At 28.9% G+C, this 59,751-nt stretch overlaps 8 protein-coding genes across 13 annotated transcripts; 5 read left to right on the forward strand and 3 right to left on the reverse strand.

Moving 5' to 3' along the window:
* Window positions 1–1,452: 1,452 nt before the first annotated feature.
* On the reverse strand, window positions 1,453–3,175 carry LOC132943345 (ADP-ribosylation factor-related protein 1-like). The gene is made up of 5 exons (XM_061012307.1): window positions 2,736–3,175; window positions 2,472–2,642; window positions 2,262–2,343; window positions 1,755–1,926; window positions 1,453–1,670 (listed from the first exon to the last, which is right to left on the reverse strand). The coding sequence occupies exons 1-5, from the start codon at window positions 2,826–2,828 to the stop codon at window positions 1,580–1,582; spliced, it is 609 nt and encodes a 202-aa protein (XP_060868290.1). The 5' UTR covers window positions 2,829–3,175; the 3' UTR covers window positions 1,453–1,579.
* A 16-nt stretch (window positions 3,176–3,191) lies between these two features.
* On the forward strand, window positions 3,192–4,844 carry LOC132943346 (uncharacterized). Its single transcript, XM_061012308.1, has 3 exons — window positions 3,192–3,497; window positions 3,591–3,748; window positions 4,423–4,844. Exons 1-3 carry the CDS (start codon window positions 3,453–3,455, stop codon window positions 4,724–4,726), a joined length of 507 nt encoding a protein of 168 aa, XP_060868291.1. The 5' UTR covers window positions 3,192–3,452; the 3' UTR covers window positions 4,727–4,844.
* Window positions 4,757–6,030, reverse strand: LOC132943344 (protein YIPF1). Its single transcript, XM_061012306.1, has 3 exons — window positions 5,829–6,030; window positions 5,338–5,762; window positions 4,757–5,136 (listed from the first exon to the last, which is right to left on the reverse strand). The coding sequence occupies exons 2-3, from the start codon at window positions 5,758–5,760 to the stop codon at window positions 4,858–4,860; spliced, it is 702 nt and encodes a 233-aa protein (XP_060868289.1). The 5' UTR covers window positions 5,761–5,762; window positions 5,829–6,030; the 3' UTR covers window positions 4,757–4,857.
* Window positions 6,031–6,253: 223 nt separating this feature from the next.
* Window positions 6,254–28,950, forward strand: LOC132943341 (rho GTPase-activating protein 26). Of its 4 annotated transcripts, XM_061012298.1 has the most exons (23): window positions 6,257–6,415; window positions 6,509–6,688; window positions 13,727–13,884; window positions 15,189–15,260; window positions 21,955–22,056; window positions 22,146–22,256; window positions 22,757–22,861; window positions 22,954–23,028; window positions 23,106–23,175; window positions 23,240–23,302; window positions 23,376–23,476; window positions 23,558–23,652; window positions 23,728–23,809; window positions 23,874–23,982; window positions 24,048–24,284; window positions 24,370–24,475; window positions 24,541–24,700; window positions 24,760–24,873; window positions 24,937–25,050; window positions 25,309–25,598; window positions 27,020–27,082; window positions 28,146–28,225; window positions 28,332–28,946. In XM_061012298.1, the coding sequence occupies exons 2-23, from the start codon at window positions 6,529–6,531 to the stop codon at window positions 28,421–28,423; spliced, it is 2,559 nt and encodes an 852-aa protein (XP_060868281.1). In that variant the 5' UTR covers window positions 6,257–6,415; window positions 6,509–6,528; the 3' UTR covers window positions 28,424–28,946. The 4 variants fall into 4 exon arrangements, with proteins under 4 accessions (XP_060868284.1, XP_060868281.1, XP_060868283.1 ...); XM_061012301.1 differs by lacking the exon at window positions 24,048–24,284 and having other exon boundaries at window positions 6,254–6,415; window positions 28,332–28,950; XM_061012299.1 differs by lacking the exon at window positions 27,020–27,082 and having other exon boundaries at window positions 6,258–6,415; window positions 28,332–28,945.
* Window positions 28,951–28,964: 14 nt separating this feature from the next.
* Window positions 28,965–33,581, reverse strand: LOC132943342 (eukaryotic translation initiation factor 3 subunit M). Its single transcript, XM_061012302.1, has 6 exons — window positions 33,301–33,581; window positions 31,854–32,131; window positions 31,565–31,783; window positions 30,717–30,982; window positions 29,323–29,466; window positions 28,965–29,247 (listed from the first exon to the last, which is right to left on the reverse strand). The coding sequence occupies exons 1-6, from the start codon at window positions 33,343–33,345 to the stop codon at window positions 29,051–29,053; spliced, it is 1,149 nt and encodes a 382-aa protein (XP_060868285.1). The 5' UTR covers window positions 33,346–33,581; the 3' UTR covers window positions 28,965–29,050.
* A 58-nt stretch (window positions 33,582–33,639) lies between these two features.
* On the forward strand, window positions 33,640–38,926 carry LOC132943343 (probable protein phosphatase 2C T23F11.1). Of its 2 annotated transcripts, none has more exons than XM_061012303.1 (7): window positions 33,640–34,295; window positions 34,555–34,758; window positions 36,559–36,656; window positions 36,718–36,825; window positions 36,901–37,126; window positions 37,604–37,695; window positions 37,942–38,926. In XM_061012303.1, the coding sequence occupies exons 2-7, from the start codon at window positions 34,572–34,574 to the stop codon at window positions 38,200–38,202; spliced, it is 972 nt and encodes a 323-aa protein (XP_060868286.1). In that variant the 5' UTR covers window positions 33,640–34,295; window positions 34,555–34,571; the 3' UTR covers window positions 38,203–38,926. The 2 variants fall into 2 exon arrangements, with proteins under 2 accessions (XP_060868286.1, XP_060868287.1); XM_061012304.1 differs by lacking the exon at window positions 33,640–34,295 and adding an exon at window positions 34,302–34,447.
* Window positions 38,927–44,970: 6,044 nt separating this feature from the next.
* On the forward strand, window positions 44,971–50,821 carry LOC132942845 (regulator of telomere elongation helicase 1 homolog). The gene is made up of 15 exons (XM_061011502.1): window positions 44,971–45,302; window positions 45,382–45,571; window positions 46,375–46,805; window positions 46,892–47,005; window positions 47,119–47,331; window positions 47,411–47,602; window positions 47,715–47,827; window positions 48,516–48,657; window positions 48,721–48,785; window positions 49,004–49,166; window positions 49,226–49,477; window positions 49,554–49,793; window positions 49,868–50,260; window positions 50,361–50,511; window positions 50,602–50,821. The coding sequence occupies exons 1-15, from the start codon at window positions 45,201–45,203 to the stop codon at window positions 50,679–50,681; spliced, it is 2,841 nt and encodes a 946-aa protein (XP_060867485.1). The 5' UTR covers window positions 44,971–45,200; the 3' UTR covers window positions 50,682–50,821.
* Window positions 50,822–52,090: 1,269 nt separating this feature from the next.
* LOC132943811 (small ribosomal subunit protein eS28) lies at window positions 52,091–54,036 on the forward strand. Of its 2 annotated transcripts, none has more exons than XM_061012927.1 (3): window positions 52,091–52,250; window positions 52,350–52,570; window positions 53,887–54,036. In XM_061012927.1, the coding sequence occupies exon 2, from the start codon at window positions 52,360–52,362 to the stop codon at window positions 52,555–52,557; it is 198 nt and encodes a 65-aa protein (XP_060868910.1). In that variant the 5' UTR covers window positions 52,091–52,250; window positions 52,350–52,359; the 3' UTR covers window positions 52,558–52,570; window positions 53,887–54,036. The 2 variants fall into 2 exon arrangements, with proteins under 2 accessions (XP_060868910.1, XP_060868909.1); XM_061012926.1 differs by having other exon boundaries at window positions 52,350–52,566.
* Window positions 54,037–59,751: the final 5,715 nt, after the last annotated feature.

Genomic DNA, 59,751 nt, shown 5'->3' on the forward strand with positions numbered 1-59,751 from the left:
TAGCCATACCTGACTCAGAGGTCTGCGCACGCCTATGTTATTGCAGTTGTACTCGTTTTATACTTTTATAGGTGAAGTCTTTTAGATTCTGATCGTAGCGATTAATGCGTATTGAGATATTACAATTATGTGTGTTCTTGACATTTTTGTGTATGTGAATAGGTACACGGCATTTTATGGTCTTTGTTCTTCAACATTGGGAATTGCAAATTGGATCTAGTTGGTACATACCTTTGAAGGGTGACGTTAAAAGTTGTTTTCTTAATAGTTGGGAAAAACTTTTTAGTATCATCTTTTATATATAATCCATTCAATTAATTTCATATTATAGAAAATTTCAATTTTCTATTTATTATTAAGATAAATACATTTTCACTTGGTCAAAAATTAAAAATAATCCAATAAAATGTTTCACATATTTTTTTTTCTATTACTACTTCTGACTTTAATAATATATATTTTTTTTAAACACCTTACACAATTGTTTAAAATAATTTATATATATATATATATCTTAACGTAATTATTTATTAAATAATCAATCATTTTATGTACCTAGTTCACCATGTCCCCACGGTTAAACAATTTTTACATAATTACAAACAATTTGTTAATAATGTATTAAGATGACGCTATGCGTTGTCTCCGTCTTGCAAATGTATAACATAGCAAAAAACTGTTTTGCGCAGGATAGAACCACTCCCTCGGTATTTATAGTAGAATTACCAAAATTCCGCCACGCATAGGGAACAACTTTAATTGTGTCGTAGCGTTTTTATTATTTGGATAACATAAATAAAATTAAAGTTATCAGTTTGAGAACATTAGGATTTTTTTTCTTTTTTTCATTTAATTATTTAAAATTATTGGTAAATGCCATAAAAAAAAAAACTACGACACTGATAAAGTTGTTCCCTGTGCGTTGTGGAATGTTGATAATTCTACTATAAATGCCGAGGGTGTGGTTCTATCCTGCGCAAAACAGTTCTTTGCTATGATATACATTTATAAGACGGAGACAACGCATGCGGATGCGTAATTTATATAATTTTTCAATTTAAAATGAAAACAATTTTTTTTTCCCCAAAAAAATAATTACAACTTGAGATATGAATAAATATGATTTTTTATATATCAACTATACAATGTATTCTTAAATATGAAAATATAGAAGTTGAATATTCTCTCATCTACAAAATATGCTTTAATGTCCAAAATTCATTTTTTTCTACTAAATTTTAAAGATACGTCTACATTTATCACTCTAGTTGAGCTGCTTGATATCAATGAATATATGTAAAAATTCAATCTCTAATTATAGCCCACCAAAATAAAAATATATTTTTTATCAATAAGCTTATTTAATCATTGTAAGGAATACCTACAAAACAAAAATAATTTCCTATGAACTGATATTTATTTTCCTCCAAAATATTATCAAACATATAACAATACAGGTACTCAGTATTATAATTGAATTTATAATAAATTCAAAAACATTTATCTATATTTTGTTTTATAAAAAAAATAATTTATTTAATAACTTAAGATTTATAGTTTAAATATTTTAATCACAGGTTCAATAATCCTCAGCATTCTTTGGAGGACGCACTTCTATATTTCTTTGAATTGATTGAACTAGCCATTGAATTCCTTCATCAATCCCATCGCTGCAACACATTATTTCATTAAGTATGTATTCTAATTTAAAAAATGGAAACTCAAAGTCAATAAAAATATTAATAATTAAATACCCAGTCAACGCAGATATTGGCATAACCATAAAATCTCTTCTTCCAATCAAATGTGCATTCTGATTAAAAATTGGTTTTACTTCTCGGACGCCCATACAGTCAGGAATGTCTTGTTTGTTAGCTAATATTAAAAGTGGTATGCCACCCAAGTTTTCATTGCATATCATCTTTTCTATTAAAGTTTATTAAATTAATATAACATTTGTGACATTGAGACTAATAATTTAAAACATTATAAAACTATGAAACAAATACCTACTTAAAACATATAAAATATTTTATTAATATATATTCAAATGTATGGTTTGGAATGATAACAAAATATTATTCTATATTTTAATATTTTGTGGATTTTTAGTATAAAAAATGACAACAAAAATACACAGATGTCAATAAAAAATTTTAACAGTTGTTTACAAATTAAATAATTTTAAATCCTACTGAAATTAATACAAACTATAAATAATTGTTAGCTTAAACAATAATCAGTATATTTTAAATGCATACCAAATGTTTTTTTTGATTCATCCATGCGCTCTCGATCAGATGAATCCACAATATATATAATGGCATGACATTCAGCATAATACTAAAAACAAATATTAAAATACAGTCAATTTTTCAAAGCGGTAAGAAGTGCTCAACAGTCAAGGAAACAAATATAATGTTAAGTAAATAACTCTTGTATAATAGTCTAAAATATATTTTAAATCATACTTTGTCCCAAAGCGACTGTAGTTCTGTCTGACCGCCCAAATCCCAAAAGTTCAAGCTCACTCTGTGTATGTCGATGTTGCCAATGTTCAAGCCAACAGTCGTTGTGATTTTACTTGGGTTGATACCCTTATAGTTTTTCTTGAATTTCGTTTTTGAACATTCCAAATACGTCTGAAAAAGAAACAATTCCCATGATAATAAATCTGACAAAAGTCAATATGTGGCAGAGAAAATCTCAGAGTTGACAAGCGGATAGTTGGTTACCGTTTTACCAGCGTTGTCCAGACCGAGTATGAGAACCCAAAACTCATCTTTCTGCGTCAAATACTTGTAAAGTCCGTGAAACAGCGTATACATAATATCTTCGTTTTATTCCCAACAGGTCAGCAATATCATATTTGAGTGAGCATGGATAGTTTTTTTTAAGAACCTTTGTCGAGTAGTACATCCACCTTACATTTAAGTACAAACTTATTAGGTATATATTTCACGAGACATAACCGTTAAGTGGTTAAGTAAAAAAATAGTAAACGTTGACAATCAGGATTCGTTTGACTTTGAACAATAAATTAAAATTTGAATTTCGAATAAAAGTTTGTCCATTGTTGTGACACGAAGTACCTTATCATTTATCACTTTTTCTTATCAACGATCGACATTTTTAACCCAATAGAGATATCATTCTCTAGTCTTCATGGTTTAAACTTTGATTACCAATAGTCGAATTATTTTAATGTCTCGACGACTGTCTCAAGATTCGTAAACCATAAACCGCCTTAGCAAATAATCGTAACTGCCCAAGCGTAATAACTAATAGTATTATGTTTGCCGTATAATTCTAGTTCTTTTGCTCCCTTACTTGGATCCGATTGTGTGGTGGTTGTACAATTAATATGTCTGATACGATTGTTATGCAGTGCTAAAGTATAACGTCCCATTTGTTTTGTCGTTAAGAGTTTGTCGTGCTTACATTCATTGATCATGGGAGCGTGCTGCAGTTGGTGCAAGGAAGAAGACGCGTATGCTGTAAGCGTTTTTAGAATTGTTAATTTTGCACGACAAAACTCCACAAGAATTTGGCGTATTGTGATACCTAATTATAATTATCATTTTACATAGGCTGTTGATCAAGAACGAACTCATTTGCTAATTGATCCAGACTGTAACAACACGAGCGTTCAACGCGGTGGTATACCCGAGGACTATCATTATGGATCACTACCAAAAGAATCTGAAGAGCAAGCTGGATTAAACCGTATACTAGAAGAGATATCATCGTGAGTTTAATTGATTGATATATGTACAACTAATGTACCATTCTAACAATTTTTTTTATTTATTATCATTGCTTGTGTTTATATTTTTTTTATAGACATTAGTCAATACTCATTACACAGACAATATTAAAGAATTAATGTTTCTGTGCATTTATCATTCAAATGAGATTTAAAGTAAAATCACTTCCTATCAAGTATAATATTATGTATTTCGATTTATTACAATGAACGTTAAAAATAATTATTCACATTTCTTATACCTACTTGGGTTTAAATTTAAAATATCAGTCCACTTGTCATAAGATCATGGATTAAGTTTTTTTGTTTTTGAATAAATAATAGTGGTCTTAGACTAACTTATTTAATTTGAAATCCACTGCAAATTTTTTACCTGTTGGAGAAACATAGATAATGAAAGTTGCTGGAATAGTATCACCTTATTATGTACTTTTGTAACTGCAAAAGTTATTTTATGATAATAATAATTATAAAATATAAATGAAATAAATAAAAATACAAAAAATTAAGTTGACAGATGCTAATAAAATTTTACTAAAATCATAAGTTTAATTTTAATTATTAGTTATTACTTATTACCATCAAGAGTCAAGATGTATCATTATATTTTGACACTTTTTCATTTTCATTAACCTTATTTATTTTTTTTTTTTCAGAAATGTAATTGATGTTGGCCAATTGCACAATTGTATTGACCAACAAGAGGTGATAGAACGTCAAAACCTTTATAGTGCAAAACTGCAAATTGTACCACTTTCATCTGTTGCCAATACTATTGTTAGTTTGAGACAAATGCCTGTGTGCCTACTGAAAGATGTTCCTGGTCCAGAGAAGGTATTGTCAAGAAATATAGGACTACCAGAAAACTATCGTCACATAATGGTTTGTGTAAACGACATACAAAAACACTTATCTTTGATGAGTGTGGAACACAAGGGTGATTTAGTTGTTCCATTTTGAAATGGACACATATTTTTTTTATAATATGTATTTCAATTTATCATTTATATATTATATGAATATTTTAAATATTTATACATAATTATTATTATTATTATATTATACATGAACATAAAAATATGAGTTTTTTTTTAAGATTTCTGTATTGGTGGGACATGAAAAAAATATAGCATGAATCCTGTTCCCATAAACAAATGTAAAATAGTTATTAAGAATATAAACGCAAATGGTTTCTGTCCTAATGAAGGCATGATTGAAAATACAATTACATAACCTGACACTAGTGTGCCAGCTGCGACCAGAAGCCACTGCAACCAATTGATTTGGATTACCCATAGAATTGAAATTGGCACAAATATTGATAGCGAGTATCCATACAAACACAGCAGTTCCAAGTAGCTAAGATTAAACTATACAAACAAACAAATATATATTTATACTTATAAGACGGTTAACAAGATTAATTATAAACACAATTATACAGGTAATATAAAAAAATTATAAGTTATTATGTATACTTTTATGTTCTTTTCATTACATTATAATATGCATTATGCTTTCAGCAGATTAAGCAAACAGTTTAATTTATTAAATGTGATTATCATTCTTACCTGTGGCTCTTTGTACTTAACAAAGGCCCATAGCATTAGTGGTAGTAACCAAGCATATAAAAATATTGCCGTGGCTGCTGAGGACACAGCGTGGAAATTATACTTCCAATGGTAGTCGTGATCAGCAGCTACTTGTATGTAATTCGCAACATTTCCGCTGATGGCTATAGAAAACACCAAAGTCAAACATATCCAAAACGGACCGTATACATCTGGTTTTGCTCTGATGTAGCGTTGTAAGTAATTGACTCCGTAAGTAGGGACCAATGCTCCTTTAATACGCTCAAGTACATCTTCCGAAGTGACATCAAAGTACTTTTGAAAATACTCAACAGTCCAGATTGGATACTTGGGCAACGGTACTTCGGTAGGGGTACTCGACAGAGGTGGAAGATTTTCGTTTTCTAATGTACGAAAATCCATTGCTGAAATCAGTATTATTTTGTTATTTCGAAAAAGTAAGAAATATTGGTATTATATTTTCCACATACTTTTTAAATATTTTTAAGAAACTAATAGATACACAATACACTTGAAATTATGTCTTCGGGTAAATCATAATCACAGGAATATAAAATTAACTTCTTGACATTTTTTAAAATTGTCAAATTATGATGTGTACAATATTGTAAAATGTACGAATTAAGATGGTATCGTGGACCGTGGAGGTGGAACATAGATAATAATGATTACTATTTAAAAAATAAATATCTGTTAAGCGTTATCTGATATTATATTTGTTATTGAACTGTATCAGATAAAATTAGATAATACATCTAAGGCTGCAACCTGCTGCTGCAATTCTGCAGTCGTGGTATCCGTGCGCACTTATCACTCATTAACCACAATAACGTAACCGTTGATACCAATTGGACCAACACTATTATGCATTTTAGGTTAATAGGTTATCAGTGTCTCTTGTTTTTAATTCCTATTTGGACACGATAACGCCAAGAGGTTGTTTGCTTTGCGAGTTTCCTAAAAATATTTTTTCGTTTGTATTTAAAAACAAATTAAATACATTTCGTGTTTGAGTTCCTAATTTTTTTTTTCTATTTTTTATACTATTTTACACCTGGTAAGTTGATAAATATAAACAACAATTAATAATTATTAAGTTTGTTTATTTTCTATCCAAGCATATTAACTCAATTTGTTTAATTAATTTCAGGATGATTTTTATTGACAAAAATGGTGATTGGATTACAGCCTCTGGAATTTTCTGACTGTATCACAGACAGCCCATATTTTCGTCAAAAACTGCATGATCATGAAAGAGAATTGCAGAAAACCAACCAACAAATCAAACGTTTAATAAAGGAACTAAAAGATTTACTAAATGCTGCTAAAAGTGAGTTAATAAATAAATAGTTTTAATAATTATAAATTTAAACAAATTCATTACAAAACAATTTATGTTTTTATATCAAATAAGTACCTACTTTTTTTTCAAAAGTTACAGTGCTCAAAAATAAATATTAATTTTATTAAATAAGGTGATCATAGGTATGTTATTAAAAATGGGATAAATGTTGATTAATGACCATTTTGTCTTTGGTTTTAATGATTAATTTCTAATTATGATACAGTTATATGTAACTACTTGTTATAGTAGCAATTGTTTGTAATTTAGGACAATTTAATATTCCATTCATTTATTTAGTGATAATAGGTATATATTGAAACAAAATTATTAGATGATGAATAAAGAGTGAGTTATTATTGTTTAACATATTGAAATGTAATTAGACAGAAAAATTCTTCTAATTGATAATACAATAGAGTATTTAACAATGAGTCAAATTTGAAATTTAAATAATTATATACATTTAATTTGATATGTTTTATTGTGGTTATATATTGTATCTATGTGTAGAGTTTTTGGTTTAGAAACAATTTATTTTTTCCCATCTTTTGGAACGTATGTTTTAAGCCTACTATTATAGTATATGTTTAATGTTTATACTCTCACGGGTGCTGGTGCAACTGTCTATGTATATTTTTAGTTGGATGATTGTTTGATGGTTACCAATATTATATTCACAATTTCATAATTATTTTTGTGGTCTCAACTCGTTTTACTACCAAGAGTCATAACTACCCTATTTAGCTAACATAAGAGTTTATGGTGCATATTAATATCACCTAAAAGCTAAAATGTATCATATTGATTTCATATAGTAAAATAAAACTGTATAGGTACTTATTTGAATTAAGATAATTTTATAATTTGACATTATGATTCTAAAATTAAGAATAAATTTTCTATTAATTAATATATTACAAAGCATTTTAAGTTAAATTTGTTGTGCAAATTCATTAAAATTGTATTCACTACATAAACATGAAAATACTCAACAAAATGAATTCCCTTAAACATATTTTGTGTAACTCAGGGTTTCTGGAACACATTAAATAAAATCTAGGAAAACTAATATAATATATTATATGGAAATAACTTAATTTCTTACTAAGTAATTTAATATATGCAAAAGCATTTAACTTTTATGAATCATATTATCTTCTTGCTCGAAAAAATGTATTTTTAACATTTGCGATTTTACAAAAAAACTGTTTTGTTTACATTATATGATATTTATTAATTTTTAATTTGAAAATAGTGCCACCATCGTATTGTTATATGTTTCAATCATGGGGTTCTGTGATTGACCATTATCTCATGACATATCATTTGCACTACAAAGGGACAATTTTTAATTAAATATTATAATAGTATTATTTAGATTATTGTTTTTGAAGTAATTTGTATTTAAAATTCTATAGATTCTTAAATAGTAGTGCATTGTTTATACATATATTTATGTTTATGTAATATTTCTGTATGACATTGTATATAAATTATAAATAATAAGCATATAGGTAGCTATAAATTTCTCATTTAAATAAAAGATTAAGATAACAATTTATGTGTTTAAACAATAAATTCAGTAAGTATGCATAAATTATATTGGCCTTAAGGTAATATATTTTGTGTAACAACAATTGCTTCTTCACTTTATTTATGACTTAGAACAGTTTTATTTTAATATCACTATAATTAATTATTCTAGAAACAGAAGCTGCCATGTGTTAAAATGCATTATTAAAAAAAAAAATTAAGATCAATGTTTAAGAAATATATATAGATTTTTATTAGAATCCAGGCAGTTGATAATAATAATAATAATAATAATAATAATAATAATAATTCTATTTAGTTTCTTTGATGAACATAATATACTTAAGTCGAAAACAATAAAAGCTTTTAATATCATTACCTACATACATTTTTTTATATCACATCCACCTTAAAAAGTTAATCATTATTATTTATCATTTATATTGATGTATTTTTATTTGAATATATCATTAAATTAACAAGTTTGTAAAAAGCAATTCAAGTTACAATTCCTTAAAATTTAAATAGTTGGGCAGGTCATCACTTTTTAGAATATTCAAAACTATTATTTGGCCAATATTGTTTTCTAATTAAAAACTACTTGTAAAGTGTAGTTAACATTATAAATATTTTTTGGAGGAATATAATTATATAAAAGCTGTAATAAATTTAAAATTTTTGATTAGATTTTGGTAAATTTAAAATTTGTTGGGTTTTTAGCACATTTTTAAAAAAAAATTGTAAATTTGACTTTAGATCAACAAATTTCTGTATGTCAAAACATACATAAAAAATTTACTGAATATAATAATAATCGGGAGTATTATTCTGGGTATTACATACCTATGTTACTAATTTCTGTTATAAACGTATTATGATTATAATATGTTTAATTTTACATCCATGCAATTTAAGTAAACATTTCTAAAATTATTATATTATAATATACATGTTTTATTGTTAAACATGTTCAAAAATATTGATTTATACTTTTGGCACAAAATAAGTACCTACACCGTTTTTAATAGTTATATGTATATTGTTATTTTGCCAACTAGGTACGCTAAGTCACTTTGTTGCCTGTAGTTGGCACGCAACCTCATAATAACTGTGAAAAAGAATGCTATCATCACGTACCTAGTCCACTCATTTAAAATGCATAATCAAGTATCTAGTGTCTCCGCGATTCCGTATTCGTAATTTTAACAATCTAAGTTCAATTCTTCTTATGTTAATAAATTTAATTATGCACGTCACGGGCTATTTATTTTACTGTGTCGTTTAAAGATCGCCTTAGATTTGTTACTTATCGTAAAACTGTGTTTGTGAATCGCACTACTTGTTTCTTCGAGTACACCTACATTTTTTAAAGAGTATTTTAGTTGAATAATATTGTCTACGCTTAAAGATACTTAGACGTTGTCACTTTTGTGTTGCTTAACATCATGTTTCTGTTTTTGTGGACTAACATTAGTACACTACAAAAATGCGTAATATGCGTAATACGAATTTCAGCAATTCAATTTTAAAATCTTATTTTGAATAATTTATTGTTATTTTAATTTTTAACCCTAAAATGTAATAAATTATATCACATATTCACATGGAATATCGTCTCAAATTGCACTTAATTAGTTTATAAGAATCGTAGATCTATAGTTAGGTAAGCAGTAAGCACATTTAAACTTATTGCGCACGCGTGATAGTTGAGTATCCATAGACAGAATGATGATAGTCGTTTATATTATAATACCGACTATGTTTGTCAAAAATGTATGCTATCGAGGTTAATTAATTTTAGAACTGTATACTTCTAGATAGCCCAACTTCACAATTATTGTATATTTTATGCATGATTCAATACGCAATTTTGACTGAAAACAATTATGATTTATTAGTCAGATATAAACATATAGGTATATAATGTAAAATTAACACTGAATTTATAATTATACAAAATAAACAACTCAAATTTTTAAAAAAAATGGCGTACAAGGCATGTGTTTGTACATCGGTAATATTAAAAGTAGATTATATAGATTATTTTTGTGATGTCATTTAAAATTTCTTTTTATTATTGATAATTTTCATAAATTATTTTTTTCGATATTCATTAGTTTTGCAGGTTCCTATTTGCATAAAGTCATGTCCTTAGTGACGTTGCAAGTATGCTATTAGACAATGTACGCTTGGTTGATTAACCGCTGTTAAGCACTAAGCATAATCATCAATCATAGGCGTACTTGGCTCTAATTGTTGGGGAGGGGGCGAAATTAATCACAATTTACTGACCTTTTTAAAATGATAAGTTTACCCTCTCAATATTTTTCTGGGGGGCAATTTACCTAGATTATATATCCAAGTGGTAAACTAGGGACCAATTTATTAGCTACGCAAATATGCTGTGTGCTGCAAAAATATCGGGATACAATGTTATAGTATCCTTGGATGTCAATTTTAGATTCTGAGTGAAACGATGAATGTATTGATTTTACAATGATGTGTGTTTTTTTTTTTATTTTTTTTTTATTTTTTTATTTTTGTGTCTGTGTACACGATAAGTAGTCGAAATAATGCTTCGATTTTCGACTTCAGTATCTTGTTCGATGGGAAAGTGAATATCGTTGGTGCATTGGGGAGGTCAAAATTTTAATTTCCCAGTAGTTTTCAAAAGCGATGTGAAAAACAAAAGAAAAATTAAGGAAAAACGGGAATTTTTACGCAAAATCGATTTTTAACAAAATCGATTTTGGTTATTGGTGTAACTCTAAAACAAATGACCGTAGATGCATGAAATTTTCACTGGTTGTTTATATTTGCATTTTCTATACACAATACAATTTTGAAAATATTTTGACTCTTTTTGAGCTGTTTACGGCCATTGTCAGTTTTCAATTTTTTTAGTTTTTTTTTCTATAAATATCAATAAAATTTTATCTGTTGAGTAAAAAAGCTTGAAAATTTAATAGAAGGCTCCTAGGTTATTGTTTCAAATGCAGATGAAAAAAATTAAAAATCCTTAGTCACAGTTTTTAATTATAAGCATTTAAAGTTCAAATTTTGACAAAATACGGAAAAATCACGAAAAATAGCAAATTATTTTGATGAGAATTCATAAAAATTTTTCTTTTTAAATCTAAGATTTTAAAATCTAATACAAGATTCCTCATAAGTTTGTCTAACTTTATCAAAAAAAAAATTTCTACAAGAAAGTCAAATTAAATTTTTATGAGCGTTTTAAATTCATATTTTTACAACATTAGATATTCACTCGATTTCTCATGTACCGATTTCCTTATTTTCTTGTAATTCAAAAACGAATAACTGTAGATACATGAAAATTTCACTGAATGTTTATATTAGCATTTCCTATACACCATACAATTTTGAAAATATTTTGACACTTTTTGAGCTGTTTACGGGCATTTTCAGTTTTCAATTTTTTTAGTTTTTTTTTCTATAAATATCAATAAAGTTTTATCTGTTGGGCCAAAAAGTGTAAAAATTTAATACAAGACTCCTGATATATTTTTACAATAGCAGTTGAAAAATATTGAAAATACATAGGCACAGTTTTTTTTTATAAGCATTTAAAGTTCAAATTTTGACAACATTTATCGAATTTATAATTTATTAATTATTTTGTAGTTAAAAATTAATAAATTTTCAACTTTTATGGCTAAGGATTGAAAATTTAAAACAAGGCTCCACGTAAATAGGTTATATATAAATTACTTTATTCACAATAATATCATTAAATATACTTGGTAAAATCATAGGCTGACTGACCGTTTTCGCTCAGAATCGTTTTTCTTATACAATGATATTATATCATTGAATTCAAATTTAACACCATCCATTACAGTGACCCACTTGTAACCTACCGTACAGCAGAGCGACATCCACTTATCCACCTTTTTTAAGTATGATCACCAACGAGACACACCCATTCTATCACATTATTTGGGTGAACTGCATCCCCAGAGATCTAGAGAAGATTTAGATTTATAGCATCTGACAAGTTTAAAGATGATATTTTTGTTAAACCATATCACGTCTATTGCGCTCTGCGTTAAACGGTACCTATACTGAAAATATTTTATATTTTTTTTTATCATTATTATCATTCTATAAATATTTTACATAATTCAATCTTAGAACATCAATGTGTAAGTTAATGTCAAATATATTTTGTTTTTTATAGCTTAAATTTGTATTTTGTAATTAAAAATAACGTAATAAGAGTATAGTGTATACGCAGGTAGCAAATTGTACATATATGTACCCGTTTCAATATAATATTATAGTACCTAACCGTTCGTCCATACATATATTTGTATCATGCATATATTATAGGTAGTATATATGTATATTATATAAAATATAAATCTGCATAACTACTTCCGGTTTCATATAGACATATAAAAAAATATTAATATACAGATAATTATTTATTATTTTATTGTATCTTATATAATTATTAATTATACACAGCTATTGCGGCTATTACGTTATAACCTCGGACATTTCACCGATGAGCTTGCAATTGTAAATGTGTGATAATAATATATGATCGTAATAATTTATCATTCATAAGAAGACTTAAAAGTTAAAACTATCATTGGTTACTTTCCTTTAAAGTACCTATTGGTAAACTTGTATTTATAAATTGGGGTACGGTGCGGCGCTTGAGCATGTAAAATATATAAGAAGTCGCTCAAACATTATTGAAACTACTCGTTTTTATATGGCTTCTCTATATCTAATTACATGGCATTCGTACGTTTTAGAGAATTACTCATCACAAAAAAAATGTGACGTATTGGCTTGGTAATATTATGTAAAAAAAAATTGTAGGTATTATTGGTGACTGTCATAATAGTCGTAAGTCATAACTCATAAATAAATGTTTTACATTTATATAGTTATATAGTTATAATACGAGATTTTTTTTTTGTCGTATACAATAATATTAAAATAAGTACGCATTATCGTACACAGGGTATAACCCGATGATCTGACATTCTGACACATGGAATGTAAAATGTTCATAATGATATAACTGATACGTATCTGGTATCATTTATTATGAAAAAATATTGCGAATTAGTTATTTTTCGTTATACGTCATATTTACACATACTCACTATATTGAATATAGGTATCTGATATAAATATATATAATACAAAATAATATTGATATTATATAATTTTACTATTTGGATTACATGTATATATATATATATAATATATATATATATTATACTGATAAATATATAATTGGTAGGTAATACATATTATGCGTAAATGATACCTGTGACGATGGCAACACAACTGCTAAAATCATATAGATATATTAATTTTTAACGACGAGTTATCAAAAATATTTACCCACGCCAAATTTGTATAATAATATAATAATATATATATGTATATATACCATGTAATACAAACATAATAATAATCTTATTTTTTATGAATTTTTTTAAGATCTATCTCGAGCCCAGCGCATGGTTTCCAGTTCTCTGCAGCAATTCGATTTCGAATGCATCGGTACAACGCAGACGGACGACGAGCTGGTGATCACTCGATCGTTGGCCGAATTTGGTCGCCTAATCTCGTCCATTGAAGACGAAAGAGACAGAATGGTCAGTATATATTATGTTTGCAGTAGGTATATTATACCTATCGACGGACGCATTGATGTATATTATTGTGTGTATGTAAAACACCGTATCCGAGAAGACGCACTATACATAGGTACACATATTTCTCTGCAGGTTGTATACGGCGCGTGTGCCCGGTAGGCCCAGTTACTAACCTTGTGTGTCAGTGAAAGTGTGACGAGGAGCATGACAAATCGGCAGTCCGATAGAGTTTAACGCACGCCGTATACAATATAATATTGCGTTCTATCGGTTTATTTTTGAGAGAAAAATAAATTTATATATACATACCTCCAATACTAGTAATATTATGACGTATTTTAGTTTATTCATATGATATAATATGTACGCAGTACAATGCAATAACCACCTACATAAAATAATCCACTGCACATTTTATTCTGCAGTTGAGTTTTAAAAGTTATGTGCCTAGATAGTTCATATAAAATTGTAGTTTTTATTTCAACTTTCTCGACCTTTAAAATTGCTAACAACTTCATAGATACAATTGAATCGTGTACCTAGTTTCTTTAAGTTTTGGGGAAATGCTATTTTTTTAATTAAAAAAATCGAAAAACTTTATTTGCATGCACCCGCTTTACAATTTATTTTGTCTTAAATGTTTTCTCTTTGTTGATAATTTCTATAATATAATATACCATTGCGTTTTCGTAAAAATAATTTATCATGATAGCACCTTTTATATAATATGAAATATTAGAAAGATTTATAAAATTAAAAAGTAATATATTTTAACGGGTTATGACGTAACTTTCCCTCATAAAGATTATACTAGCTATTTGGTATTATATTTTATTCAATTCTTTTATTCAGTAGTTTATAATAATATATATAATATTAATAGTTAATAAAGAAATTTAAAAATTGTTTTAAAAGGTTAAGCTTTTCGTTTATTATTATTTTAAACTAAATTTAGAGTTATATAAGAAACCGTTTAACCGTTACTGTAGGTACGTACAATATTATACAATATTATATACTTTGTACTAATATATGTTCTGATACAGTTAACTTAAGCTACCTAAATATTTATCTAGAAATATTAATCATAAGTAATTAATAATTACGTATGTAAATTCGCTAATTATTAATTACTAAAACACTCTTTCCAATAATTAGATATCTAAGTTTTGTTTATTATTCCTAAATTCTAATGTTTATTAGCAAGTACTGCTCATTTACGATTAATGATTTATAGGTTCTCTTCAAAATACGTGTGATTATTAATTACTTATAAAAACCTACTTTATTTTTTATCTTTACAGTTAGCCAGAGCTTACGACCAATTCATAATCCCTTTGGAAAACTTCAGAAAAGAACACATTGGTGGCGTAAAGGTAAAACGAACATCGATTATTATAATACTTTTTATAGGGTTATTGCATTAATACGGATTACGATTTACCTTATTGAAAACACGAATGCTTATATTAATTTATCAAAAGAGTTCATAAAATACGACACAATTGTATACTTAGTAGAATTCAACGTTGTCAAAATTCTAATTATACAATTTTAAAAATAATCTCTAAATCAAATATTCCATCATCTGCAAAATAAAAAAGATGGATTCCGTTCTGCGTCTCTGTTGTACAGTAGGTGTCAATAGATGGTCATTGTAATGGATGGTGCTAAATTTGGGTTCAATGAGGTAATATCATTGTATACGAAAAATGATTCTGAGCGGAAATAGTCTGTCAGTCAGACTATATAACTACGATCGTTATTTTTCCTTTAAATATCTAATTAGTTCGTCCAAATATCAGATATCAGGACAAAAAAAATAAAAAGAACGTTGCACAGTAAATTATCTCTGGTTTATAGTGTGAAAATTTGGTTGCTTAGTTTAGACTACAGCCCGAGTTGTTTTTACCCGCGCAAAACAGTTTTTGAATTGTTTTATATTTGTAAGACGGAAACAACACATGCTGGTGTCGTCCTCTTAAAATAGGAATAAAAAAAACTATGTTTATATATTTTTAAAGTTTTTAGTTACAAAATGAATTACTTACGTGGAACTTTGTTTTAGATTTTTAATCCTTAGCTATACAAGTTAAACATTTTATACATTTTGAACTACAAAATAATTTGTAAATATTCAATTTGATACATTTTGTCAAAATTTGAACTTTGAATAATTGTGTAGAAAAAATCATGCATAGGTATGTATTTTAAATATTTTCCAACTGCTATTAAAACAATATATCAGGAGCCTTGTATAAAATTTTCATCTTTTTTGCTCAGTGAATACCATTCATTGTTGACATTTATAAAAAAAAAAACTAAAAAAATTAAAAATGTCGGTAAGTAACTCAAAACGAGTCAAAATATTTAAAAAAATTTATCAAATATAAAAAATAATAAAATAAAAATATGGTGTAAATTTTAAGTATCTGCAGTGTTGAATTACAACAAAATAAGAAAACCGCTCCATAAGAAATCAAGTGAATGAATATCCAATATTGTAAAAATTTGAACTTCAAAACGCTCATAACAATTTAATTTGACTTTCCGGTGGAAATTTTTTTTTTTTCAAATCTTCAATTTAAATTTAAAGTTTGAATTTTGACGAAATGTGCCAATTATTTTGAGTTAAAAATTCATAAAAAAATTTTATTCAAAATTATTCATAAGTTATTCTACTTTTATCAAAAAAAAATGTCTACCTGGAAGTCAAATTAAATTTGTAGGAACGTATGATTAAATTCTCATGTACCGATTTTCTTATTTTGCTGTAATTCAAAAAGGAATAACTGTATATACTTGAAATTTATAGCATATGTTTATTTTATCAATTCCTATACTTGGTAAAATAAATAATATTTTGACTAATTTTGGGCTGTTTACGGACATTTTCAATTTTTAATTTTTTTTCTATAAATGTCAATAAAAATTTATTTGTTGGGTAAAAAAGCATGACAATTTAATACAAGGCTTCTGATATATTGTTACAATAGCAGTTGAACAATATTTAAAATACATATTAACATTTTTTTTTTTATAAGCATTTAAAGTTCAAATTTATCAAATTTAAAAATGCATTTGTATTTAAAAATTTATAAAACGTTCAAATTTTATAGCTATAAGGATTGACAATTTAAAATAAGGTTCCACGTAAATAGGTAAATAATTTACTTCATTCACAATAATATCATCTGGCTGACTAACCATCTTCGCTCAGAATCATTTTTCGTATACATAATGATTTATACACATTGAATTCAAATTTAATACCATCCGTTACAGTGACCTATTGTACAGCTGAGCGACATCAACTTGCCCACCTTCTTTCTTTATTTTTTTCTGTGCACTTTTTAAAACTACTTTGAATTTTGACCTCCCAAATGCACCAACTAGATTCACTTCCCCACCGGAAAAAATACTGAAGTTTAAAATCGAAGCATTATTTCAACTACTGATCGTGTATACAGACACAAAAAAAACACACGTCATTGTAAAATCAAGCTCAGAAATCGCTCCTCAGAATCTAAAATGGAAAACGAAGTATTACTGTGTATATATGGTTAGCTGAACTCGTCATAAATAAATTAAAAATAAAAATTATTCTTGTTGTACACAACTAATCAAAGGTATGAATTCCTTAAAATATTGTTATGCTTTAACACATTTAAAATTAGATATAGATCCATCTTTTTAGGGATATGTACTCTTGAGATTTTTTTTCTTTGTTTTAACTTGGTTTTCACTAATATTGATATCATGCCTGTGTTGATAAAATGATTAGCGAGCACCGTGAAATTGATTTTTGTACATTTTATGATAACTTTTTGGATCGTCTGTTGTTATATACATTTATTTTATCTATAGTTCGTTTTATAATATATACAATTCTAAAATTCGTTTTGAAATATCACACAAAAATGAAATCTATTTAACATATTACATGAAATTGTATTATGAAAAAGGTCTTAACGACAAGCATCGTACGGCAAAACTATAATTATACCCTTTAATATTTTTCTTTTTATAATACATTAGTGATTACTGATTAGTGTGCATAAACAAGTCTAGTATTGAATTAAAAACAAAATAATATGTTAGGTATGTATCTAGAATTTAGATAGGATCTATCTTATAAAATGATCTTAAAGATTTTATCGATCACACGAACCGTCATGGCACTCGTATTTCTACAATTACTGATTTATATACATAAACATTAAAACATCTAAAGTTTAGATTCTAAACGTATGCTGTATCCATGCAGAACATTATATAATATATCCTGCGACTACGAAATATTCGCTTTACCGATACAGCTACAGGTTGGCTTAAATAAGGTATAGGTTACCCGTCTAATAAAATATAACTAATGACTAGTTAATTAAAATGCATACATGAGTAAACGATATTATAATTTAAGATTATGATCCTTTTATTATTCAATGTACCTACCGACATTCATTATTGAGTGAATGTAATAATACAATGCCCACCTATAATAATAATCGACAATGTCCAACGGTCGTCGATTCACGAATTAAAACTGTACTTAAATGTGCGTGTCGTCGCAAAACCGTAATATTTGTGATAAATAACAATTGCGATTGTTCGGTAATTCTGTCTCGGGGGAGGATCTAGTATGTACCTACGTGCAGCGACAAATTAAATGTTCTATGGACAAAAAAAAACCACGTTCGTCATACCTTAGAACAATTATATTATTGTAATGTATCTTTTCGTTATAACCAGTGGCGGATCTAGAATTTTTATTGGGGGACCCATTATCTTTTCCAAGTTTTACGACACAAAATGGCTCAATTTTTTAACCTAGTTGCTAGGCCAATGGGGGTGGGCTGGCGGGCACCTCTGGCCATCCCTTAAATTCGCCACTCAATGGTTATAACTTATAGGTATATTACATGATAGAATAAATATGTGTGAATGTGTGATCACAACCAAGTTAATTTCGCTCAGTCATACACATCAAAGATGGGGGTGAGAGAACGTGTGTTGATCGGACTAGGTTAGGTAGAAAAAATTAATTGACATGCCTTTCGCCTTTGTCATTACTACTCATACATTTAAATATTTAATCAGACATGCTTTGAAACTTTTATTGCATTTTCGTATGTATATTGTATAGTATATGCGCGTATGATATATGGGGGTTTTGATAGTTACGGTTTGTACACTTTTACGATAGCAACATTTCCAAAATTCCGCGGAAACAAAGTATCAACCGTGGGCTATTAATTGCCTAGCAAAAATGTCCTTAACTTTGTAACCTATGCGAATTTAGTAATGATCGAAACTCAAAGTTCAAAAATGTATCCTCCTTTTCCCCACTTATTTTACAATCGTCAATGGAGCATTACCGCTCCACAAACTTAAATTGTTCCTGTCCCAGATCTTTATATTTATTTTTAAATAGAAGTCTAGAACTCTAGACTATCCATCAGCTGCTACACTGGCACTTCCTAATATATATTTAATCAAAACCAGATAAAAACATAGCCCAATGTTGTTGCTTGCCCGCAGCCATAATAGGAATACATTTTATTTCTCCGAAAATTGTCAATAATAGCTGATGGTCAACTAACATTTCTTTCCTGATAAGTATTGATTTAATTTTCTAATAGCCAAAAAAATGGTAACGTAATTTTAATAATAAGAGAGTAAGTACCTTAATTTAATTGCACTTATACAAGTTATTGGTTTTTCTACACCATCTGGTAAATACATAAAAAAAATACCGCATCAATGCCTCTTTGGGATGCATTACAACGCAATACAAGTTTCAAAGAAGAATCATTATAGGTATGTGTCAATGCTTCAACAGAATTCATTATTTATTTTATTTAACAAAAAGGTCCATCATACATATTTTATCCGACCATACATTTGTCCTTTTTTAATAACTGGTAAATGAGTGCCATTAAACCTGATGGATTTTTCAAAAGTCTACCGTAGGTAACTGTCAATTATTTTCGTAAATGATCTTACTTGATGTTCATATCGTGATTCATGGCCTAAAAGTTAATACACGTAGAATCGTTTCAACTTTACAACTATAATTTATAATAGTCAATAGACAAACTCAATACCTCCTATTAACGTTTGCAGATTCCATTGTGTCCGTGTTCCTTATCAACTGTATGTCTGTATACCCAAATCTTCCCGGCCGCGAACGTTTAAATAATATAGGTACCAAGCACTTTTACCATTTTGACTCTTCACAAATGTAATATCATTATTAATTTCATTTTATTAATTACTAAATTAATAAACACAGCTTATATGTTAATAACTGAAGAAAATTGCTGTTCACTTTATTTGTAAAACATGGTAAGACAGAATGTATAACAAATTATAAAAAACTGGACCTAACAAAACATATATGTTTAACTATATAGTTAAAAGTTTTGCTAACAATTGTTACATATACGCGACGAACCAAATAGAGGCATCGGAGTCTTCATTGCCTATTTTAGATGTATAATATGTATCTCGACTCGTACGAGGAAAGTACGTGCTTTGCTTATTATTTCCTCGTTGCCGTTATTATTGTTCCGCCGCACGTCGTGGTCATTGGCAGTCGGTTTCCTGCTGCCGTTAATCACTGATGATACGGTTAATGCGAAATAATAATATACACGCTTGGATTTGGGCGTATGGCTGATGAAGCTTTAGGGATTATTTGGATTGGGGCAAGGTCGATGAAACCTATAATTATAGTAGTTTTTTTTATTCGGTTTGTAGGTAAACGGTCTGTGAAGTGATCGAACGACGCTATAACTAAGTTCCGATTCACCCCAGAAATAGGTAGTGATAAATTAATACATATTATACATGGGTACCTATTTACTATTATATTATGAGTGAATCAAATTACGTGTATTAAATGATAATGCATAGCATTATCGATGTTTTCTTTGGAAGTTAAAAAATTAGACTTTCACAAATGGTTTTTCTATACACAAACTACGAAGTATTAATGTATATAGACTTGTGGCTACATGGAGTGTTAGGAGCTGTTGTATTTTGATTATGGCCGAGTTCATTTTTATAAATTCGGCACCACTGCTTGGGCCGACCATGACTGGATATACTTAAGGCCAGTGTTGGGTACTGGGTAGTAACTTAATGCAAATTACAAATTACTGTAACGAAATTACTTTTGCAGTAACGTTGTAGTAATTTCATTATATTTATTTATTTATTAAAAGTAATTTCTATGGAGTAACGTGTTATTTTCAAAATTATTAAAATAAGTAATGAATGACAAAAACTAGGGGCAAGGATATTCGAGAATAATTAAAAATCAACAAAATCTATATAAATCTATATTTACGATTCCGAAAGTTTTTATAATAAATAATAACCAACAATATTATTAAATATCTCAGAAATTAATACTTATACATTTTATTCATGTATAACATTAATTCAATAACAATGTACCCTACTACCAACTAATTATCCATTTTATAGACCGATTTTGTAATTATTTTTTAAAAAGTATTGTTATTTGTAACTCCCCATTTTTTTAATGAAAAAGTAAAGTAACGTGATAAAAATTATGTCGGTTAACGCAAATGTAATTTAAATAAAAATATTTAATCTTACGAGTAACTTAATTTTATTACTTTTCAAAAGTAATTTACCCAACACTGCTAATGGCCTAAATTAGGTAGCTAACCCAGTTTTTCTGATTAATAATAAAACATTTTCAACAAAAAAATATATTGTTTATTTTTCCAGTAACAAAAAACGTTCAATTTTTTTTTTAAATAGCAAAATATTATACAAGGTCAACCAGCATACAAATATTGTTATGTTAACTGCAATATTTAAAAATTTCGAAAAAAGATAGTTGATAGTTTGTCAAAATATTATATAGATTTAAAACTACAATTACAATGCATTTTCTGAATCTTATGGAATCGTTGTTTATAGAAATTTCTTTAAATTTAATTTGTGTGTTTCAACTTAATTTATTTTAGAAGGAACTCAGAATTTGAATTTATATATTATGTTATTATATGGTACCTATGTGTTGTATTCTAGGAAGGGAAGAAGAAGTTTGAAAAACAAACTACTAAATTTTGTCAAAGCCAAGAACGTTATTTGAATCTATCAACTAAAAAACAAGATTCAGTACTTCAAGAGGTTTGTCTTTACTACCTATTACTTTATGTTGATAAAGATAAATTGTATTCCTTTGTTTACTGTTATAATATTTAATTTTATATTTCTAGGCTGATGCAACATTAGAAATGGAACAACGGCATTTTTGTCAAGCTAGTCTTGAGTATGTGTTTTTACTACAAGAAGTTCAAGAAAGAAAGAAATTTGAATTTGTTGAAACCGTAAGTTATTTAATTTGTAGTATCTTTAGTTTGATATAACTAGTTTAATTAAATTAACTAGTATGAAAAAAATAACAATATTTTGTATATTAAATATTATCACACACTTTTGTATGTCCTTACTAGTCAATAAAATATTTATATTGTATAGGTATACTTAAATGTATGCTCATTATAATTTATAATATGGATAGTACTAATTTGATATATTTCCAGTAGTTTTATAATCCTACAAAACTCCAAGGACTGCTATATAGTATTTATATGAAATTTTTAGACACATTAAGAAAAAATATTTATTAAATTTGGACCCTCCTCCCACACAAAAAAAATTATTCCTTTTATGTCAATGTCATAAGCAACATTTAATCATTATATTGGTTCATTTTTCAATGATTTAAAAATAAACTTAATCTGATCAGTTGTATATACAGAGAATAGTTTAGTTTTCTACTGATTATTTTTATAAAGATTTTAAGCAATACAATTTTTTTTTTTAGATGTTAGGTTTCATGTTCAGTTGGTTGACTTTTTATCATCAAGGACATGAAGTCAATGAAGATTTCAAACCGTATATGCGTGAATTGCAGTTTAGAATACAAAAAGTAAGTATTTAATATCATTGAGAATGTTGTTAATGGAATTTGGACATAATATATAACATGATTGCTTGTGTGTATGTTTATGCTAATATTAGACTAGAGACAATTTTAACGAGACTCGTGACAAAACGGAATCTTTAATGAGAAAAATGCTGGAAATGAGACAGTCGGTAGGATATTTGTGTAGTTAATTGCCCCATTATTTGTTTATTTTGGCATAATAGTCTTATTATTGTTTCCTCTTTAGAAATCTTTGGAAACTAACATCAATAATCAGAAAGTTACAAGAGAAGGATATCTATTTCTTCTAGAAAGAAGTATAATAATTTGTTTAGTTAAAAAATATTATTGCTCATATGTTTATATAATTTTTATTTTTAGAGCTTCCAGGGTTTAAAAATACTGGTCAAGCAACCAAATGGTTACAAAATAAATCATTAGGAGGTATAAAACTTATTTAAATTGGGTTTATTTTTATGGATCATAGTCATAATTATAATTTGTTTCATGATTGCAGATGCACTTAGTACAACTACATGGACTAAACACTATTGCATATATCGAAGAGAGACTAAAGAATTTGAAATGATAACTTTTAACCAAATGATTGGAAAATTTGTATGCTTTTGATGTTATTTAATGTTTTATATATAATATTTACTTAAAAAGTTATTATTATTCTATTAATTTGATTTTTAGAATACTTCTGAAAAAATGATAATTTCATCATGTATTCGCCGAATGTCTGATTCGATTGACAAACGATTTTGTTTCGATCTCACTAGTGATGATAGGTATAATTACTGATTTATTATTCAGATTACCGTTACACTATGTGCAAGTTAATATGTTTTTATTTTGTTTCTAAGGCCTGGAGTGATATATACATTTCAAGCATTGTCCGAAGAAGATCGTAAACTATGGATGGACGTTATGGATGGCAAAGAACCGGTAACTGAACATATTCAAATGTTGTGTGTTCGATTCTTAATATTGATCCTTTTTTGTTGAACAGGAGTATGGTGTTCCCTCTATTCCAACGTTAAGTAATGATAATAATATATTTTTGGACGATGCTGGTTTCAATTTTGTGAATAAGTGTATTCAAACGGTTGAACTGCGAGGTATTTATTAATATAATATTTGAATAACTAAACAAATTTGCTTGATATTTTATTATTATTAACAGGTTTAGATGAACAAGGGTTATATCGTGTTGGAGGTGTAAGTTCTAAAATAACTAAACTGTTGGCGATGGGTTTGGATCGTCGAAAAACAACTAATGGGCTAAACTCGCTAAGCTTTCTCGATGACTGTATTGAATGGGAGACTAAAACTATTACTAGTGCTTTAAAGTTATATTTAAGAAATTTGCCGGAACCGTTAATGACATTTAAGTACCATAATGCTTTTATATCAGCTGCCAGTAAGACTTTATTCATCATTATCATTATAGTTTTGTTTTTTCATAGCTAATCTTGTCTTTGTATTATTTGTATAATCTATTTTAGAACAAGAAATAAGATTGAGGCGTATAAACGATGTACACAATCTTTTACACAAAATTCCAAAACAAAATTTCAATATGTTGGAACTGTTAGTTAAACACTTATGCAAGTACGTGATAACCAATTTTTTTAAATATAGACTAAATAAACTCACTTTTAAATGTTGTGTTGCAGTGTTGTAATTCATAGTGAACAGAATCTCATGACAGTTAGTAATATAGCTGTATGTTTTGGGCCAACACTCATGAGACCTGAACGTGAAACAGTTGCAGCTATAATGGATATTAAATTTTGTAATGTAGTGGTTGAAATATTAATTGAGAACTATACAAAAGTAATGTTTAAAATGATATTAAACCATTTAAATTTTACTGAGAAAACAATTTTACTTAGGTTTTCAAAACTGAACCTGATCTAGAAGTAGAATATGAATCCACTCCAGGACCACAACAGCCTATCTCGTCACAGAAAATGAAATATTCTCCCGTTATTCCAGCAGTTACTCATGTAAGTCAATACAATTTAAGTTTAATCTCCTATCAACAAGTTTATAATCTATGTTTGGTTCAGGCAATCATTAAATCATACTACGATGGACCAATGTTAAGTACTAGTTTGCATAATGTAGGTGCAATACCTCCTACTATTCCGTCACATTCAATTCCAATAGCAAATTCAAACCGGGTAAATTTAAATTATTTTTATAAAATAGTATGGAAAAAAAAATAGTATTTAACAACACATTCAGTAACAAAATAATACAAAAGTATAAATTATAATATTAATCTATTTAAATATTTTAATAATATTATTATATTGACTATATAACAGTTTGATTAATAAATTAAAATCAAGCTTATAAATATATTTATGTATATTTATACAAATTGTTTGCATTACTAGTTTAAATAATTTTTAGGCTTAAAATTTTTTTTTTTTTAGTTGAGTCTCACATCGTCTTCAAGTGCACTATCAGAATCCAATCTCCATAATCTGAATGCGTACAGTAAACCCTCGACGCATACTGCAAGTCCAAATAAAAGTTATTACTACAATATGGACACTATACAGAATACAGCTAACACTAGTTCTAGTAGTTCAAACGAATCTGTTTGTTCGGTATTTTCTTTGGAAAATCCACAAATGCAACCGTCCAGGGCACCGCAGAAAACTAAAAGAAGTATTAAAATGGGTGTGCATTATGCAACAAGTTACAGGCCTCAAGATACTGTGTAGGTGTTTTTAGGGAAACAACAGCTTGGATGCACGTATTTTGATAACAAATTAATATTACAGGGTAGTGGGTAAACTAACCAGAATAATATCTAAATGTTTCAAATAATGAAAATATCATTTGTTTTGTTTTAAATTTATTTTTTATTATATTAATTCATACAGTTTTATTGAAATTATGAAATATAAAACAAATGTTATTTTTTATTTACAATTTAATATTTAATTTAGTCTAAACTAATTTCATCATCTCATCTGATATGATAAAATTGATACAGTTACAAGAACAAGGGTTCAATTCCAACTCACTTTTTTATAGAATACAAAGAAAACTTGAGTGATCTAGGTAGACTGATCACACTTCTGGGTGGGGTCCAACTGTAATTCTTAGACGGTTTTTTTGCTGCACTTGTTTGTATGGTAACATCATTGTTTACTATGATCAACTCATAAATGATATATAATTATAACTATTACAAGAGAATGTTATATCCACATGGGTTGTCTCTGTCTTACTCATGCAAAACAGCAAATTTTATGTTAAAAGGATATCAGCGCATCATTTGTTTTCTCTCTAACCCACGTGCAACTTGGGAATTTTATGTTTAGCATAACCAATCTTGTGTTGTTATTTTTAATATTAGAGTGAATTCTCCTATTATCAACATTTAAGCCAAAAACATAACCTGTGTCACTTGTTGGCTTTTTTTATATATTTTAATATAATATAAGCATTTTTAAACTGTAATAATTTACACACTCTCAACTTACATAACAATTAAAATATCATAAAATAGCTAACATAGCGACAAAGATAATTTTCATTGGCATGTGTTAGTAATATGGAGACAACATCCGGGGGTATAACGCCCTCTTAACCTTAATCCAAACTTCATATCCATCAACTAATGTTTTTCCTCTACGTGGGAAATCCTTTCATATCTCTAATTTTTTCTTTCATTTCTAATACTAATACCATTGATTATAAATACTAGTAATTATAATCAATGCTATTACTTATTAATTATGGTGAGCCAACATTGTTCATTAAAAATAACTGTTGTTGGATAAATATTAAGCGTATTTTTAAACTAGATGAGTTGGGCCCTTGTTTTTATAAGTGTCTCAATTATTATATGTATGCAACAATAAATAACAATGTATTTAAGCACTAACACCAGTGGCGTCATTTAGACTACGCAAGGTATACTTGTGGATTTAAAATCCAATATTATTGGTACTTCTTGAATTGGTTGGCTTAAAAAATATATAAAATTTAGACAGTTTGTGGCCTGCATTAAAATATGTTTATTATAAAGAATAATCTAAATGATGCCACTAACTAACACTTTATTTTAAGTCACTAATACAACAATTGCATTATTATGTATTTTTTATGATTTTATGGTGTTGGAATAAGTGGTTCGTACCTGGCGTCATTAGTTGGTTGTCGCATTAATCCTCCGTCACACTTAACATTAAGGTTAACACTACGTTTAATTAGTTTTTTTCATTTTACATACATTAACATCTTTGGTGGCTGTCAATATTATACTTGACTATAAAATCAACTACTTAGCATTGTTTGGCAAAGGATTAAGGAAATTATTGCATTTTATCATTTGTCAATTAAAATATATTATTAGCATAGTTAACTCAAACTTATTATGTTTTTGTGAGTGTCTTGTCATTCGCCTCAGTCAAATAACAATAAATAAAGTAAAAAATGAATGTTATAAACATTACCACTTTAAACAAGCTTCTTATACACTACCACAGAATAAATAAAATTTATTTATTTACTCTGTAACGCTTACAGTCAATTTTTTCACATTAATAACCAAATCAAATCGTAAACTTACAAACTAACATACTAACCATATAATTAGAAATACACATTGAATTGCATAAGTATGCTTTGGAAGTTTAAACTTCAACCTAGGGGTGCCCAACCCACAGCACATTTTCATGTATTTCCATCGTCAATCAATTAATTATATTATATTATTATGAGAAAAAAAAATTATATATGAATATAAAATGAAAAACATTAAAATAATTTAATAGTATATGAATGTATTATCAATAATCATTATTATAATTGGATAGCGATAGTACATTAATGGTCCATATGAGTGATCAGACGATTAAACTTGGAATGCCACTTCTTAATTGCCCCGGATATTGATTAATTCATTTTACAAAAACAGGAATTTTAAATTTCACATTAGTTTTATTGTTATTTTAAAAAAATGTAATTAATAATTATAAATAAAATGTATTATTATAAAAATATTGGTATGTGGCCCAAGACGACTACTACTCGCTTAATGTGCCTTCCAAAAGGTTAGACACCCCTGCGTTGAATATATTTATAAAAATTTGACAAATGTTAACAACAGCTTTTTCCACCTTCAATGTATGCTTTTTTTTATTCTTTATACCAAGCTTTCTAATGTGCAACAATTTTTATACCACCAAAGTATCTACTTATTATGTATTTCTAATTTGTACACTGCAACATTGTGCTCGTTTTATGTTTGTAGAAGAGTTCGTACTCTGTATGCATGTCTCGGAGAAAATGATGGTGAACTGTCATTTGAGCCAAACCAAATAATTACAAACGGTACTTCTAATTTTTTATGTTTAAATTCTGTCATTGATCGAGTAATTTCAGCTAATTTTGCTCATTAGTATATTATGTATTATTAAGAATCTCTATTTGTTTACAGTGCGATCTTCGTGTGAACCAGGCTGGCTAGAGGGTACGCTGAACGGCAAGACCGGCCTAGTACCAGAAAACTATGTTGAACTATTACCGTGATAGATTTAACTAGATAAAAACTTTTTCCTACTTACTAGGACAAGTGCATTTTGTTTTTAATTTATATTTGTTATTGCTTTTTGTTATGTAATTGGGCCTAAAGATCATTTGTTAATGCGCACATAAATAAAAAAGCAGAGTTACCAAAGAACATTACAATGTATACTAGTTTCCACAAGCAGTATGCTAACTTCAATACATTCTCACATCACTGAAGTTTATGTGATCTCAATATTATCATGAATTTAATTTGAGTACAAATTTTTCTTTAAATTTTCAGATAAATTTAGTTTCATTTGATCCCCCCTAAATGTTTGGCCCATTATTTTATGAATACTTTTTTATTATTATTATTATTATTATTATTAGATAATCTTTTCAAATATTTAACTATCTAAGTTTAAAATTTTATTTTTGTGATAAAATTATATTACTTCATATCATTGGTGTGTAATTAATCATAAAGGAAATTTTTATTACTATAATTTATTATATTACTATGTGTATTGTATTGTGACTGAAACACAAATATTTTCAATGGTTTTTACTAAGTAAACTTTCTTTATTCCAAAAATGTTTTAATAAATATGTCAATTTAATTGACATGGCTTTTACATATGTATTTTTTTACATTGCTGTTTGAGAATTTGACACGACAGTTTTCATTCCTTCTTCGATAACACTTAGACAAGATCTCCAACTGAAGAACGAGTTCCTCAACATTTGCCAACGCTGTTTACTGAATGTTCTGTACATTGTGCTTGAAATGTTCACTTTTTTTGCTGCCTGATCCATACGGCCACGAACAAATTTTGTACCAAAAACTACAAAAATAAAATTAACAACTTAAACCACATAAAATATTAGTTAATAATGAAAATTAATTCAGGTCATCTTACGTTCAAGTAAAAATGGTTCCACTTGTTCAGCGGTTATTTGAACTTGTTGCTGTATTGTATCAAACGTTATGATGCTAGAGTCCTCAGCCAAACTCATAACTGTCAGTAGTTTCATCTTGTGAATATTTGCTTGATGATCTAATGCTAAAAGTATATATGAATGATATATTGTATACTAATATTGCGAGTTTATTTTTTTAAATTTAAAAACCAAGATGAATATGTTACGGATGGGCAAACTATTTTTAACATTAATATACATTTATTTACTAAATAGTAAAAATATATTTATCTTTCATAGTATTACATTAGTATACTTGGTATAAAATAAAAATAATCTTTTCGATGAAATGAAAGGTAATCATTAGATTATATAGTATACTATTACTGTCACCATTCTTAAACTTGGTAAATAGACAATTATTAGTTTCCAGAAAAAAAAACTGAGTACGCGGATAATTAGTCCCAGTCATAAATTTATACACAGACAATTGATCCCAATTTTTCTCAGCGATACATAATTTAAAACTAATTTAAATATTACAAATTACTCCAGCCCGAGAGAGAAGTAAACCATTTCACACATGAGGACACCATTTCCCCCCACTTTGTGCACTCAGTAAGGCGCTGCGACGTGGGGGATTCGTCAACTTCGACACATTTTGGTGGACGCCCAGTTGTGTTCTTCCATGAGCCAGAATTAAGTTTAAAAATTAATAAAATACTATGAGTAATTTAAAAAAAAATGAATGATTAAAATAATTTAAGTTATAACAAAGCATAAAACAATTTAATATTTAAGAAGTATTGTCAGTGTAGAATATATACTATAGAATTTTAATACTTCAAGATAGTTTGCTAAAAAACTATATATTATAAATTTTGACCTATTTAAAAATACACTTCAAATACCTAAATATTGTTTTTGTTGGTGACACTAAGTGAAACACAGTATCAGTAAATGTATTCTCAGTATTTTGTGGCGATTCCTTAATTTAAATTGTTTAATGTATTATACTAAAATGTTCAATATAGTATGAGACAGATAAACAAATTTGTCTGTACAAATTGGGCCAATTATTTGCATACAGTGTTTTCTTTCTGAGACTAATGTCCTATACCCTATTTAACTTAAGAAGTAACCCAAACAGACCAGTTTTGTCAGGCAATACCTATTTGGCATTTCCACTTATTCAACCATATACGCATTTTGTAAAACAAAGCCCATGCGAACTAGCTAGCCTCCAGGTTACTTTTTATGTTAGATAAAGTGACAGTAAAACATGTTTACTTTTCCTTTTTAATTAATTTTCCTTAGGCTTGATTAAAGAAAAATGTAGTACAAGTTTGCCCATTAGTGATGTAAAATAATATTATATATGATGATGTAATACCTAAAGATTTGATTAAATCCTTGTGACCTTTGTAGAAATCTAAATAGTTAGTAAGATTTCCAGAGACAAATATAACCAAAAGCTCGTGCAAGGGTGAGTTTTGTAGAGATATAACAGGAGTCAAACTCAACAATGGTTCGAATAAGAAAGTCTTAGGGTCAGCAATAGCTGAGACAATACACCTCTTTGCGTCATCTTTAGCCTGTTTACCATCATCAGCTGTGTAGTTGCGGAGAAGTTCAATCATAACTTCTGCAGCCAATTCACTAAAAAAAAAAAGGATAGATATAATAGAAATTCGCTAGACTAAACCGGTTAAAATTATCCCGCACCAGGATAATAACCATGTAAACGATATGGTCCAAAAATCTCAGTGCATTATTTTTCACACCAATTCAGTCTAGCGAATTTCTACATACAGTGTTATTCACCGAGCATGCTCATCCCCATTTTTCCTTTAACAATGAATTCATTCAAATTCTTATTTTTGGAATTTTTAAATATACTCGAAGATCGTATTTTCATATTTATGAATTCTTTTGTACTACTTAAGGAGTGTCCTGTGGCAATACAAACTTTTGTTAATCAAAATGTCAGAAAAATTATTTACTGCATAATTTATAGTTTAATAGGGATGTTCTCAATTGAAAAAACAGAAGTTTGTATCTCCATAGGACACTCCTTAAGTAGTACAAAAAATCTCAAGAATTTGAAACATATTTAAAAATTCAAAAACTCAGATTTTGAATAACTACATTATTGAAGAAAAAAGGGAATGAGCTGTAAATTAATTCGGTTTTAAATTAAATAAAAAACGCTTAAAAAAATAGCCAATAAGGAAGTCTGACCTGTGTCCATTTTCAATCAGTGCACTGTGCAACTGTCTTAGGAGAGACTGCTTTTGTTTTTTGGAATGACTGATGGAAAGGAGCGATTTATTTAAGCTATCTATTCCTCCGTATACCAACAAGAGCTGCTTGTTTCGCTTGGCCACATCTACTATGTCTGAATACAGCTGAAAACGTGCTGGTAATTTTGGGTCAACTGTACCATGCAATAGCCATAAACTGAAATATAAAATAAAAATATGAAAATAAAAAAATCTATTTAAGTAGTAATTATAGTGACCTCACTTACGTCTTAAGTATGGTATTGCTAAAACGTTCTTCTTCATACTTAGAAAGTTTCTGACTGAATGCAGTAACAAGGTTACTCTCCACATCCATAGTACCAATTCCAATAATCACTGATACAATAGAACATAAAAAGCTTTCAATATCAGCATCTGACAAGTCAGTCTTTAGACAAGCATCACATTTAGATATGATTTCTTTCATATCTTCTTCAATGTTGTCTGTCGCCTTCTCTTGCAAAGTAGCACCAATACTGCGCAAATATGACCTTAATTCTAAAGCCTGCGAACAAAATAGCATATTACATTATGAGATTTAAATAGATGATGAATCAATACAAAGATGTGAATTAACACTAGAAAAATCATACCTAATAGGCTAATAATATATTCTTAATCATACTAAATTAAAGGTATAGAATCTTACATATGTAGATGTTGTTCTATATTATAAACTCAATTTGTACCTGCACAAATCAAGAGTATGAGCTGAAAGAAATTGTTCATGAAAAGCTTGACAAAAGAAGCGATATATACATTTAGCACGTCTCTGCACAATTTGTTATTCGTGGGTCATGGAATGGTTACCAAGAATTTTATTACCTAGTTGATAAGGAATTATTCTACTTCTTTAAGTATAAAACCTCGTATAAAACTAACAATTATTACTGTTTAGTACTAATACCAAACAACTGTATTTTTTTAACAGCTTAATTAATTTTAAATTTCAACAAGGTATTTTATTATAATATATGTTTCTATTTTTGAGGTAACTTTTACAAAAGCATCAGAAACTTTAATACTTGATACTTTCAGTTATCTATGCACAAATATAAATTCTTGAATCTGGCTTAAAAATAACTGGACCAAGATAATCTATTAATTGAAATTAGAGATTGATTGTTGCTAACCATTGGTACAATTATTAAAACAAAGTTTAAATTTTCCAAAATTTGTTTTGATAAATCATGCTTGTTAGGAAATGTCTGGCAGCTAACGAAGAAGTTCTGGTGCAACACAAAAATTATGATAAGAACCATAAGAAAATATCTATTGACAAAGAAACCAATTGTTGAAAGTAATATAATAGTATACATTATACGATATTAAGCCATAGTGACTATGGCTACCTACGATATTGTCGATAAACTTCCGACGGTAGTTGTAGGCAGTGTCCAACTGGTCTGTCGTGTTTGCTTTTCAAGCCAACCCTGACAAGATTTAAATTAAACGGAGATGATAGATCGCGGGTAAGCAATTTATACGAATCCAAGCATTCCAAACGGAATTGCAGAAGGCCTGGCCAGGCGTAAGACGTGTGTCGTGTGTGAAGGTAGTCTATTAGTTTTGGCTTTAAAATATTCTATTCGACGGATCACTGAATATCGAGTACCTACGTGCGAGTAATGCCGATTTTTGTTGTAACTATTTATTAATTATCGTTTCGCTTACCTGTTCTTCGCGTGACAGTTCGATAAACGTCGGAGGACCTGCCATCGTGTGTAGGGCGTAAACAGTAAAAACAAATTTATATTCTGTTACTTTGGAATGGTCGCGGGTACACGGACTACGTCGGCGGTGGTGCGATGTGTTGAACTGTTGTGTTTTGATCGCGATCCGCGAAACGAAATCCGTTTCCTAACCTCAATGCTCCGGCGGCGGTCGAAAGGAGATATTCTATAGATGGACACTTGACAACTTTGAATAATCTGATAATTATAGATTATTGTTATCAAAACGGACCGTGCGCGGTCCCCCCCCTCACCAACCACAACCGCCGACAGCCAACATTGAATTATAATATTATTATTATTTATTATTAATAAAATATTATTGCTGGTTTTAAGTGGCTTGCGCGTGTGATCAATATTAAAATACCGCGTTTGATTCCGTATCGATTGGTCCGATCCGAAATCCAGCGATAAATCAGTAATCACCACGCCGACCGTCGGGTGAACGAGTGAAGAAGTGAACTTGCTAAGTCGAATTTTGTTATTCTCGTACAAGTAAGCGCTGTTCGCGGCATTATCGTATACCGCGCAACCGCGTTCCCAACTTCCATCCGTACGTTTTCTTGTATTGTAAAGTTGTATTATTATCTGAATGACTGAACGGAGTAAATAAATAAAATAAAAATAAAAAAAGCAAAAAACTACATTGTAATTTCGATGAAACAATATCCGATATCGTCGCTCATCACCGTTGGCAGTACAGCACGATAATATCGTCTTCACGTCTTTCCATCATCGTCGTCGACCGCCATCATCATCTTCGTCGTCGTAGTCTCTGTGCGCGGTCCGCCGCAGGTTTTCTCAGGGTCCGCTAGGAAACGAAATCGAACGACCATCATTAAACGTATTATATCCGATCCCGATGATATGCGTCATGAAATGGAAGACTAGACGCACAATTTGTCGTTTTTGTTGAATTGTAAATTTAAAAAAAATGTAAGTAGGTCATTTTTAGACTGGTTGTCGAACAGATTTCACCCCACTGCTGATCCCTTGGGTGAAGTAGTGTGGGAAAGTCAAAAATAATTTAATCCCCAAACCGTCGTTCCACCGCTCGACGGCACGTCCAACTCGACGACTGTCGTCAGGTACCATAATCATATTATGTAGCATGAGTGACAATGTCGGTTTTCTTCTACCTGATTCAAACGTGATGCAACTACGTAGGGTTATACACATTGTAATTGTTTTACAGTTCATCAGAGATTTACTATGGGTCAGACATTATCAGAACCGGTGACTACAAAGCACACGGAAAGCTGTCAGAACCAGTTTCTAAAGGTTGGCTCCAGCTCTATGCAAGGATGGAGAATCAACATGGAAGATTCCCACACTCATATACTGGCACTTCCTGATGATCCGAATGCCGCATTTTTTGGAGTATATGATGGTCATGGCGGTAATAATTATTTTAAGAGAATAGCAACTACAAATTTAAGAGTCTGTCGTATGTCAAAAATACAGTTGCACCAGTTTTTGATTAAAAATACACTGATGCATATTATAATGAATCTAGGGAAAAAATGTCAATAATTAATAAATATAATAGGTATATAATCATAGTTTATAACTTACAAAATTAGAAACAATCGTATTTTAAATGTACGTTCAACTTTGTAAAAAGAAATATGAAGTTTACCTATGGAATACAGTCAATAACTTATATATTAAAAAACAATTTAATCACCCTTTTTTATTATATTAGGTACCTATAACTTACGAATGTTAAAAAATCTAATACATACTAATTTTGTCTGCTTGTATTTTTAATTTTAATTCATATATTTTCCACAATACTAGTTTGTCCTAATATTTTTTATGTTACTCAATTCTCTAAGCGCATCTTATGCCAATTTTTTTTCATCTACAAATGTTTCAATATTAATTTTTCTTATTACTTTTCAGTTGATTGGATGCTTATGTCCACATAGCTTTGCAAACCGATTATTCCACCCTTCAATCATTATTTGTTCACTAACTTCCTGGTAATCCCCCTCATAATGTGGTTGTATGTACATTCCATAAGGAAGGTGAAAGTATAGGTGTACATTTTTTTCCCTACGCTTACAATACAAAGTATCGTTTTTAGGACTAAATAAGCATATTTGTTCTTTCTTATTATATGTGTTTTTTGTTGTTGAGTCTGTACTATCTTATATTAATTTAATGTTTTATTAGTTTTACAATTGGTTATTGTGCTATTTATGCTCAATTTATGTAAATTAAATTATAGGTACCATAGTTATATTTAATCATCATTAATTAAAGATTAAGATTATTTCATTATGGGTTATATTATTGTATTTGTGAATGTGAGAATAACGTATATTGAGTACAAGAAGTAATATTATTTTTCAATTTAAAGTACTTTCACCTTAATGACAAGTTTTAAAGTTTCATATAATGATATTTTTTACTTTTATTTAAATTGTCTATACCTACTCTGAGGACCGTTCTTACAGTTAACCGGCCAAATTCTGCCGGTAATAAAATCGGTTATCAGTCGGTTAGCGTTAACCGACACTTTACCAGACATTATAAAGACAGCCCTAAGAAATTAAAACTATATTTATTATTTACTATCTTTCTCAAATAAGTTTTCTCTAAATTCAATTTTTTTCCTAGGACATATTTTAGTTAGTGGTTTTACAATGGTGTTTATTTATTTTTTTTTATCTTGTATACAAAATTTCTACCTGAAGGGGTGCTTTGATTTCAACTTATAGGATCTTATCTTTTAGCAAATCGGATTAAGATGGTACTTTTTCGGTTTTCCAAGTTTTTAGTTATTTAATGCCACAGGAAAAACCACCGACAAATTACAAAAAACCGCTAAAAACTAATTCTAACACTTTGTTTATCATCATAGAAACAAATAAAAATAAAAATAATGATTTTAGTTATTTTGTTGTAATTTATTATATTAGTTCAAATAATAATAATGAATAATAACAATATAAAATATCCAGACTGACAAACCGTTTCCGCTTAGAATCGTTTTCCGTAAACAATGATATTATATCATTGAATTAAAATTTAATACAATCCATTATAAAGTGACTCACTTGTAACTTACACATCAGAACGAAATCCACTTACCTGCTTTTTTATTTTATAAAACTAATAAGCTATGTCTTGATCAAAATTATGTCCATTTAAAATTTAATTATTCTATTGTTATTACTATATTTAAATTTAGGTGCAAGGATAGCACAATATGCTGGCAAGCATTTACATAAATTTATTACCAAAAGACCAGAGTATGAAGAAAATAAAATTAGTGATGCCTTACAACTGGTAATACTGTGCTTTAAATATTCCAAAATAGCATTTATAGTGTCATATATTTTCTTTCTAGGGTTTCATGGACATGGACACTGCTATGGCTGAAGATGAACTTTTAAAAGATGAGCTTGCTGGATCAACTGCTGTAGTTGTTTTATTAAAAGATAAAAAAATGTATTGTGTAAGGAAATATATATTATGTTTAATTTTATCTGATTTCCATTTTTCTAATTTCTACTTTTTTCTTAACATTTAGGCAAACGTTGGAGATTCAAGAGCTATTGCATCAGTAAGTGGTGTAGTTGAACCATTATCATATGACCACAAACCAAACAATGAGTTAGAAACCAAAAGAATTGAAGCAGCTGGTGGTTGGGTCATGTTTAACAGGGTGAATGGCAACTTAGCTCTATCCAGAGCTCTAGGAGATTATATTTTCAAAAAAAATGACCAAAAAAAATTAGATGAACAAATTGTTATTGGTAAGTCCGATTTACAAAATGCCTTGGTAACGTTTGTGGGGTAAAAATATATGCCAACAGTTATATTTTATCTACCTGTATCAGAGTGCATGGCAGTGTCCCCTAAGCTCTTTAACAAAACTGTCTGTAATTTATTTGAGTAAAGCAGTAAGCAGAAAAAAACTAAAGAAAAATAACTATGAAAATAAAATAACAATTTGAAAACCTAAAAAAAAAACCATGATAAATAATTAGATATATTAAATTAAAACATGTTAAACACTTCAAGTTAATTTAAATATTTTTTTTTCGAAGCCAATAATATGTACTGATAAGATTAGTGAGGCAATGAAATGGATCATTCTCTACATTGAATAATAATAATTTTAAAAAGGTTCATTAATAATTGAATTTAATTTATAGTATAAAAATGTAATTAAATAAAATGTTTTATCTCTGAATAAATACATGGTACATTTAATGAAATTTAATTTCTAGCCTGGCCTGATATTGAAGTTAAGCCAGTTACAAAGGACTTAGAATTTATTGTCTTAGCATGTGATGGAATTTGGGACGTAATGACTAATGAAGTAAGACATATTTTAAATAAATAATATTATAATCAATGTTAATACACAGAATGATTGTAAAATAATATACTATATTATTTTTATCATACTTTGATTTAAATCTAATTCTGATATTTCTTTATCTACTTTGTGAAGAGTTTAAATAAAAATAAACTAAGTATTAATAATAATAATTTATTATCTTACACTATATTATAATAATATTAAATACTATCTACAAATTATATATATTATTTTTTTTTTCAGGAAGTTGTTGAGTTTGTGCGTTTCCGTGTCAGCAATGGCATGGAGCCCGAGGATATATGTGAAGACTTAATGACAAGGTGTCTAGCACCTAATGGTCAAATGGGAGGTCTTGGGTGTGACAATATGACAGTTGTGATAGTTTGTTTCCTAGGAGAAGGACGTACTTGGAAAGAATTACAAGTACAGTGTTCTAAACCTTCAGCTGCAGAATCAAACAGCCCAAATAGCTCCCCAACATCAAGTCCCAAAGCCAAGCACTAGTATTTTCTTGAGCATTGTTTTATTTATATTTTATTTTACTTTGGTTCTCACACATCATTTGTTTTCTGGCAATAAATTAATATTAATAATAATAATAATAATAATAATAATAAATGTGTACATAATAGCACTGGGATAATATTTTAAATTGTTTGTGTCATAATATTATATTTTACCTAACATTTTTTTCCTTTTTATAATTGTCTCTTGTAGATAAAAAGTAATATATTGCCCTATATAAATCCCAAGTCATTTTTGTATTTATATAAGTTTTTTTTATATATATATAATATGCTATGATATACTAATGTCTAATACATAATTGGAACACTAATGATGTAAATAACATTTTCATGTAACACACTAGTCCATCCAGTACTTTAGAGGATGATGTTAATACTTAGAGCATGAGTTAAAAATGAAACAAAATTATACATAAATATTTTAATACGAAACATAGTGCGTTAAATGTTATGTAATTTTAAACAAAATATTTGTACAATCAGACGTTTAGTTTTTAGCACCCAAAGGACTGGCCGTATTATAATTTTTGTGAATGAATATTAATAAAAATAATAGTACAACTTGTATTTGTTAAAATGATTGAGTAATATCAATTAATATTATATTTTTAATAGTTTTAAGAGTTATATAACTTAAAAAAAATCATGTCATTATAGTTAACTACTAGTATTTGAAATAAAAATATGGTTTCCTAGATTGATAGTATGTTAAACCAATGTCTCATATCCATATTCCACGAACACGTCAACAAATTAAAAATATGAATCATTAAAATAAAAAGAACATTAAGCCGATTATCGCATTCAACTATAAAAAAGTGTGGTGTACAATTTGAATGGTCTATATTAGGCGTCGGGGTGTCCCACAGCTCACATAACTTTTTTATTTTTAATGCGAGTCATCGGGTTCATCATTTATCAACAGTGTCGTAGCCAGGGGGTGGGCGTGTGCCACCACCGAAAATTTTTTTGGCTTGTTTTATATTATATTTTATGTTTGATAAAAATTAAAAGTTAAGGCCGTCAAAGCGGCGAACCATTTTGAAGTGGTTGGATTTAGGAAATATTGTACATCCATCGTTAGTGCTGTGTGAGTTCCCCGAACGCTTTATGTAATTACTTATTAAAGATAATCGACGGCTAAGATTCTTGGACCTCAGTAACGTACATACGCGCAGTCACGTAACTATATTTTGTGATAAAAAAATGTTCAAATTCCATGTGCCACGAAATTCCCAAAAAGCAGAAGAAAATTCACACAATGCCAAAAGCCCTATTTTAATTTTGAAAACATTTGAATTCCTCAATCTCTTTTCTAGGTTATGTAGGAAATGGATTTTTGATTTGTACTTTGTGGTATTGTTTAGTGAGTATAGTATCAAATTAATTTTTTTTTTTTTCCAAAATTCAATTTTACTTGAGTATAATTAAAAAAAAAATCGCTTTCATCAAATTACAGACATAAAGGGGAGAAATTCTTATATTTTTCTGAAATTCAAATTGGACTTCTGGAAGCATATTATTTTTACACCATCATTCTTAACTGGTTGTAACTTGTATATAGTAATACATTGGTTTCCGAAAAAAAAAATTGGAAAATACACGTAGGCGCCAAACTAAAGTTTATATCGCTAAATTTAACAAATATTTTGTTCGAAAAATAATTCAAACCAATCCCTTCCTCTCATCCAAAATTCCTGAGCATGCCTCTGCACTGGGATACGGGAAAGTTCCTTGTGGGCCGATCGTCGTGTTTTAACTGGACCTGTAAAGTTGGATTAAAAATTATTTGATGATAGTAAACTGCGTGTATGCAGTGTTTGTTGCCACATTACGATTTTGGCTGCACTATAAATAGTACCTAAATAAGGTACCTACTTGAGTTAATTATTTATATTTATTTTAAACTATAATTTGTATTAATATTTTTTTATGTAACTACCTAAATTAATACTTAATATTATTATATTATTACATGCATGGCATTTTACCCGATTTTGGTTGCATTTAGAAAAAACCAGCTGATAACTTTAGATTCTGAGCGGAGCAATGAATGTATTGATTTAGGTGGTATGTGTATTTTTTTGTGTTCGTCATCAATTTTCAAATTCGTCATCTTTTCTAATTTCTGGTAGGTAAATGTAATGTACTTTGGTACTATGACTATGGTCTATGAGTGATCAAAAGTAAAAAAATCACAGTAGTTTTCAAAAGCGTCGGGAAAAAGAAGAAATTGAGGATCTTTTTGATCTGTTTATAGATATGAAAAATGTACGAAAACATTCTTTTAACTTTTATTTATTATGGTATTTGAAAACTACTTGGAATTTTTCACTTTTGAACCTCTAAAGGCTAGGTTCACTTTCTTACCAGTCAGTACCAGAAAAGATGCAGAAGTGGAAAATCGAAGCATTTTGATTTGTTACTCCTCCAAATGATGATGACAGACTAAAAAAATAATAGTTTATTTCTTATTAAAGACAAAAATCGTAACAACAATAATTTAAATCAGGTATTCACTTTTATTGTGTTGTATACGTACTTAAAGACATTGTAAATATGTAAACTGTTAACATAATATTAAGCTGTTCGCATAGGCGTGCGCAGACTTTTGGTTCCGGGGGTGCACACTAAAAATTAGGGCTCACAATAATTTTGAAAACAATCATAGATACAGACAATGTTTTAAAGATATCAAATGCACTAAAAATATTTATTTTATTTTTTTATTCATTCTAATAAATATTACATAACAATATAAAGATATACAATCTTATAATGATAATCGACGTTTAAACAGAACAACATTTTTAAATTCGTCAATAATTTCATTATTTTAATTTACATTTAGTAAATAATTAGGACCCTTGTCGTTTTTTGTGAAGGGTCCGGGGGTGCCCATGCACCCCCGGCACCCCCTGTGCGCACGACTATAGCTGTTCGAAAAGAACTGATATCAATGAAGGCAGCCCGAAGGTAGGTACCTACCTATTACTTATACTAATAAAGTTTTAATAGTGCATAATATCTTTCCAAATGTGTATATAGTATTTAAATTGTCAACAAAATTATTTAAATCATCACCATATTACAGGACAATATAGAGAATATACAACCATTATCATATATTCATATTAATGATATTTATTCTTAAGGGTCCCAGTGCCAATTTTAAAATTTTCCACAATTCAATAAAATTTGAAAATTAAATTTTATATTTTAGTTGCCCCCTCGATTATAAGACTTTTCCACTTATCTACTACCCGATACCTATTTAGGGGGGTTGATATGCTGTATTATGTCGGAAAAAATGACTTTACAGGAATAACTCTCAAGCTTTGTAGAATTGTCGGATTTTGATGACTATTTTTTTTATCTGAAAGAAGAAGACTTCCTACAGCCCGCATCGATCTCTGATTTTATATTTTATTTTGAATAGTTGTATTAAAAATTTTGTAAAAAAATGCTTTTTATCTTGTATTTTTTTAGACGTATTATAAAGTTTGAGGATAAAATATTGAAAAACAGAGATCGATGCGGGCTGTAGAATATTCCCCTCTAGCAATTAAAAAAAAATTTGATTTACAAGGCGGTATCGTTATTCCCGCAGAATGTATTTTTGAGCACAAAATGGCATCGGCACCGGGCGCCTTAAATACAATATTGCATTCAATCGTTACATCAATGCTAGACACTTTTCTTATAATCGATTATCAATATTAATGGATATCATAATTTAAGTTTCCTAAAATAGCATTAGTTTTAAGGAAAACGTCAAAATATTATCAATGTTTCATTATTTCTCAATTCAATAACAGTAAAATAGCATTGAATTAATAGCAGATATCGTTATGTTGATAGTTAACGAAAATGTATTTTAGATTCTGAAAGGTATGTTATGGGATTTTTGATTAGTTAATAGTTTCTGATAAAATGTTAGTATAGATCATAGACCTATAAACCATACTTGGCATACTTAGGAGTAAAGGTTACACAGGTTAAATTGACATAAATAACAATACCTACAAAATAAATTATTACCTACTATTATTATTTATGTATAGTTATAGATATTAAATATAACTGGTTAAAAATATAAGTACAAGTACCTACCTATTCATATTTTTTTTAAATCAGTCATGATTTAAGTTTTGAGTAACTAGGTACTTAAAGGTAAAAAAGTGTAGAGATGATATTTATTTAGAAAATTACTCGATCTACAAATTTTGTCAAAGCTGTTTTTACAAAAAATTAAGATATAAATGAAAAATCTATTTTGTGACGGCCTTGAATATTATTAATATACCATAAAATGTTGGTCAATAAAACCAGAGTTTTTTTATTTTATAATTAGAGCAATGTTGATTATTGGCAAAGGTATTTTTATATTTTATTTTTATTTGAAAAAAACCAAATTATTAAAATTCTCAGGTGGTGAATTTGCCCCCCCCCCCCCACCAGGCGTGCCTGAAAATTAGTAAGAATTTATTAATAAATAATAAATAGTAATAAATATTAAATCCAGTGTACATACAATACAAATTAATATACCTAAAGTGACCCACTTGCAACCTACTGTACAGCAGAGTGACACCCACTTTTTACTTTACAGTTTAATTTTTAAAGATTTGATAATATTTTAGGAAAGAATTGAATAATTTATTTTGACGAGGCTATTACAAGTTTTTGGGGGGCTAGCCCCACGCCCCCCCCCCCTAGTCGCGCTTATGCTTATAACATAAGTATGAATCCAAAAAAATAATATTCGTAATTCTAAAAAAAAAAATTACGTGTTGAAAAAATTATTAAATATATCATTATGATTAAACTTTCTGCGAAGTAAACTAACTGTTGACTAATATTTAATTTTACTATTATACTCTTATTTTGTAATTTTAGATATTTGACATTTAAAAATTAGGTATTATAATTACGGAAGTATTAAGGATTTCTGTGATGCGCTGTGGCATAGGTAGCATAGACGCATAATAGTGCCATACACATCCCCGAACAGTTTTTAATTTAGACAATAGGTAACAATATATATATTTATAAATTATAATACAATTATAAATTACATTAAGTTTTATAATTATGTATCATAAAATATAAAAATACTGGTGAACATTTTTCTGCTGCACCTATATAGTAATTAGTAGGTTTGAACATTGAATTGGAGGTAACTCATTGTAATGAATGAGGTTAATTTGAATTCAATGATTAATAATAGATTTAATATATATATATATATATATTTATATTATGTTTATGTAATGTAATTAGTAATTTCTGAACTCGGTGGGTTGAACGTATTTTCGTCAATAAAATGCATAAGACCGAAGTGCTATAAAATGTTATGTACAGCATAAGTGGAACTAGACATTTGAACAAATGGGTGCTTACTGCTTAGCTCTAAGAATTTTTTGTGACTTGATGGGACCCACACCATTATTTGCCTATATGTTAACAGGTAAACAATGCTTTTGTGTTATAATATTGTAATTTGATAAATTATCAACTTTTCATTTCATTTTTTTGGGAATACTAATTTTGACTTAGGGTGTGCTAAAGACCCAAAGCACCCCCTCCCTAGTTGTGTCATTGATGGACAGGTTAAAGGACTCGAGGTATAGTAATAGTTACCTATTTTAAAATAATGTAGGTATAAACAAAATGTATTATTGAATATTTAGAACACCTATGTAACGGCAGATAGTTTGAAGTCTATGATTAATATTTATTTTTTAATTACGAGAACTAACAAACAATTTGGTGTTGATTCGATACTAGATATCCTAACGAAAGACGTATGTACCAATGTCCTAAAACTGAGTAAAACCTATACTAAGGCCAATTTATACCTAACAAGACAAATCAAATATCATAACACGTGTAGGTACGTGCAAAGTGTAAAAAGCACGATGTACAGGTATTTCACATAATATCTTACGATTCTAACGTCCCCTTATAATGTGGCTCCCGTCTCCCGGGGAGAATGCGCCCCTGGCCACATCTAATTACGTAACCTCAGTATGACGTACATAGTGGCAATTTACTTATGTACCTAGTTGGTTTCCATTTTATATCTCGTTACCGTACATTATTGTATATTTAGCCGATTTAGTCATTACTACGGACTAAGATTAGTCCGTGGTCATTACAGGGCTGTATTTTTACTTGACATGTGTCGTCTACTAGCCTACTTCTTAGCCCTTAAGCGGCTAAGCCCCCCTTGTTAGTTATTTGCACCTATCAATCCTATCAATGCACCTTGCACATAATATTGTGCCCTGTGGTACAACTTGTACCGTACAACCCATGCTAAACAGAAATTAGAATTATACCTAATATCTATATTTTACTATTTAGTATTTTGGTTAGTACATTGGTACAACCCATTATAGACCTATAAACTAATGGACAGCGCTTAGAGAGAGAGGTCAGGGGTACAATATAGAGTAAAAGAGAAAAGAGAACGTGTGGGAAATCTAGTAGTTGCATACGTCAATGATTGCCCTCTTTATGTTCTTTCTCTCTTTTCTCTCTTCATTCTTTCTTCTTTTTTTCTCTTATATGATTCCCGTGCATTGATGGCAGGGCGGAGTAGAATGCGCTGTCCATTATTTAGTTTATAGACCCATCTTGGTACAACCGTAATAGATAACAAAGAAACCTGGATTCTGTCTTATCACATAATAATATTATCGATGAAAAACCCGCGCTTTTGTGGCACAACAATTTATTAATATAATAATTGTATTTTCAATTTTGAATAATTCAACCACAGTTTATGAATGATAACGTTTCGAGTATATAATAGCATGACTAAATAGAAATATTATTTTGTCATGTATAATTGATAATTTATCTGCATAACGTATATCTTAAGACTTTCGTAGATGATGTACTGTCGAGTTGTTTCCGGTAGGTACAAGCACGATCTATGAAATATTAAATCATTGGTACGAGTAGAAAATGACGTCATTTGAATGCAGAGGAGTGCTGGTCGACTTTCCCTACGAACCGTACGAAGTTCAGAAACGGTACATCGAAAAGGTTCTGGAATGTTTGCAAAATGTAAGCAGCCGTAAACGTACATCGTAATTATTATTTTTCTACTAGATCGGTGTGTGTACGTTGGGTCTTACGTTTTCAGGGGCACAATGGTGTGCTGGAGTCACCCACCGGGACGGGAAAAACGCTGTCATTGTTATGTTCATCGTTAGCCTGGCTGTTGGCCAAAAAAGCAGCGATTCAAGCCAATCGAATGTGTCCGACGGAAAGTAATTTAACTATTTCAATCAATACAGCGGCTGGTGTTGACAAGAATCCCAACAGTGCTTGGAGTAAGTTTACACATTTTTAAGTTTTGGTATTTTAGATTCTGAGCGATACAGTTAATGTATTGGTTTTAATTCACATTACCTCGACTGGTGTACTTGCGCAATTATTGGTCACTGGAGTTCCTTCCTGATGATTGTTGTTAAGTGTAACACATGTCAAAAGAAAGCCACTATACTAATTAATATCCTTGACAAATATACCAGTTGATGGAACACTTTATACACTAATATTACTTGCCCATTTGATTATTATTATAGTTGGCAAGTACTCCAGTCGTGCGAAACCGGCTATATAATGTAGGTAATATGTATGTAATTTTAAAATATATTTTGAATCTGTCATGGCTGAGGGAGTACATATGCTGCAATCCTCAACTTAGAGAGTGGTTTCTGGTTGCAAAATGGACTAGTTGGTTATTTGCATCAAAACATTCTCTAACACTTATTTGAATACTTCAAAATAATCTGGAAAAACTAAAAAAAAAATAAACCAAACAAATTAATAATACAATTTATGTGATTGTTTAGGCAAAAATAACTATGACTTACCATAATATTACCTATTAATTGAAAATATTTTACTAATAGTACCTAATTGGGTAATATAAATAAATTATAAAACCTTTTCTGATCAGAATCGCTTTTTGTATGTAATGATTTATCAATTATCATTGAATTAAAATTGAAAACATCCTTAACAGTGACTTACTCCGTGACAAGGTATACTTGACACCTAAAATATGAAAGAACAACTTTTCCAGTTTTTAAATTTAAATACCTATATTTTATCTTCTACTTTTTTATAGATGGAGTGATTCGACCACCCCGTATCATTTACGGCTCACGAACTCACACTCAGCTGAATCAAGTGATGAAAGAACTTCGTCGGACTAATTACAAACACATGAAAGTTGGTATAATTGGTTCAAGAGATCAGTTGTGTATTCATCCAGAGGTAACAAAAGAAGCAATTTCTTCAGTTAAAATTGCATTATGCCGTGCTAAAGTCAGCACTCGAACATGCCAATTTTACAATAATGTTGAACTTAAATCAAAAGAAGCATTTGTAGGAAACGAGATAGCGGACATAGAAGATTTAGTAAATAAAGGGAAAAAATTTAACTGTTGTCCATATTATGGGTCTAGAGAACTACAAAAAGATGTTGACATACTATTCACTCCATATAATTACATTATTGATCCAAGGACAAGAAAAGCCCAAGACATCCAATTTAGTGTTGGTATTCATTCAATTTTATTTATTAATGATTATTAATATTATGTTATAGAAATAACCATAGTTAATAGTGGTCATTATATTAGGATGATGTTATCATTCTTGACGAAGGACATAATGTCGAAAAGATGTGTGAAGAATCCTGTTCTGTAGATATAAGTAGCACTGACATAGCTCTTTGCATTGATGCTGTGACTGATGTAAGTTACATTTTTATTTATAAATAACTAACAAGTTAAATTATTCTAGCTGATGATTAATTAATGAAAAGTTATCATATAATATTATAATATAACTTATATAATCCACTTAGATTATGAAACAATTGTATGATGAAAAAAATACAGAATTTTCTGCTGAACCAATACAGTTAAAGCAAAGAGAATTCTCCGATGATGATATATGTGTGTTAAAAGCATTATTTTTAGAAATAGAAAAAGTAATTGATGGCATTGAGCTTACGAACAGTACAAATGATAAGAAAATGGAAGGATCTTATATATTTAAACTGCTCCAAGGAGCGGATGTTAGTATTTACAATATTTATATTTAAACAAAAGTTACTGTTATTGATAACTAAATTTGGATCTAATCCTTTTTTTTAGATAACACCTTCAAATATGTCTAAATTTATTAGCTTTTTAAGTTCTGTTATATTATATATGTCATCATCCAATAGCAATGCTCCTCATCAAGCTAAAGAAGCATGTTTGTACAAATTTCAGCAATTTTTAGAATGTGTTTTGCAAAGTTTAGGAACTAACGGAGACCCTAAGAATACAGACAAATATTTTAGAGTAAGAAGTTAATTGTTTATATTTGTCTTAATTATTCTTTGTTTTTAATACATCTAGAATATTGTTTACAGAGTAATTATTATACTGTAATGATTTAAACATTTATTTTTAGACATACATACAGTTAGAGCAGAGTAAATATAAACCAAAAAATGATTCAATTAAATTAAAAGAACTCAAAAAAGGAAAAACTTTAAATTTTTGGTGCTTTAGTCCTGGATTTGGGTATATATTTGCTTATTTAGTATATTTTCTAGTGCAGGGTCTTTATAATATTGTGTGAATCAAATAGTGGGGATTGCATAAGAATATTACATAATCCCTACTCCCTTCTTTTTTTAAAAATCAATTTGAATGATATAATAGTAGTATTTATCTAACCGGAGCCGGCTTTAGGTAAGGGCTAGCAAGGCCCCCTGCCCGTCTATTCTAAAGGCTTTCCATAAAAAAATTGCTCCAGTCCTCGCTTAACCTTAAGTCCAGCTCTGTATATAACATACCACATATAATTATAGAAACATTATTAAGTTGTGTTAATGTTTATTTTTAACTACATTTTGAAAAAATGTAATAGTTTTAATTTCTTTTTTAGTTTTTCTTGGTATTCCTATGTTGATTGTACGAGAAAACATCAAACAATCAATTCATTCATTTTTATTAAAATAAATAATAGAGTATGCTGCCCGATGATACATGTTATATCAAACGTTTTATAAATAAATAAGTTGAACAGTTATATAACTAGTAGCTTAATTCTCCTTGTTATTTAAATGTGGCTGTGAGTCATAGTGTAATTAATTTTATGCAATATGGGTTTTTATGATAAATTCAATAAGGATCTCTGTACAGAAATATACTTTCTTTTAATAGTTATTCGCATCATTTCTGAATAATTAACAGTTGACTTCCATAGGATGAGAGACTTATTGGATCGAAATGTTCGTTGTATAATACTTACAAGTGGTACATTGTCTCCTTTAGCTGCAACCATTTCTGAAATAGGAATTCCAGTTAAAGTACAATTACAAAATGCTCATGTCATCAAAAATAGTCAGGTTAGTTAAACTATGATTATTTATTTAAGTATACATGATTAAATATTTGTTTATTAATTTAAGGTTTGTGTATCAGTTATAAAATCTGGACCAAGTAACAAACCACTTATATGCAACTACAGTAGCCGGTAAATAAAATTTCTATAAATCATTTAAAGTTTGTTTACTGGATTGACCATATTAATCTTTTAAACTGTATTGTTTTATATTTTAATTTGCTTAAAAAAGAATATAGTTAAATGAATTATAAAATGTATTTTGACCTACGCAGTGAATTGTGTCTAATAATAATATAACAGAATAAGGCACATTTTAAATAATAAATTATACTTTTTTTTTGTTTTAGGAATAATTCTGATTTTCTTACAAGTTTGGGTCAAACTTTAGTAAATTTTTCTCGTATTATACCTGGAGGTACTTTGGTTTTTTTCCCTTCATATCCGTTTTTAGACCAGTGTGTTAATCATTGGCAGGGTTGCAATATTTGGGCATCAATCACTAAGAATAAAGTAATATAAATATATAATATTTACAAAAAAGTATTGTGATAAATATTGTTTTATTTTAGTCTATATTTGTTGAACCAAAAAATAAGGACGTGTTAAACAGCGTAATTGAAGAATATTATAAAGCCATTCAAGAAAACAAGGGTGCTTTATTGTTAGCTGTTTATAGAGGAAAAGTGTCTGAAGGTCTTGACTTTTCTGATTGGAAAGCTAGAGCTGTGATTATATTAGGACTACCATATCCTCCTTACCAAGATCCACGGGTTGTGATGAAAAGAGAATATTTGGATGAAATGAGAAAAGAAAATTCACAAGTAAAAATTAAAAATTAGTTTTTTATTATTTATTTAACATTTGTTGTTGTTATTGATGTTTCTGTTGTGGCTTTAGTGTTTGTCTGGTCAAGAATGGTACAAATTGGAAGCTATTAAGGCTGTGAATCAAGCAATGGGCCGAGTGATAAGACATATTAGCGATTGGGGTTCTATTATATTTTGTGATGAACGTTATGCTGGTTTTAATATTAAATCACAGCTCTCTGCTTGGTTACAACCTCATATAAAAATATATGATCAGTTTTCAATAGCTTACAGAGAAAACATGAAATTTTTCAAAAATACTGGGGCAATAGTAATTAATTATTTACATAATGCTTAAAAAGAATATTTAACTAAAGAAAGAATAATTTGTAATTTATATTTTAGATGCCTTCTGCTGTCTTATTTTCAAATGCTTCATTCGACGAGCCAGCTCAAGCTACTGTATTGAGATCAATTGAATCAGTTAAAAGAAAAGTATCGGAAGATGGCACTATAAAACTTTATGAAGGTTACTGTAGTATAAATGAAAACAAAACAGAAAAATCAAATACACTGATCAGCTCTAGTAGCTCTAATAGTGTTTTAGAGTCTGTCGATAACTTTGAAGAGCATACAATAATCAACACCATATTAGAAAGTCAGCCTTTAAAAATTGAAATAACATCTGAAATAAAACCTTTGGCTAAAAAGCGAAAATTAAAAATAATTCCCAATAAAATTGAGTATCCCAAAACAATAGTTGACTCAAAAAGTAAAATCCTTAATTTTATGAATAATGTAAGTGTTCATCTTTAGCTCAAACTTCTGTTAAAATAAAATGTTAATTAAATATATTATATAATTATGTTATTTTTATTTTTATCTGTGTTACATGTAGGTACGGACTGTACTAAATGAAGAAAATACATATACAAATTTTGTCAGAATCGTTAGAAAATACATTACGGAAAAAAATGTTATTGAATTAATTGAAAGTCTAAACAAGTTATTTCCAAAAAAGACTAAAGAGATTATCAGTGTATTACTAGGTAAACAACATTGTATTCATAAATCTAAAATTCAGCTGCTCAAAAATTAATAATGATTGATCTTAATATTGCTGAATTCAAATGTTTCAGATTTAAAAAAGTTTTTGAAAAATGAACCAAATAATCAACTATTATCAGATTATTTTGATCGATTATCACCTGACATGTAAATAATTAAACCACATCATTTTTTACGTCTTGCACTTAAATAATTTTTATGATACATTAAACCTAAAAAAATATTAATGTTTTGTTATTTTGTAGTTTATTTTCATATACATTAAAGAATAAAGTATACATTATTTATTTATTTACTAATATTCTAATTTTAGTTGGTACTTATGTCTTATAAGTTAATCGTACAAAATTATTATTTTGTCAAGATGTATGAGTACACGAGTCTTACTATTTTCGAAAAATATTAATTTATAATATACTTTAATGTAATTTTAGACTTAGGTACAACTTCTTCCGAGAGTACAGTTGAATAAAAAGCATAATATATTAGTTCATTGATGTTAAGCGTCTATAAAATAACAAAATATGATTATTTTATGATGTTTAGACACACTAGGATTTTTCTTGGTATAACTTGAAAAATCTAATATGATTACCTATGCAATGATTGCAATCATTGTGCTAACTGCTTAGTTCATTTTAATTCTAAATGCTGATCTCCACACATCTTTAATACTATTATGTCTATGCTATAATCCTTCTCATAGATGATAAAGTTATGGAAATAATAGTACTTAACATATTCTTTTATATTGTATGTAAGTAATAAACCGTTTTTCTAGTTTCCCCCTTAGATCATAAGTCATAACATTATATTAGGTAGTTTAAAAATAAAAATTAAATAATTTAATAATATGATAAGGTTTCTACCTGACCAAATAAATGGTTTCTATTATACTAAACAATTTACAAACGACCTGAAATATATTTTTTTAGTATCTACCACCATCCCAGACAAATAGAGAATTTAGTTTAATCCACGGACTAAGTTAAATCTGAATATAGATAATATAGCTACAGCTGCGTTATAAATACTATAGTATTTGAATCATGAAGACTAGAATAAGAGGGAGACCAAACTCGTACTGCAGCCCTCGTGAAAAAAACGTACCGAAATGGCAAAATGAGTGGCACAATTAAACGGTCTACAGCGTACGCTAGGGTTGCTACTTTAACCCGCTTAGCATAGGAATTATTCATGTTTTTTAGAAAATATATGCATTATTTTGAACCACGACCCTCTTTAGATTTTATTGGCTTGTACGATTTCGCATTTATAATGTGCATAGTATTGTGTATATTTTACTACGCGGGTTAAAGCATAGTTGTTAAATTATTCTGTGGTAAACACATAATTATTAATATTATGTCTATGGGTAAACATAATATTATAAATTATTTTGTTAATAATTATTATACGCTATTATAATAATATGTTAATAATTATTATAATATTATTATTATGTTATTATTTTGTTTCAAATCAATAAACTGTTGCATTATAATTTTTTTCATGGAGTAAAGAGTTTGGTTGGTAAGTTGGTTGGACATTTTGTGCTTGTACCATAGCGGTATAGCCTAACATTTTGTGATTACGTTTTCGGACGCCACGCTCTTTTTCAGTCTTGCCCACGTTCCTGAATCTTGTAAGTAAAAGATTTCGGCTTGCGGGTTTTACTCGAATTCTTCATTCGCGTTTTTGTGTCTGCAACCTAACACAAGTAAGTACGTTTGATTTAAATCTGAATGCCAAGTGATTAAGTGTTGAATAAAAATGTATGGTTATTGAAAAAAAAAAATAATGTATAAAACACTTCTAGGACAGGAACCATGGACAAACCAGTAGTGTTATCTCGCGTATTGAAGGTCTTGGGCCGTACCGGTTCCCAGGGCCAATGTACCCAAGTCAAAGTTGAATTCATCGGCGAACAAAACCGTCAGATCATCAGGAACGTCAAAGGACCCGTGCGCGAGGGTGACATTCTCACGCTGCTCGAGTCTGAGAGAGAAGCTAGAAGACTTCGATAGGATTATCCTGTAGGTATAGGTTCATGTACGGTTTTTGTAATTTTAGTGGGGTACCGTGTTAGGACTTTAAAGTTTAAGTGATCATACTAAATATGGTCGTGTTATTCAATGCATACTATTTACACACTACGTTGCAGTTTCATTAAAAAACGTTTGCGGTCCTTCAGTAGCCACATACCGTACCTACAATATTTAATAACTACTTAATTAAATTATATAATGGTGGCACGGTCTACATTTATCTGCGGAAATGCTCAGAGTGTACGTATCAGCCGGTGTTGTTAGCTCCTGGGATTTTTAGCTACAAATCCTTGCCACACATACAAACCTGTTTCAACTAACCGTTTCCTCCCCCTACAAAAAATATAATAAGTAGACACCTACTAGGTAATTTATTTAACTGAATTTTTTCTCTATGATAACTGGTTATTTAAAAAAGCTTAAATTTGAATATTTAAGGACTATATAACTAAAAAAACTTCAATAAAGAACAATTTTGGTAGTCTATAAAATGTTGTCATAAAATTGTTCCCGTGTTTCAATATAAGTTGCAAAACACAAGTGACTTCATAAAATCACACTAAACAAAAGGTCATATCTAAAATACATGTGTGATACCTATTTACCAAGTACCTACGATTAAAATAATTATTTAATGTATAAATTATAAAAGTATATTTCTAAAATGATTGAATATTTCTTCAATTTTTTGTATTATTTCCACAGTATTAATAATTAGCTTAATATAGTTTATAGGAACGAATAAAAAAATAAAAATATACAAAATAGCCAAGATAAATAATGTTATAGATACTTAGTGATTTAAAGTTTAAACTAATACTGATACTAATCTGGATATTATATTTTAAATACTTTTACTTAAAAATTTAAATAATTAAATCGGAAAACATTTTGAGTTTAATTATTCTTACATGTAATTTTAAAGTTTGTATTCTATTCCGTATTTTATTGAAAAACAATTATAATATCAAAACTCAACAATTGGTTTGGATTATTTAATTGGCTACTGAATATTAATGCCTACAAATTGTTTTGAACAAACAATAATAAGTAGGTATGTATTTAAAACTGGCCGCAGTGTCATTAGCTTTTATGGTACTATTTAATTAAACAATTATATTTCATTACTTTTAAATCTTGAATAAAGCAATTTTGTTGCTAGTTAGTTGTTTCCTTAGTGCTTTTATATAGAGTTTTACATATACATCAGTATATACAATATACATAAGTACATTTTTGCGTTAATTAACATTTAAATTATTGTTAAAATTTATTTAGATTTATTTAACAATTGATTTTTATTTCCAGATGTATCCAATTCTGTTGAATTGTTCTTGCTGGTGGATACTGTTGCTGTTGCTGTTGTTGCTGTTCTGAGTGTACGTCTACATGAATTGTTCACCATTCTTATAATGTAAACTGCATTATTAATAAAGTGTATACTACAAACAATAGAAAGGCATTATTATTATTATTTGATATAAAAATATTATTATTTATTAATCTTAAATATAAAGAAATTAAGGGTTAGAACTTACAAATGTCTTGATCTTAAAGAAATTTAAGTTCAAATTTGAATAGTTTGGGATGGATTCAATTGGTAACAGACCCTACCTCCCCAGAGCTAGAACCAAACATACATAATTATACAAGTAATTACAAAAATTAAAAATAGTAAAGTAATTATATTAAAATCTATATTAATGCATTTAGAAGTTGATTTTGATATAAAGAAAAATTAAACAATACCACCTTAATATATCTAATTTTGATGGCTGAATATGCTTGATTGGAAATTGTTATTTACAAGTTGTATCAATCTATTTTGACTTGGATCCTAGGTATTTTTAAAATTGTTGTGGTACTTAAATTTATTCATTTTGATTTTTATTATACATATATTACTCTATTTCTAAATAATAATAAAACAACAAGCACATGTGTTGGATATGAAAAATGTACATGGTGATTAATATTTGTGTGTCATACATTCAAATAATTGGCTAGATCATCACTCTGGATTTGTCCCTGGAACAGTGAATACTTAAGTTTGAATTAATTGGGTGTAACATAAGAATAATTTTTTTTTGCCAAGTTTAAAACTGTTCAACTTTAATTAAGTTCAACTAGGGTGATTGGAAACAATATTTTTGAATTCCCATATTTTATACAATCATTAGTAGTTGTCATCACAATTGTTGGCGATTTCTGCATTATGACCTAATTAGAACACTTTCAGTAATGAGTAATGACAATAGAAAGTTTAATGTACTAACTATTCTTTAAAATAATTTTCATTTACATTTGCCCCATCAAAATATGATAAAACATTTTTAGGATAAATAAAAACAAACAAATTTGTTATTATGTTATCTGTAGGAATGACGTCTGGGGGATTTGAGAATATTTATCATTAGCATTGATTTTATATCACATGAATGTATGAATATGCATCTCTTGCCGTATATTATTACTTTGTGGCGCCAAACGTTTTTTAAATCACTGCGGTAAACTTTTTGGGTACCTACCTGCACCCACCTTAAAATATGGGGGTTTTTATTTGTAAATAGTAATACATGTAGTACAGGGGTGATCCTAAGGTTTATTTTTAAGGGGGTTTGGAGTAAATTTTTCCTATCTCCAAGAACAAAATTTGGCGACTGGTATTTTATAGTGATCCCTGCGGCCCTGCTTAATGTAATCATTTTGGCACTGATAAAAACGGATGACATAAACCAACTGGTAAGTGATTCTAAATGGAGCGATGATTGTATTGATATCAATGGTCTGTGTTTTTTTTTATTTCTGTTTCTTCTGTACACGATAAATAGTCGAAATAATTCTTCGATTTCAACTTCAGTATCTTTTCTGGTGGGTAAGTACATTTAGTTGGTGTATACGGGACGTTAGATTAATTCTAGATTAATATAAGCATTTAATGTTAAAATGTTGACAACATTTATCAAATTGAAAATGTATATGTTATTTTGTAGTTAAAAATGTATTATGATGTTCAATTTGTATATTTAAGAATTGAAAATGTAAAACAAGGTTCCACGTATGTAGTTGATACTGTAACCAAACAATTTAAAAAATAAATGAACAATTATTTTTTATAGACATTTTAAGTTCAAATTTGAACAAAATTAGATATTTAAATTTTAAACACTTAATTACTTGAAACTTTTTTACGTATATTATTATATTTTATACCTACACACAATGGTCAATGACATTTTTAAATGCAATTTTTCGGGGAAAATTATTTTAACCTACTGTACCTAGTACTAGTTCCTAATAGTAAAATAAATTACTTTAATCACAATAACATCATCAAATATACTTAGTAATATTATAGGCTGATAGACCTTCTGCGCTCAGTATCGTTTTTCGTATACAATGATTTTATATGATAAATTTCAAATTTAACACATCCATTACAGTGACTCTAGACACCCAATGTATAGCGACAGAGCGTACTTGCCCATTTTTTTTTCATTCAAATATAGTTTTTCCTCTACGCACTTTTTTTGTTTCTAATAGTTCGAAAATAGTTTAAAAATTGGTACATTTGGAAAACTACCAGTAGGCAGTAACCCATGACGTGTTACTACCATAATATTATTTCTAGGCGGGTACACCATAGAGGTAGAATGGTTAGGTGTGCGTAGTTCGTTAATATGCATCGCACCATATTATGCCAATCACCCAACGTCGGTGCATATTGCCACTTCTTTTGGCTCTGAGACTTACCTACTGAATTTAGTTAATAAAATAGTAAGTATGCTGCAGGCCGCAGGGGCGTACCCAAGTATTTTTCAAAGGGGGGTCTACATTTTTTTTACATGTAAAAAGTATACAATCAGTGGTTTGCACCTTCAGAATTTTAAATTCTGTCAATCAATGGGGGAGATCCAGACTCCAGACCCGAAAATCCTCCCCTTGGGTACGTCCTTGGTATACTCTATGTCTGTTGTCTGTAATTATGTTATCAGTTATCACCACCCATCGTTTCCGATTACCCCCATTTTCATTTACCCCACTTAATCCTATATTTTAAAATTAAACTTTTTTTATGATGGACAACTGTTCTTACATTTTGAATAAGATTCATATTCTATAGGAAAAAATTATGTTTATTTAATGAAAACTTGATAAATCAATTCCTATAAATAAAATTAGGCATATATTAAAATTGTATTCTATACCTACATGAATATTGAATACCTATAATCTACAGTGATTACTGGTTTTAATTTCGGAAACATCTACCTCAAGGCGTGTACTGGTATGGCAGGTTGTCTCGAGACGGGCTAACCTACTATGGTGTTCATTAACACTGTCTTTAGAACTTTTTCTTAATTAAAACGTGTCATAAATTAAATTTAAACTTTTAATAGCTCCGACACAACTAATCTATTTACTGGTGCAATACACCAGTCACCAGTAATAGTGTGTTTCATTATTATAATATCATCATAAACCTTGACGTTAAAAATCTTTAAGAAATAGCCATGATAAACTACCGATATTAACAATAAACAAGTGATGTAGGTACCTATATTAAATGTACATAAATAAAGAAAAATTATATTCTTGATTATACAAGGTGAACGGCTTTCCTTACGATGGAATTTGTGATTTATATATTTTTATTATGGAAGCGAAAGCTTCTTTTGTGATCAGCGAGGGTGGTCGAGAGTTGTATGCGCACCAAACAAAGGATATCACGATGGGGTAGTGACGTTCAACTCTACGTGATATTTGTATAACATAATTGTGTTGTTGGCAATCATTGCTCGGTCATCTCACCGGCGAAAGGTTTGTTATAAAAAGTTATCATGGGGGTCACACGTGCGTTTATAATAATTTATGCAGTACCTACCGAAATATTATTTATATGCACGGTGATGTACATTGTATGTACAACACCGTTTCATCATGTGTACTTACCTAGAATCTAGATATTATATTCGAATAGTCGATCGCTATAATACAGTAGCTATAGGTTGACCTGGGGGCTAAGCCCTCCCGAATATACAATTAGCCCCCCCCCCTCAAAACCCGCTCTATACTTATTATGGAGGAACAAGACGTGCATTTGTAATATAACTACTAATATAATTACTATTTTTAATAAAATATGTTAATACATTTTTATTTAATATTGGCAGAGTTATAGATGGGAGAGTGTATCCACGCCAAATATATTATTTCAAAGTATGTATTTTGATATTAACATTCGTATTACGATAACAAAAATTATAACAACTAAGTTGTTAAATTAACTACTAGCAGACTAAAGTATACAAGTTATACAACAAGTTTTTCGTTTTTACTTAATTTAACCTACAGCGAATTGAGCGAATTAATACAAGATCCTAACCTAACCTAACCTAACCGTATTAAAATAATAAAATCCGATGGATAAAAAAAACCAAACATTCGTATGTATAGATAAAGAAGAAAAATAAGAAAAAAACAATTCAAAAAATTTGTCCACTGAAACCATGGTTCGAACTCAAGACTTCTATAGGAAATCTCAAAATTCCTGTTTGAAAACCTCCCATTGAGGACCTCTTATTTACCTTTTTCGAGACAAAATGTAGCCTATCTTCTTCGCCAAGGTCTAATCTATCTCTACTAAATTTCATCGCAATCGGATGAGCGGTTTAGGAACGCATTAAGGACAGCTGATAGCTAGGTAGAAAGGTACAAACATTTTTCGTCTTTTATATATAAAGATTGATGTACGGTGTACCTACCTATATGTATAGAACACTTTATTTATTTATTTTCAAATATACGGACAATAAGTCCTATTACAAAATTACAATATGGTAGTGTATAATAATTACAAAATTATTTTACACATATTTATAGTAGGTAAAGAAAAGATTTTGATCTTAATTTATGAATTAAATAGTATATTGAGCTCAAGGACTGCTAATTATAGTCGAAAACAAATTTATTACCCGCCGTTATTAAAAGGTTGGCAGGGCTGTTCAGGATATAGTTTCTACTGGAATGGATTTGGTAAAATGGTTTAGGATCTCGGGTATTAAATGGATTTATTTTGAATTTGATTAGGGCAAGGAGTTCGGAGCAATCATTAGAACCCAATATTAAGTTGCTTAAGAATTTTGAAAGTAAAAGTGAACGCCTTTCAATAAGGGTTGACAAATTCAAAAAATTAAGAACATTTTTGTATATGACCCATGGATTGGTCTAGGAAAATTAACTACTTCGTAACAGTGGCGGTTATAAGGGGAGGGGGGGAAAAAGGTGGACCACCCCCATTGGGATTTGGTTTCGTAGGTCGTTCTTATCGGCAATGGGGAGGCGGCTCCTCAAGTTCGGAAGGACGTTATGCTGCTGTTGCTGTTGCAAATAAATAGGTTGGTAGGTACACTGATACCGCCACGTGGTGAGCTCGAGTGCATCTGTGAGATGAAAACGAGTTGAGAAGACGAGAGAGATGCAAGAAGAAATGTTGACTGGTGGCATCAATCCAAAACTAAAGTTTAAAATTTATTAAAACGATATTTTGACTGTGAGTTCTTTTATAGTATAACATTTTTATAAATTTTTATTGATTTTTTATCAATTTTTTATCGCATTTTTTTATTGATTTTTATAACATTTTTCTTGATAATTATTGATTTTTTTCAGTTTTTATAACATTTTTATCAATTTTTTTCAATTGTTTATTGCATTTTTATTATTTTTTTCAATTTTTCATCATTTTTTTTATTAATTTTTTATTGTATTTTTTTATTGATTTTTATCAATTTTATATTGCATTTTACAGTATAGCAGTACATTATAAGGTAGGATTGCCTAGGGTATAGATGGGTAGATCACGGACTCCGTGCTGTTTGTACGTAAGTGTATGATTTAACTCTAAATTATCAGTTATACCAAATTTGTCGTTTTTACTTAATTCCACCTACAGTGGATTAATATAATCAATTTATACAAAATCCTATTCTAACCTAAGCGTACTAAAATCCGATGAAAAAAAAAACAAATTTAACCCTCTGTAAATTAACCTATTTTCTTCCCAGAGGTCTAATCTACCCACAAACATTAATTTATATATATATATAATATATCTAACTATATAAATACACAGACTAAACTCTGGAACTACTTATCAGATCTTCTTGTATA

Source organism: Metopolophium dirhodum, chromosome 4, assembly GCF_019925205.1.
Source record: "Metopolophium dirhodum isolate CAU chromosome 4, ASM1992520v1, whole genome shotgun sequence".
Lineage (NCBI taxonomy): Eukaryota > Metazoa > Arthropoda > Insecta > Hemiptera > Aphididae > Metopolophium > Metopolophium dirhodum.

Coding starts and splice junctions, on each gene's coding strand:
- LOC132943342 (XM_061012302.1), bottom strand. CDS start 33,345: ATGGCAGGTCCTCCGACGTTTATCGAACTGTCACGCGAAGAACAG. Junction 30,983..31,564: donor CTGATTGAAAATGGACACAG/GTCAGACTTCCT, acceptor TTTTTTTTTTAG/TGAATTGGCTGCAGAAGTTA. Junction 29,248..29,322: donor GGAACCATTTTTACTTGAAC/GTAAGATGACCT, acceptor TTATTTTTGTAG/TTTTTGGTACAAAATTTGTT.
- LOC132942845 (XM_061011502.1), top strand. CDS start 45,201: ATGACGTCATTTGAATGCAGAGGAGTGCTGGTCGACTTTCCCTACGAA. Junction 46,806..46,891: donor CCCAAGACATCCAATTTAGT/GTTGGTATTCAT, acceptor TCATTATATTAG/GATGATGTTATCATTCTTGA. Junction 47,603..47,714: donor ATACAGACAAATATTTTAGA/GTAAGAAGTTAA, acceptor ATTTATTTTTAG/ACATACATACAGTTAGAGCA.
- LOC132943346 (XM_061012308.1), top strand. CDS start 3,453: ATGGGAGCGTGCTGCAGTTGGTGCAAGGAAGAAGACGCGTATGCT. Junction 3,498..3,590: donor AGGAAGAAGACGCGTATGCT/GTAAGCGTTTTT, acceptor CATTTTACATAG/GCTGTTGATCAAGAACGAAC. Junction 3,749..4,422: donor ATACTAGAAGAGATATCATC/GTGAGTTTAATT, acceptor TTTTTTTTTCAG/AAATGTAATTGATGTTGGCC.
- LOC132943341 (XM_061012298.1), top strand. CDS start 6,529: ATGGTGATTGGATTACAGCCTCTGGAATTTTCTGACTGTATCACAGAC. Junction 23,303..23,375: donor ACAAAATAAATCATTAGGAG/GTATAAAACTTA, acceptor TCATGATTGCAG/ATGCACTTAGTACAACTACA. Junction 27,083..28,145: donor CCGTCACACTTAACATTAAG/GTTAACACTACG, acceptor TTATGTTTGTAG/AAGAGTTCGTACTCTGTATG.
- LOC132943345 (XM_061012307.1), bottom strand. CDS start 2,828: ATGTATACGCTGTTTCACGGACTTTACAAGTATTTGACGCAGAAAGAT. Junction 2,643..2,735: donor TGGACAACGCTGGTAAAACG/GTAACCAACTAT, acceptor TTTCTTTTTCAG/ACGTATTTGGAATGTTCAAA. Junction 1,671..1,754: donor CCAATATCTGCGTTGACTGG/GTATTTAATTAT, acceptor AATGTGTTGCAG/CGATGGGATTGATGAAGGAA.
- LOC132943344 (XM_061012306.1), bottom strand. CDS start 5,760: ATGGATTTTCGTACATTAGAAAACGAAAATCTTCCACCTCTGTCGAGT. Junction 5,137..5,337: donor TTAAGTACAAAGAGCCACAG/GTAAGAATGATA, acceptor TTGTTTGTATAG/TTTAATCTTAGCTACTTGGA.
- LOC132943811 (XM_061012927.1), top strand. CDS start 52,360: ATGGACAAACCAGTAGTGTTATCTCGCGTATTGAAGGTCTTGGGCCGT.
- LOC132943343 (XM_061012303.1), top strand. CDS start 34,572: ATGGGTCAGACATTATCAGAACCGGTGACTACAAAGCACACGGAAAGC. Junction 34,759..36,558: donor AGTATATGATGGTCATGGCG/GTAATAATTATT, acceptor ATTTAAATTTAG/GTGCAAGGATAGCACAATAT. Junction 36,657..36,717: donor TTAGTGATGCCTTACAACTG/GTAATACTGTGC, acceptor TTTTCTTTCTAG/GGTTTCATGGACATGGACAC.